This window comes from Taurulus bubalis (genome assembly GCF_910589615.1).
Source record: "Taurulus bubalis genome assembly, chromosome: 7".
In the NCBI taxonomy this organism is placed as follows: Eukaryota; Metazoa; Chordata; class Actinopteri; order Perciformes; family Cottidae; genus Taurulus; species Taurulus bubalis.
In genome coordinates this window covers 25,929,764-26,001,852 of record NC_136595.1, presented here as the reverse complement: position 1 = coordinate 26,001,852, position 72,089 = coordinate 25,929,764, and the positions used below count along the sequence as shown (strand labels likewise).

The following is a 72,089-nucleotide window of genomic DNA, read 5'->3' as shown; positions in this document are numbered from 1 at the left end:
CTCCCTCTCCTTCTCCTTCTCTTTCTCTTTCTCCTTCTCCCTCTCCTTCTCCTTCTCTTTCTCTTTCTCCCTCTCCTTCTCTTTCTCCTTCTCCCTCTCCTTCTCCTTCTCCTTCTCCCTCTCTTTCTCCTTCTCCCTCTCCTTCTCCTTCTCCCTCTCCTTCCCCCCGTCTGTGCTTCTCTTTTTACTCCCCTCCTCTCTTTATTCACAGGAATGTGTGATATGTGGATCAGTAGACAATATTCCCGCTGAGCTCTGGCCGGAGGAGGAAAAGGTGGTGAAAAACAAACCCCGCCACCTCATCGCCTCTCTCTCTCTCTCTCTCGTTCTCTCTCTCCATCTCTTTATCTCCATCTCTTTATCTCCGCCATCCGACGACCATCGCACACCTGACCTTACCTATATGACCTTTCACCTTCCCCGCCGGCAAACTGCCACCAGGCAGGGAACACGAGACCCTGCTCCCATTGGTGCTCGGAAAACGACGCATCAAGAGCAAGAGATGTTCTTCTTCTGCATGCATTTCATCCACGAAATCGACTGTTTTTCCATTCAAAACAAGAAGTCGGGGATTTAGAGAGAGATCGGCAGGAGGAGAATGCTAATTAGCTTAGCATGAAGGCCTGTCTTTGGGTTAGGGATGCAGTCGTTGAGGCTTTTTCTCATCCGACGCACGGACAGGACGGCAGGAGGAGAGCGGCTCGGTGCCGAGAGGGGGTTCGCCGTGGAGGCCTTGCAGTCCCAGAGAGAGAGAGAGAGAGAGAGAGAGAGAGAGAGAGAGAGAGAGAGAGAGAGAGAGAGAGAGAGAGAACGTAAAGGAGGGGGATGATAGAAGAATACAAAACAGATAAATAACTGCAGAGTTTGGCTGCAGCAGATACAGAAGTAGTGAGAGTTCAAAGCAGCGTGTTTTTGATAGATTATCACTCACCTCGAAAACACACCTCATAATTTACCCGTACATGGGTGAGACGGTGTGTGTGTAATGTGTGTGTGTGTGTGTGTGTGTGTGTACATGAACTCCTCAGCAGGAGTTACAGATCCGTTTGACATTTTCTTCTCTTGTGAGATAAAGTTTGTTTTCAGAGGTACAGTCTTTCCAACTCTCTCTCCGTTTTTTTTTTTTTTTATAACTTCAGGTTAGGAGTGCAGAGGATCGGATCACGGTTTTGGGAGTTACGGATCGGCAGGACAAATGGGGAGCAAATATAACTTTAAAGAGATGTCAACACGTTTGTTTTGCCTCCTTTGATGCTGAATGCTATTCTAATGCTATTCTATATACTTTGTATGTTCCACCAACGTCTCATATAAAAAGTGTAGATCATCAAAACCATATTTTTTTTTACTTTACTATTTATTTATTACAAAAGCTGCTTAGAGGTGTTATGAAGTTAAACATGTCATAATATATATTTTATATTGCTGTGAAAACATCTTCTTTAAAACAACTGGATTTCTCACTAGAAACTACATTTTACCAGATTACACTTGAACACACCACAACGGCAGAATTTAGATTATCCCAATATCAACTTTTAGCACCGATTGGCCATAATTACTATAAAGTGAATGGAACCTCCGTACGTTAGCCGTTAGCCGTTAGCTGCAGATCATAACAACGTAATGCCGATCTCCTGCTCGACAAAAAAACACACACACACACACACACACACGTATCGTCACATTGGAGAAGCTCCTCTCAACGTGCACAAGCTAAAGGAGGACGGAGGATGCTTAAGTAGTCCCTTTAGCCGTGACCTTTGACCCAAATGGAAGTGAAAAGGTCACTCGGATGAAGCAGGGTCACTTTGCGTCATGACGAATGGCCGAAGGGGGAAACTGAACAAGCCTCCACGCTCATCCTCTTATCTCCCTCACTGCATCGCCCTAAAGCAACAACGACCCAGAGGCCCCGTCACCATGTGGCTCCTGAGAGGCGCTTTAACAGCCTGCGACCATCACGACTGACTGGAAGCACGCAGGTGGAACCCGGAGGCCTCTTAAACCAACTTAGCAGATGGCGCTAACAGTCTGGTTTTTCAATGTGAATGATTTAAACAGAGCTTTCCTGGTAGTGCGATACTGTTCACCAGCGACGAGGTCAGAGGAAGGGGGGCGGGCTCTTTACCCACGGCGCTTTAGACCCGAGAGCTTTGCTGGATGTCGTGTTACGGCAGCATCAGGCCTCCGGGTTCTGTTTCTGCATTCGTGAACCAACTGGGTTCATATAAAGAAGTTATATGTGTAATCTGGTGGATGAAGTATTCAGATCCTTTATTTTAAAGCTACCAAGGGGAACGTTCATCCTGTGGTGATTCTGGCGGCCCCTGTGGACTAAAGCGGTAGTGTCTCCATTTAGAAAACCTAATTTCACTGCAGCAGGTTTTCTCACAGGCTGCTCCTCTCAGTCCTGGTTCTCCCGTTGTCCCCGTTCCCTCCAGCGGGTCCAGCAACACGTCCTGAGCTGAAGGAGGTTCTGGTGAATCTGCACGAGTTCATCTCATTTCACCAGAATCCGATGACGAGCGCTTCAGAGTGTTATTTTGAGTTAAGATAAGACTTTATTGAAACCAGAGGATACATAAAGTCTTTAAAATGATCTGTAACTTCATGAGCTGCAACATTAAAGCATCAAAGAATAGTTACATTGATACTTTTAACGAAAAAGTAAGATTTTGTATTTTTACTTGTAACAGAGTATTTCTACGCTGCTGTATTGTTACTTTAACTTCAATAATAAGATACGAGTACTTCTTACATTACTGTCAAGATGCACATAAAAGTAGTAAAAGTATCAACAGCAAAATGTACTTAAAGTAACACAAGAAAAGATTTTATGGAGTTGATTTACACTGAAAACAGGATGAAATATTCCCACTACATTAGATTAAAAAAAATAAATATGTGTGGGCATTTTTTTATTTGTCCATCTGCCCATCTGGCTTCTTTTTTTTTTTTTTTTTACATTTTATGATAAAATACAACTTTTCAAAACAACTCAATAAACTAAACTAAAATGTTTTAGAAACTGTCAAAAATAATAATAGTGGAGTAAAATCCACAATTTCTCCCTCTGAAATGTAGTGGACCTAAAAACTGTGCTACAGAAAAGTACTCGAGTACTTTGAGTACTTTGAGTACTTTGAGTCTTCTCCTGGATGAAGACCACCGGGCGGTGATGTGTGAATTTCCCGGCCACAGAGAGCTTTGCCTTCATTTCAAAATGACATGTTTCCGTTGTTGAGCAAACAAGCACAACTCCAGAGTGTGTTTGTGTGTTTGTGGAGACTTTGTTGACACACTGGAGTTTGTTTTTCTTCTTCTAGTTTCAGGTCAAGAGACGAACATCATGCAACTGGAATTTCGCTCTAATCCCCTGTCTGCTGCTCTGAACGCCTCCTAGTTTCTGATTAATTTCTCCGAGCTTTCTCGGAGTGATGAGGAACTTTTACTGCACACCGAAGGAGGAGAGAGTTTGGATGACCTTCATCAGACCGGAGGATTCTCACGTGAACCCGAGCTTGTGTGGACGGATGCACGCTCTGGTGTGTTTTTGCTGGAGGTGACGGCTTGTTGTCGCAGCTCCAAGTTCATCTCAGGCGATTCTTTTGTTTCGTCATTTGGCCGCCCTCTCCTTGGGGCCTTTTTCACAACACTGCTCTGTTCTGGTCAAAATCCAGAGTGGCTTTAAGTAAATTGGAAATAGCAGACATCTGTGTGAGAACCCCAAAGAGCCCCGACATCTCTCAGAGGAACCCATCTTCTCTTCATCGTTAATAACAGCGGACACGTCTCCGACACAGGAGAACCACATCTCCTCCGCCTCCCTGCAACCAAGCAAGAAGGCGCCTGACTTCAGCTTCGGCGTTTGGGAAAAGCATGTTTGTGTCGGATCTGATTTAACACTGAAGGAAGGAGCAGGGAGAAGAAAGAGAGAGAGAGAGAGAAAATACAGTGAGGAACAAGGAGGGGTCGAACACGGACGTGGTTTTCTCAGGCTCGGAGTCCCAGGAGAATCTTACGTTCTGGTCTCCATCACACGCAGATTCACAGAAACGATGCATGCGCTGAATGCACAAAACAAGCTGAAGAAAAGTACATAGCGTAAAAGTCAGGTTACAAGCCGCTACTACCTTTGGTCAGTGTCCCCGTTAGCTCCCCGCTGTAGCCAGCTAGGGCTCCAGCTAGCGCTCCTGCTAGCGCTCCGCTAGTTCCCCGCTAACTTCCGCTAGCGCTCCGACAACCACCGAAGGTAGCGGGACCATCCCCGGCTCGACACCCGACTTGGGCAGAGGGGACGCGGGCAGTAGCAGCAGCAGCGGGGAGCTAGCAGCAGCGCTAGCTAGCACTGCTCCTAGCTTGCTACAGCGGGGAGCTAACGGGGACACTGACCGGAGGTAGGAGCGGCTTGTAACCCGACTTTTACGGTATATATCATATATATATATATATATATATATATATATATATATATATATATATATATATATATTTTTCCTTCTATATATATATATATATATATATATATATATATATACAGTATATATGGGTCATTCTACGAGATGGGTGCCTTTTCCACTTTCCACATTTTTTTTTCCAAGGAAAAACTGTTTTTTAAGACACTCACATTATGAAAGACATAGTAGACGGCTAAGCTAAGCTAAGGCTAAGCTTGACGGACCCTGTCTAACACATAAAAACAGCAAATAAACAATGTCAAATAATGTGGGAACTTGCCTGCTCTTGAGCTTGACTCCTGCAAAGGTTTGAATGATGTCACTTCCTCTCTGTGATATCATTTGAAGCAACAGTGCATTCTTAATAGGCAGAATCTGTAAGTGTTACGGGTTGTAAGACAAAATGGGGAACATGCACAAATAATGACTTTTTTTGCAAAAAATAATGATTTATTTTGAATAAATATATTGTATAGTGTAACTTTAATCCTTAGTATAATAAATGTTTTGTTTAGAAATAACATTTTTAAGTTAATAAGTTTAATGCAAATTCCATGTTGGTCATTGCGGACATGGCAAAACCAGCCATATCCTTACTAATAATGTCTAAAAAGTGTTTGTTTTACTTTTGTAAGGCCATTAAAACATTAATCATGTAATTAACAACACTATCGTTAACAACCTTGAACATTTGGAACACATTTTTACTATTTTTTACATCTTTTGCTCATGAAATGCTCATGAAATGCTGTGGACTCAAATGGCACCCGTTTCGTAGAATGGCCCACATGCGTTTCACGCTGAAATATCCAGTTTCTTGCATTGTGTTCTGCAGAGCATCTCAACACAAACGCCTCCTCACAGGGAGCCGCTTTGGTCTGCGGTGGTGAACTCATGGGGTCTGGATGCAGGTTGGTTCTGTCTTCAGCCGGAGTGATTTGGGGTCCCACTGAGCGAAAGTGTGCGTTTTTCTAGAACAGGAACCTTGGAGGACCAATCAAACCCGGCGCTGCGCTCGGGGGGTGAAAAGTTAACGATCGCGGCGAAGCAGAAGAGACACACAACAGGCTCACGGCTCAGAGGAATGTGCACCGACAGCCTCCGCCACTATAACGAGGCCGTAAACAGGAGGATTACCAGAGCCGATTAAGAAAGGAAACCTCAGTCTCCGTCCGCATGTTCTCCAGCTGCTCTGCGGCGACTTAGTGTGAGAACGCTCGCGGCCTCACGTGTCCGCCGTCGGTGGGCAGGAAGAAGAAGTGAAGAGTCAATTACGAAAAACACTATCTGCTGTGTGGAAAACAATGTAGTGTCACGCCATGGAGGACCCCGGAGCAGGAAAACAGCATTCAAGGGTCATTTATTGTCATTATGTGACACAGAGATGCAGTTGGAGCCCATTTTGTAGCACAATAAGCTAAACTAAACCAGGAGTACATTCCTGAGGTGCATTTAGGGAATATAAACCTGCAACCTGGATCCAGGTCTCAACAGTCACCGACCTCCCGCTGCTTTCAGCCATCTTGTTTTTCTGCTACCGGGCATCAGACAGCCAAGGAGCATGCTCAGGTCCTAGCTGGGTTAGCATAGCTTCCGTCTGGGCTCAAAACAAATAACACGCATCATTGTTGTGGTTCTCGTCCGAGCGAGACGCTTCGCCACTAAATTGCTCGTTTGTTTCATCTCAGTTTTTCCTTTAATGTGATTTATTGTGATGTTTTGGTGTCTTGAACTACACATGTGGGCACTAGCTTCCTGGATCCGTGAAGTAATTGCGAAGATTCTTCGAAACCGAATGTTCAGACAGACCAGACATGAAGTAACGATGACAGACAATTAAAATCTTACATGTTCCTTCATGCAGAACATTTCACACACACACAATTTATATGACAATTTAAGCTCAATCAAACTGTCTGGAGAGGCATTCTGGTTGCTATTTAACAGTAACAAAGACGGAGACACGTGTATAAATCACTCTGAGGAACACTGCAGATCACAATATATACGTCACGCCACACAGATGGTGCTTCTGTGACGGTTAAATGTAAAGAAACCTGGACACACACTCTGAAGCTTCCCTGGGACTGGATACCCCTCCCCCTCCTGTACCCACATGCAAACACCTCCATCTTACCCACAATAATGCAGAGCCACATCCTAATATACTCATATTTCTGGTTCAGGTAGAAGAGCTTTCAAAGAAGCGTTCACATAAAAGTAAAGTGAATCGTAAAAGGCCTATAAAGTCACTGGAAAGGACGTACAAATGGAGGTATTGTAAATGTGAAAATGTTTGAGGAAACAAATCTGTGCTCATCTAAAAGCTGTATGAGGGGAGACATGGAGCATGAGAAAAGGTTTGATCGTTTTAACTTTGGGATGGGTGGGATGAAGCCATGCGGTTGCCGTGCCAGTGCCTTACCCGTTCAGAAGCATTTATATTGACATGTTTTGGGGTCCTGACGGACGGCGAGAGACGCTCAGAGTCCGACAGCAGATAAGCGTCGTCACCGCAGGAGCCCAGACGGACAGATAGAAAGATAGAAGGATGGCCGCCATAAACAACCTTTTACCTTTCATCTCCCCCAAACCCGAGTGCTGCATGCTACCTGTTAACCCCTGACCTCTGACCTCATGAGCTCCTGCATCCTGACCTCTGACCTCTGGAGAGTCATGGTCAGCGTCCTGCTGTGCATCACCCCTGTAGCGTTGCCCTCCTCCTCCTCCTCCTCCTCCTCATCTTCCTCCTCCTCCTTCATGCTCAGCTGGGAGACGTATGAGAACTTATTTTGTTCACGAGTTGCTTTAGTAATCAAATTAAAAAACAGAACAATAATGCAGAGGTTAGTCGGGGTTTCCTGGAAATGAGCAACACGGCGTAACGGAGAAGACGGACGCTTACGTCTGTAATCTCAGTTTGAGATTGAAACCAGATGTCGGGATGACGAGAAGAGGGAGGCAGGAGGAGGAGGAGTTAGAGGAGCAGTGATGAAGGTAGATGAAGGGACAGAGTGCCCTGGTTTAAATCTACTAGTCACACACACACCCCCACCCCCCTGAAAGGAGAAAGGGGGGAGAACGCACCCTGTAAATCTGCTCTTTTTTCCTGCTTTAATAAAGTTGAAGTTCCACAACGACAAACGTCAGATCCTTTGAAGATGTGACGCAACACCTGCCCACAGTTTACCTCCTTAATATTTCCTTTTTCCTTCTTTTCCCGCGTCATCCCTCCTTCTTTCCCTCTACACTCCCCTTCACACAAGACAGCAGGCCTCAAAGGGCACCGCGTGGCTCCGCCCCCTCCGGCTGATAGGAGGAGACGCTCTGCAGCCGGGTCGGAGTGGAATGACGTCACCATCCAGAGTTTAGGTGGTTTTGCTTTTATCCGTGTAACAAAGCAAGTGGTGAGTGCGTCTTTCAGGGAAGCATTGCATTGTGGGACATTAGCACAAGTTCTCACGGAAGTGTCCCGTAGGGTCGGTGTTTCCAGTGAAAGAGACTGTCACGAGGGAACGTGGTTGTTTTGTTTAAATGTCACATTCCCGAAACAGTATTAAAAGTCCACATAGATGTGAAAACCTCCCTTTGTTGATCGGACTGATAAACATGTGAATAACTGCATTTTAGTCCAGAATGTCGGCCTTAAATATAAAATGTATTTGTCGCTTTCATGACATTTTTATGAATTTTCTACACACTATACTGAGACTAAAGAGTATTAAATGTCCACATAAATATGAAAACTTCCCAAATAATAACACAGGAAGAAAGTTAATTTATCTCACAATTAATAATGAATGTACCAGGATACACATTTAGACACGTTTCTCAGTGGAGAGAAAACAATAATAAAATAAAACAAAACAAACGTTAACCTGAGTGTTTGTTCATCGGACTGATACAAATGTGAAAAACTGCATGACAGTCCAGAATTTCGGCTACAAAAGTGGGATTCATTTGGGGTGTCGGATGTTACTCAGGCAGGTGATGAGCTCACTGAGGGCGCTTAGTGGACAGGTGCGGTATGACTGGTTGTGAAAATACCAGCCGAGAGAGAGAGAGAGAGAGAGAGAGAGAGAGAGAGACGCGCTATTGTTCCAGCACAGACAAAGCAAATCAGCATCATCCTGTTGGTTAGGAGGGAAAAAACAACAACACACTTGAACAAAAGCGCGACGTTTGGGACGAGTGTGGTCGGCCTTGTTTAGAAGAACCACGTCGCATCTCAAATATAATCTGTTTGCACACGGCAGAGGACAAACAACCAGCGACATCATTGTTTCCCCCCAAAGCGTCAACGTATCGGTAGTTAAGTTGTCGGAGCAGCAGATCTTCTGTCTCTTTAGGAGTGAGGCTGCTGGACATGCGAGGCCAATAAAGACATCCTCACACCGTTTCTCCGAGAGCCCGTAAAACATCCGCTGACCCTCATTGTGCGCTCTCAAAGGGTTGGTGGTGGCGAGCAGCTGGCCGCGTGCCACACCTTGAAGGTCTCCTGCTGAACGGGGGAGGACGTGCAGAGAAAGTGGTCTCTGTCTCTTTGTCTCTCGGTGTTTGACTCACTTCCCTTCACTGCTCGTTGCGTCTGCACACAGGGGGGGAGAAGTGAAAGGTTTGTGGTGAGGTTCAGTTCCTGTGTGAATTGTGGTTAGATAGTTTTGTCAGTGGGTCATAGATTGGGGAACAGCACACACACACGTGGGAACAGCACACACACACGTGCACACACACATGCACGCGTACGCACACAGTGTAGGAATGGGCTTCACATGTTACCTTTTCATTTAGCAGCACCCTTAGGTCAAAATGTAGTCAATACTTCTTGGTTTTTGACCAAATAACAGAGGTGGAAAGAGTACTATAATATTGCACTCAAGTAAAATATAGATGCTCTAAAGAAATTGTACTCGTTGCTATAAATGAATCGTACACAAGTAAAATTACTGTTACTTTAAATAAGTTGTCCTCAATTGAAAGTACTGTTGCTTTAAATAAAATGTTCTCTAGTTAAAGTATTGTTGCTTTAAATAAGTTGTCCTCAAGTGAAGGTGAAAGGACTTCTGAAAAATGTACTTAAGATTAAGTAAAACATAAGTCAGTTCAAAACATTAAAAGGGGAGGGTGGTGGTGATAAATGATACTACTGTTCATAAAGAACATCGTCAGGCTACAAAATAGATTAAATGTGAACTTTACACACAAGTGGAACGACATCAACAACAAGACTTTCCTAAAATCCATAGATTAGGCATTCAGCTGCTTGTACATTCAAATGATTATCAATTATATTCAATTCAACCATATTTCACACACATGGGTCCATATAGAAATATATAATACATGCAAAACAAGGACACAGAAGTATAATCATTGCAGTTCAAAAGTCCAGTGATTAAATGGCATGAAGACATTTGTTACAATGTTTCCAAAAACAAGAGGAATATTTGTTATTTGGAGATATACAACATTTAATTGAATACCTTGTGTCAATTTGTGTTGGCTCAGTTTATGCCATTATGATTACATTTTTGGGATGGGTCAAATGGACATTAGCGTACACAGGATGGTTAAGACTATCCCCTTCCATACAATCCTATACTATTTTAACTTAAACAAATATATATCATCCGTCCATAAATATACAACTGCCCTCCTCAGTGTAGCCTCAGAAAATAAACAAAACCCGGGACTATTTAACAAAAAAGATCCACACTAGACATTCTAAAGCTTGACAACATAAACACTTTAAATGGGCCCCTTTGTATTTCCGGTGGCTAACCGGAAGTAAACTCGGACCGGTAAATGGCGATAAATACACTTTTTTCTTTTTTAAGAATCAACAGTAAAATAAAACAACGTGGACACATAAACACTATAAATTCAACACACACGTTACATTAACGTTTCTGTGCGTTTTTTACCCACGTAAACTCGGCGGACTACGCGACCGTAAACATGTACTTCCGGTGGTGTCACCGCCTCTCCGGTCCGCTCTGGAGTCTGGACGCGGGGTTCCGCCCTCCTGCGGCCGTGACACACACCTGCAGCTCCACCTCTGCTCCAACTGCTGGATGGTTACTGTCTCTTCTCTTCTCCTCTCTTTTCACAGTTTCTCACGACTTTTTCTTGAGGCTTTTCCTTTTTTTTATTCTGTTACGGATGCAACTTGAAATATAGGAAGTAGGCTCGGTTACACAAGATAAATAGTAAGCTAATACGTCGCCTAAGTGAAAGTTAAATTACAGATTCATTAGAATTTGAAACAAACATTATTATCCATATATCTCAGGTATTACCTGTGTCAGTTTTTAATAAATATGTGTTAATGTTCACACATTTTTACAAATATAATTGGTGATTTCATGTTTAAAGTCATGTTACGCCAGCCATTATAAGCCCGAAATAACGAACTAGCAATATAAACATTGTTTTTAATCTTTCAAAGTACCCCAACCAAAGAAACAGGAACAGTTACATTAAGCCCACTCACATTTGATCTACCATCACTCATCACAGACTCAGCTGCTTCCCGTCTATTAACTAAACATAACGCATTACCTAAATCTCTATCATACACGGTTTTATAAGACATTTAGTCCACAAACCTATAAACCTGCTATAAAACCTGGCAGCTGTAATGTCTGACAAACCGCTGAGTCCCTGTGTGTGTGCGTGTGTGTGTGTGTGTGTGTGTGTGTGTGTGTGCATATAAACACTTAAGGTCAGAGACATCAGGAGCTCCTTTCAGAGCAATGTGGTGATAATTAGACTTAAGAGTCAGAGAGTTTGAGTCACGTGAGGGGAGATTCACCACACAAATATTCCAACATTCTCCACAGAGATTTGAGGTGTTTAGTTCATGCATCCTACACTCAACAAACATGAATGCACATATGCTATATGCATAAACTTGGATCTGACCTTGCACCTGACCTTATGAGATCTTCCAGAGAGCTGCACTCTCTGTCTCCCACGGAGAAAGACAAAAGCACGGATACCAGAACTGAATCACGCGCTTCACGATCTATATTTCCTTCGCTTTACTCTATAAAGTCAAATTACAGCTTTCCAGCTGAATACGCTCATTTTCCAGTGAATTCCTCGGAGCGAACGCCATCTTTTTTATGATGGACGGGTCTGGAGCAGGTATTCAGCTTGTTGTCAGTGAGGCAGATGCTGAGGTCATGGTTGGCTCTCTGCAGGATGACACAACAGACACACACACATGGATGTCCAGTAAATCAGGCAGCAGCCTCTGGATCGCAGCCAGAGCGCCGGAGCTGGATTCGGACTCCCGGTTGCTCGGCACTAGCTGGAGAAAATGGGAGCAATATGTGTTTTAGGGTTTTGTGTTGCGGGAGCAGGTGATCCACTGGGGGGGTTGAGGCAACTTTGGCCGCATGACAGGATTCCCTTTGGCAACCTTGAAGAGAGAAGAAGGCCGAGGAGAAAGGGATGCTTGTCGAACTCTGTTATGTTCTCTGAAGGATCAGAGAGGCCCGTGTGTTGCAGCCGTCTAACTCCATTTCCTCCCCCTCCACCCTGCGTCCCCCTTTCTCCTCCGACTCTCCCGGGTGTCGGCCATCATCTGCTCTAAAGGGAACGAGACACCAGCAGAAATCTTCGCTCTGCATTCACTTAACCCGCCTGAATGCACCGGTGGAGATGATGAGAAAAAGGTCAAGATGTCATTCTGTTTTTTTTTACAATGATATCTGTGTCAGTAAAACTAATAAAACATTGGAAATAACCACGGATACAAAAATAATTTCCATCTGTAAAAGTGATTTCTCGTCAAATAAAAAAAAGGGTTCCGGCCAACCAAATCCCTGCACTACTCCATATGGGCCATGAAGAGACTGATGGGAGTCACAGAAGGAGTCAAAAACGTAATGTAGGTTTTATATTGTCCATATGAAAAGACGAGCATTAAATAAAGATGAATCCGTAGAAGTGCAATCGGGATTCAGAGTGTTAATGTAGCAGCAAACGACTGTTGTCTCTGTAAAGATGTGAATGATTGATCAACACCCATACATAGAAATAAGTGTTGAATTCCGTTGTTTATGTTTTGATGATAAATGTCAATTTAGACGCTGAAACAAGTATATTATTGTTTTTATTGTGGGGAAAACCGGTACAATTTTGGAAGTGACTGTTTTGACATTTTAGTGTGTAAAAAAATACTGGTCGGGATTGAGACACCTGAGCTGCTAGCCGTCGCCATCTTGAGAGCTGTGAAGAGGCAATAGAAACACTCCCAATCTCGTGTAAAGCATCTTTAAAAGCAACCCAAACACATATATACACTGATATATATATATATATATATATATATATATATATATATATAAGACATATAAGTGAGGCGCTGCAAGGTGTTTGGATGCGAGAGGAACACAGACCAGGAGAGTAGGTGGACACAGAGGCCATTTATGTGAAGATGACATAATCACCTGTTGCCCCCACGTGCAGCCAACATCTGTGAAATGTGTTAACGATCTATCCTCCGCTCTCCTCTCCCTCTTTTTCCATCCAGCAGACACAATATCCCTCAGGGACTCCAATGTTATGAGTGAAGTAGGCAGTTTGTTTTTTATATATTCCTGCAGTGGCAACATTTCAGAAAGAAGACTCTCGAACTGCAACTCCTAAAAGTCTGAATGTGTGGACCAACCCCAAAACCCTGGTAGCACTTTATAATAACACACGATTTAGCATTAGTGAAGCATGAATAAACACTTAACTCATCATTTATAAAGCATTGTTCCAACATGCAATCAGTTGTAAATGTGATATTCTCAATTAATAAGCTTGACTTTTATGTGTTTCATGATTGGGTTTTCATCCTTTATAAATGATGGATTCCCCTTTTGTAAATGAAGTATTAAGGACTTATAGATGAATACATGGACACGATACAAAAACATATTTAAATGTAATTTATTCATGCATTTATTTATACATATAATGATTTAGATATGCACTTTATAAATACTTTTTTAAACTGCAATTCATGATTATTCAGGTTACTACTCGTTAGTTAAGTATATTCTGTGTCCTCATCTAAAGTGAAGACTATCTAGTGCAGTGCCTCAAAGTTAACACAAGTCTCAGTTATCTTCTCAACAGAAAAGGGAAATAAACACAAAGTGATGCATCCTCTGGGAACCATGAATATCTGATCAACGTTTTGAGTCCATTCAGAAGATGTTGACATGTTTTACTGGATAAGGGAGAACTTTGGCCTGCTGGTGGCGCTGGACGATAAAGAGGATCAACAAAGTCTCAGAGGTTCGTCCCCTGGGGACCATGAACGCCTGACCCACATTTCACGACAATCTATCCATTCATTGCTAACGTATTTCAAAGTTGTGGAACACTTTATATGTATTTCTCGTTTGCACTTACCGAGTATTGTCACGCTTATCGTTCGTGCCGCGCAGAAACATGAACCTCTGAAACCGGAGCATGAGAATGAGGTTAATCCAGTCTTCCTGTCTGTCACAATAAACTCGACATTGAAGTCTAACTCCCTTTATTCACGCTCCACCGGATTTGAGGCTTCATTCATATCAAGTCGCTCCAAAATATCTCCCCTTCAGCTGGAGACAAAGACGCAGTGTTCTCATGTCGGATCACCGGCATTAAAAACATGGCATTAATCCGAAGTGTTAATCCTCCCGTCGCCCACACATGACTGACAGCAACACCCCACATGCACTTATTTTAATCACTCATATGATGCAGTGAAATGGCCAAAAACTGGGTTTATTCTTCTCATTTATTTAGAAGCTGCTCACAGACATTCATCCTTCTATCCCACGTCATGTTTGTCAAGATGAACAAAACATTTCAAAACCTGAAGCCAAAATGTCGCGTTTTCTTCTTCTCGTTCTTTCTTTCTTGCACACTAGTTTTTCCTTTTGTGTCCTAAGGTGTCTACACGCCTCACGTGTGCTGAAACCCTGCAAAACAAACACAGAGACACCGTAAACGGTTAACTGCTGTGAAGGAAGTCTCTCTCTCTCTCTCTCTCTCTCTCTCTCTTCTCGGACCCATGCTGCCTCTCCGCTCTCTGCTCCCAGAGAAAAGGCCCCTCAGAGCTCCAGGTCTCCGGACGGCTCTCCTGGAGGTGCCACCTTTACCACAAGCCAGCTCCGTCTCTCTCTCTCTCTCACTTCGCCACTTTCACGCCAAACCTACAGTAGCACTCTTGTTTAATCTGTGATGCTTTTTATATCATGTGTGCTAGTGGGCCATTTTCACCCTGGGCTTTTTTTTTGGACTACGACCGCTTGCCTACATGGCAAGAAGAGACGTCTGTTTAGTCCTTGTTTGGGATCGCCAGCTCCAAACGCGTCGACACTTCTTGATTCTGAGCTGCCGGGTTGAATTGAAGAGTAACTTAATAATATCCCCAAACCAACTTATTCCAGTTGAAAAAAACAATGCTTAAAGGTATTCAGTAGTGTTGAATCTATTTAATAAAGTAAAAGTATTTGAATTCCCGGATTGAAGGATCATTTACTCTCATTCTGCACAATGCAAGATTTATGTTTTCTTTATTTGCATCATCAGGAGGAAGGCAAACAGAAGCAGCAAACCATTTTTGGGACAATATAGTTGACGTTTTCACATAAAAAATTCGACATGAGGGAAACATTTACCATCAACTTTGTTTGAGCGCCAAGAAGTCGTGAAGAAGTCGGCACAACAGTCGCCTGTGTTTTCATCAGAATCAGAATCAGAAACCGTTTATTTACCAGGAATGTTTAACCAAATGAGGATTTTTTCTTGTTGGAAGGTGCATAACATTAGACGTTAGACGAGACAATCAACAATCAATGACAACAACAGTGCAATAGATATTAGATATTAAGATATAGTGCTCAGATAAACAGAAAACATAAATGTAAAGTGTATGTTAAAGTGACATGTGTATTTACATATAAATTAAATATAAGTGTGAAGGGGAGTGACCGGTAAGAAATAGTCCTGGGGTCAGTCAGTCATGGAACCAGACATTAGCCAGGACCAGCCAGGATTGGAGCAGTTGCCATATAGCATATAGCATATAGCGACGGCCCGATATTGGTTGAACCCGGTCCCCCAACAGAGTTTGCAGACTGTCAATAGAGCAGTATAAGTGAATATATAGCCTGTGAATCGCTTACACTAATCGCTAGCATACATAACTAACGCTAAAGCTAATCTCTAGCGTACACATATCCAAGCTTTGCATGTTAGCTCAAATTCACAAATGTACATAGTGTATTTTGTCACCATAAGAGTCTCTTTACAGCACTCTCAGCTCACCATAATCATATAGTCATCAGCACAAGTGGTGAGCGTAAGCTAACTTATAGCTTTTTAATTTTTTGTAGCTGTAGCATGAAAGAATGATAGAATTAGCAAGCTAGCTAGCTAACTAGCCAGCTGCAGACTCGTGTCACAGCGTAGAAAAGCACATTACTATCCCCAGATATTAATACAGATTCACCCCTCTGTGTTATATGCTGGCAGCTTAATTTTAATTCCCCAGAAAAGAGAGTAACGCCTGGAGCTGTGCTGTGTAATGCTACACTGAGCCAACAGTAGACATGACTCGGCAGTTCTGCACATGTTGATATCTATTGTTGACGTTCTAGGGGCTTTAAAAAAAAAATCCCTTCAGACATAACTCTCTTCTCTTTCAAGATAAACTGAAACGACTCTGTCCCAGTTGGCCGACTCTAACGACTGCATTCTTGCTTGTGACATGCTTGCTCGGCACATGGCATGTGGACACATGTGTTACAGATCTGTCAGGCTTCTTCTCCGAAAGGCAAACTTTTCCACAGCAATCACACTGGAATCTCTAACAAAGTCCAGTTGAGCAGAACGGGGTTAACTTGCCGCTGACAAGCCCCAGCTGTCAAATGGCACTTTATTTACATCCGAGTGTATAAAATAAAGCGTTGTTTAGTTAAACGTGTCGCTCCGTTACGTTTCACATCTGCATTATTCTTTGGTGTGTGGCAGAAAAAACTGAATGTACTCTGAGGGAGTTTTTTATTGTGACCACCGTGACCAAGTTTATCCAAAAGTTGTATTTTGAAAGACTTTTATAAGACCAATAAGTGGAGGACTGTCTCGACCAACAGAGGAGTGTGCAACCCGCCCAGCTGGTGTTCAAACCTTCACCAGCATTCGGACACTGAAGATGAAGGAAACATCAGCTCCACGCAAAGCAGTAAACGAGGGTAAAAAGAGTGGATGTACTGTGCGGTATGTGATGATGATGAGGGACACACACACACACACACACACACACACATACGCTCACGCACACTCAGAGAGGTGCGGCACTATGTAATGCCTCGACCCTCGCTGTGGCGGCGGCGGGCCAGCTCCAGCTCCAGCTCCGCTCCGCTCCGCTGCTGCCAAACAAGACCACAACATGGCCCTCTCTCGGCCCTCCGCCATTACAGCTGCATGACTGACCCCCCCTTTACCCCCCCCTCCTCCTCCCCCTCCTCCCCACAGGCCTACCAGCTGTTCACAGGCACTGTAATTCTCTGGCTTGGTGCTCAGACCAGCTGTACTGTCAATAAAAAGGACACTTTCTACAAGTCGAATGATAGCTTTAAAATTATTGCCTTTTTACTCATCGGGCTTGCATGGCAAGAACTACGTTTTTCTTTCTTCCTTCTTCATGTCCCGTTTGCACGAATCCCTTGAAGGTCATGTTACTGATCTGTTTGGATTGGAGAGATCTCTGGGTTTGAGAGGCTGCAGAATGCGTTAAATTAAAGTCCATTATAAGGTGCAGTTGTACTATTCACCCTGATTAAATACCAAACAACTAATCAAAGCTGATACTGCTGATAGATAAAGGGAGTGATGATGCAGTACTTTGAAGTACTTGTGAACAACCTGAACAACCAAATAAAGGACAATATGTGGCTTTAGATCAACAGCTAGCAAAGATGCTACTGTGGCTACTGTTTGCTAACGTGACATCTCATTACTGGACACAAGCTCTATTTAAATAAGGGATTTTTTAAAGTTTTGTGTCGATGGATCAAACACACGTGTGCGAAGTGGCTTTAACTTAAAAAGGCACGCCGTCCTCCCGCTATGACACAAACTTTGTGAGCAACGGAAGTCAGACCAGCCTACGGTGGCCCTGTAGAGCCAGATTGGTTTGTCCATTCTGGGCTTCCGTAGAACATGGACTCCGTGAAGACAACCCGCCGCCTATGGAGATATAAAGGGCTCATGCTAAGCTAACGGAAAACACAACAATTGCGAATTTCAGCTGATTATACAAGAAAGAAAACAGTTATGACTAGTAAATTCCATTTCTGCTAATAGATGCGCGACACTGGCCCTTTAAGAAAGGGAGATCATAAGCTAAATTGACTTGTTATGCATTATTATCATACATTGTTTAAATATCATTATTAATCTAATGAAGTACTGAGGTACTTGAGTAAATGTACTTATTTTGCAGTTTTTATGTTTCCTCGTGTGTGGAGGAAGTAAAAGGATCGTTTTCAGGAGCAAACATCAACAACAAAAATCCATCCAAACCAATAAACGGTATAATAAAGACATTAAATCAACATTGAAGACGAACCAAAGTTGTGTTCATAACGAGCTTTTTATTTAAAAGCACATGTATTAGAGCTAAGTACATTTAGCAGAAAAAAAAACAGCATTGCATCTATGTCTGTACAAAAAAAAAACGAGACAATACAAAAATACTAATATTGAATTTTAATACAATTGTGGGTGTATTTATTTTTGAATGCATATTACAAACGTAGCTATAACAATCTCCAATAGTTATTCTAGATACAAAAATCTGTCAATCGATGCTTTTCAAGCAGCATTTTGTGAAGAACACAGGTCTGTAATCATAGTGGATATATCTAAACATGTTAAGGAACAATATCTTACAGAGTTAACTTTAGTGATCTATACATTATTTATATATTTATAAAAAGAAATGTAAAAAAAAAAGAAAGGAGAGTGAGAACGGCTTGGTGAAATGATAGGACGGACTGTACGATGAGAAAGATGTGCAACATGGCGGAGTGTGTTGTTGGAGGAGAGTCGGCTGTAAATAAAATAACAAAAAGGGTTCTTCTGCTTCTGTACAACTGATAGTGATCGTACATGAACACACACGAGGCCAAAGAGAACACAACACATTAGATCCACAGTTTTTATAACGTCCACCTGCTCTCTCACACACACACACACACACACACACACACACACACACACACACACACACACACACACACACACTTGGCACAGTTGACAGTGTCTCCTTTGATACACACTTCATCAAGGGGGGTCCTTTATCACACACATATGTACACACACACACTCGCACAAGATGTACATGTACAAGCACATGTGTACAGGACACACACACACACACACACACACGCAGATTGCCAATGAGTGATTGGGCGGGTGAGAGCCCCTCCCTGCCAGCGGAAAGAGCCCCAAATCATCCCGTAAAAATAAATGTGCCAGCATAGCTGTAATTCATCACCCTCTTTCCACGGTGACACCCCACCCCCACCCCCACCCCCACCCTTCCTGTGCAGGAAGCCAAACACAGGTGGCACCAACACCAAGGAAGCGGCATGGCACAGCCACGCCTCTCAATACAGGTGCTGGGAGGCTGGGAGATCTGCCTCCCTCCTTCCACAGAAAATACTAATCCCACCCCTCCCCCACCCACTAGTACATGTAACCCTCAAGAAATGCAACATCCCGGGTTTGGGCCGCTCTGAGAGTCAACTACAAAAACTAAAACTAAAGAAAAGCTTGACGTGCTGACGCGGAGACAGAAGAGGCGCGATCAAACGCTAACGGATTTGTTGCATTATTTCAATGCAGCCATCGAGCTCTTGATGATACTCTGCTGTCGAGGAGGAGGAGCGAAAAAATATAGTTCATCGTAAATTAGAAAAACACTGATATCAATGTCCACCAGCATCACAACAGGAAGTCAGTGGTGCAGCAGTGAAGCCCGCCTCTTGCTCGATTTGATTGGCTGCCAAGTGTGACATTGACAAGCGGTGAAAAGAAGACTTTAACTTCCATGCAGCGTCTAAAAAAAACGCGTAAAAAAAACAGGAAAGCAGTGGTTTTGAGGGCGGCGCCATTTTTTTTTTGCGACGCGTCTCGGTGCGATCGGCCCCTAAAAGGATCCCGAAGAAGATCTACAACAATCAGTGTGTGATCCTTAAAGTAGCCCGTCGCTATTGTTTCTGAAGCCAATGCTATGCTATGCTATGCTAACTCGATCTTGTCTTGTCTCGTGGGCGTCGGCGCCGTCAAGTTTTCTTTCAGCTAGACGTCTCAGGCGGCAAGTGGTGATAATGGACAATGAACTTTAATAAAAAACAGTGCTATAAGTTATATTTGTTTCTATACTGTTAATATGTCTATGCTAGTTATTGCAGTAATATCCTTCCCATAGCTAAGGAAGTAGTTGTCCTACAGCGTTCCAAGGCCACAGAGAGTTCAGAGAGGAAGCGTCTGTTTCTTCGGTTGTTTAACCCTTCGTGTGGCTCCGCCTCCATCGAGCCTCCACGCCCTCAGCTCTGCCTGTCAAGTCGTCCAATTTCTTTTTAAACGATGGGCTCAAATGTTGATTAGTAGTTAACATAATTATAGTAAATAATACGTCTGGATAGTGAGAGTGGCGTCTGCTGTGCAAGTCTCAAAAATCGGACACCCGAGTCCGAAAAAAGGAAGCGCCCGAGTCTGGGCGCTGCAAAAAACAACAACAACAACAACAACAACAAAATTGAAAAAAACACAAGGGAGGAGGACGCCATTTTGGGGAGCAGCTGCAGTCTCTCGTCGCTACATTCTAGTGTCCGATGGGAGGCGAGCAGCGCTGCGACCGGCTCCTCAAGTCACAGGAAGAAGTGGCGGGCCTCTCTCTCTCTCTCTCTCTCTCTCTCGCTCTCTCACACCATGTTGTGGTGGTTGTTCCTCTCGATGATGTCGGACGAAGGGAGCAGCTCCTTCTTGATGGGGGAGGGCGGCGGCGTGGCCGGCTTCACCCTGGGCTTGAACAGGTCCGACACGTAGAACACCTGAGGGGACGCAGAGAGGAGAGAGGTGAGGAGACACACAGGGAGAATGGGGACGCACCCCAACACCATCGCCGCCCAGAAACCCGGAGAATTTATGTGTTTTAAAGATTCTGGACCTTCTTGTATTGCTGCTCAAGAAAAGACTATTTGTTTACATACAAGAACAATAAACTAATGTTGATTCTTTTCTAGATTAATCTTTTTTTCCTCACAATTTCATCAAAAAGAACCAATCAGAATCAGCTTTATTGGCCATGTGTGTTTACACATACATGGAATTTGCTTCCGGTTTCACGTAGCTTTCATTGTACATATATATATATATATATATATATATATATATATATATATATATATATATATATATATATATATATATAAATATAGATTATATACAATAAACAAGATGAATATAAAAAGACATTAAAGACAACAGAGCATTAGTGTCGATGAAAGACTCAGCGAAAACAGAAATGAAATGTTTCCTGACTGATGACTCAACCCTAATGTCTTGAGGCATCATGTGGCTACGTGGAGGTGTGTGTGTGAGTGTGTGTGTGTGTCCATGTCAGGTTTTGTAGTTCAATTTGAATGCACATTACCTACACTGGAGGTTATCATTGAAATTTGCATCCAGCATGTTAATCCTTGATTTGCATTCCCAAAGGCAAACTAACCAAATACAAAGAGTCTTTTCTTCAGCCCGACTTTATGTTTCCTCGCGTTTCGCAAGTCTTCTGATCTGGGATCAGCTCCGATTGCGAGCGTGCAGCCAGGCGTCTGCAGGGGAGCTGCTGGCTGTCGAATGCGGCACTGACTTCACGATGACATCACGCCACGCTGTGCGATCCCAAACGAGCAACGCTGAGTAATCTGGCAAGAGGAAGTGATCTTACTGTCGCTCACGATAAACAGAACCTTTTAATCCTAAATGAATGCCAAAGGGTGGATTCTTTTTACATCGACTCTGAGGTCATTCTGGCTGAGAGAAAAAGAGGCAGAAAGAAATCTCTTCCCGAGATCCCGATGACATCATATGTCAAACAGGAAAATGGGCAAGGGCGGGGGGGTGGGGGGGGAGAAAATGGAGAAAATGTCCTCTGAGATTAAAGCGGGGGATTTACGAGAGAAAACACTGCCAAAATTTAAGTGAAAAACTCCCCTGAGATTCTGAAGTCGTAAATTTGCGCGAAAAAAAAATGTATTCTGATATTCTGTGAGATTAAAGTGGTACATTTAAAATGTAAAAATAACCAGAACACATTGGTTTAATGTATTCACACCAACGTACGTGAGAGGATGTCGCTCTAAATTTATGAACGAAAGCATCACAAGCTTATTTAGTCTCACTGTACACTACCACGTTGTATTAAGGAGACTGGAGGAGCATATAGGGATAATAGAGATAATAAAGTGATATATTTCTTATAATAAAAGAAAGAAATTCTCTGAAATTAAAATGGTATATTTACGAGAAAAAACGTGTAAAAGAGAAATACATTTGCGAGTAAAAAAAAACATAAATTCTCTGAGATTAAAGCAATAAATTTACACGGGGGAAAAAAAAGATGAAACATTCTTTACGATTTTAAAGTCATACATTTGTAAGAAGAACATCTGCGATTAAAGTGTGACATTTTCGAGAAAGAAAACCTAGTTTTTTTGGCTGTGAGGTCAAATCAGCCGACGCCAAACGAGGTAAACAATATTATAAAACACACAACTTGCTCGTGAGCGCGGACGACACACAGACGGTCTCGTTCTGCGCGTCGGGCTCAACACAAAGACGTCCTCTTCTCCTGCAGCTCCACATTTACTGACCGTGAACTTGACCTTCACTGGCGACCTTTGACTGCCGGATGACATCACGCGCGTATAGAAACCGACACACAGCTGCTCTTCAGCGCTTTAAAAAAGGGGCTCTTTGTCTGCACAGCCGTTATCTCCGTATGCATTACATATGATAGAATTGGGGGGTAGGGGGGTCGATGTGACGAGTCACGTCTCTGAGAATAAACTCCAGCCGTCATGGGAAACTTTTCTCTCGGGCCTCGTTTCCCTTCAGGATGCTCGGCGGACCAATGACGGCAGGGCCGACCTCCAACCTATCGCCCCCCGAAACCCGCCGCGGTGGAAGGCTTATCGCGGCCGCACCACTTCCTGTGCATGGTATACACACACACACACACACATAAAGCCTTTTGTGTTGAGAGATGCCGACTAAGCCCCTAACGTCTGTGTTCCTTATAACCGCTATTCAAATGTCACACAGAGGAGCTGAGTCACACAGGAAGAGAGTGCACCAACTTACAGGAACCGAAGATGTCTAAATTACTCACTAGACCCCCCCTTGTATTTGTTGTCACGCACATGTAACCATCTATGAATATAGCTGCACACATCAATTAGACGCTTTCACAATGATGTAGGTCAGAGGATGCGGCTCCGAACACATCGACACGCTTCTGAGAACGCGTCGCTAATTTTGTCTTACTTTCATTATGACGGCTTATTGGGGCCATTGTAGGTTAAATTCAAAATATATGTGTCATATATGTGTCAGAGCCAGGGGGGGTCAAGTGAGATCAACTTAAATTTGAGAGGAACAAACTCACAAGCTTACATTTACGAAGTTACTCTTTGGCGGAAATTAAAAAAAAGGGAAATTCTCGGAGATTAAAGAAGTACATTTCTATTTGCAAATGTGTGACTTTGAAATCTTTGAATATATAACAAAAAAAAAAGTGTTTTTCTCTGGATATTAAGCCCCTACACAAAGATCGTTCATTAATTTCCCCAACTAAAGTGGCTCTAATATACTGCATGTGCATACGTTAAAGAATAACATGTTAAACAATGGAGTTGTACATGTAGTTGTGTGCGTCTGTGTGTGTGTGTGTGTCGAGCGATAAAAGACGACTTCCTGCTCGGACACCAGTTCCCTGACCCCTCAGACGCCCGTCGGCCTCCTCTCCGCCGTGACAATGAACCCACGGAAAGCATCTTTTAAAAAAAAGCGCAGCCGCAGCTTTCTCTGCTGCAGCTGCTTCCTGCTGCGTCCGGGCCCTCGCCACCCTTCACTGCCGCACAAGTAGGTCACTGCGTCTGACAGGAAGTGCCAGGTAGGACAGACGGACCGCTTCCTGTTGCGGTTCGCTGACCAAGTCTGGAAGGGTTTGACTCAAAAACGACGTAGCGCATCCGTGATGAAGCGTGAGGGCAAACAAAGAGGTTTGAAGAGCATTTAGTTCAGAACAAAAGAGAATGAGCTCATTCTTGTTTGTATTCCAGAGAAATTTTAAAAGGTAACTGTCGCCTCGGGAAACTAGAATAGCGGTGACTAAACAACTCCCGTCTGTCCGTCACTAAAATGTATATTTCCGGGAAGGAAATGGCGTGTGAAGCGTTTCTGTTTGCTCTCCAGACATTTGGGGACATGAATGGTGCACAAGCTCAGGATGGAAGCCTGGACCGCATTACCCAGGGTGCCGTGGGGCTCTTAAAATATATCAACCGTTTTCTGCTCGATGGCTACGGGCAAAGCTCCAGATAGAGACTGAACCCTCGGGGGCTTTGTCACGTTGTCGCCGCGTTTCCATTCAAGTTTTCGGGGCAAAAAGTTCTGAATTGTTGCAACAAAAAAAAGAAACGTAAAGGAGAAGGTGTGAAGTTTCCACCAGCTGGTAGTTTGGTCAGAAGTTGGGGGAATGGGCCTTTTGAAGTTGCAAAAGAGAGAGAGGACTTCAGGAATGTGTGTCAATCAGGCGAGTTTGAATAGTTATTTCACGTCGGCGGATATCGGCCATGTTTCAGGAGACGAAGGCGAAATAAATACAAATATAAATCCGAGGTAAAAGATGGCTACGTCAGAATTTAGTCGGCAAAGGCGTTTTTCCATCATCCATCAGTTTTTTTGCGCCATTGATCAAATTTTGACGTTTCTGTGCAGCGTTTTCTAAAAAGAGTTCATTCTCTGGGCCTCCGAAGACAAATCATCAGGAGAACGTGCAGCAGATCGAAGCGGAGACCCTTAAAAGGCAAACTTCACGCTGACGTTTCAAAACATTTAAAAAAAGAACGTCGGCCGAAGCTCCGAGGACGTTGGCGCTCTCGGCTGCTTGGAGCTCCGCCTCCGCTCATCTCTGCTGTCAGGTCCTTTCTGCTCAAACTGCCGAAGCTAAAGTGATCGCAGATGTGTGTTCCCGCTGAGGCTGGGCCAATCAGAGCGGGCGTCAGGGACTGTAAAACTAACCTCAGCCGCCTTGATCGGCAGGGGTTTTGGAAATGATATATACACACATATGTGTGTGTGTGTGTGTGTGTGTGTGTGTGTGTGTGGAGGAGCCGAGGTTGGATTAAACCCCCGCTCGTCCCGGGCCAAGAAGTAGACAAGGCTCCTCTCTCCCGTCACTTCCCTCCTCCTCTGCTGCAGCTCACAGGTCCGGCTCAGACTTTTTGACATTTCTTTCTCCTCCTCCTTGTCAGAGCCCATCGGCTGCAGGAGCGCTCGTTTTGCACACAGCCTATTGTGAATTTCTTGTGTGTGTGTGTGTGTGTGTGTGTGTGTGTGTGTGTATCTTAGCTATGCCAAGGTCTGCCCAGGCGCCACTACTACAAGGTCTTGCTACATTTTTATGAATGTAATCCTTTCCACGCTCACGATCTGGATCGAGTAGAAAGGTACGGCTGTGTGTGTGTGTGTGTGTGTGTGTGTGTGTGTGTGTGTGTGTGTGTCTTTCCATGCGTTTCCCAGAGGCAGCAGAGTTTAAACGGGGGCCCGCTGTGCTGATAGAACCAGAGCCACCAAATAAAAAATGTAAAAACCCAAATAATTAACAGCCTCGTTCCTGTTTTCAAAGCCTAATCCTCCTCTTCTTTTTATTTTTTTTAAATTTCTTTTGCACTCCCTCTATTTTTTCCTCTCGACCCCTCGGTTTTACATTTTCCTCGGCTCCCGTCTAGCTTAGCGTAACGACGAGGGTTACGAAAAATCATCTGGCAACGGCTGCGACGGTACGTCACAAACGTAGTGGAGGAGGTGGCACACACACACACACACACACACACACACACACTCGCATACTCCTGAACTAGGCCCGACTCCAAGCAATATGTTATTCATTAAATAGGAATCAGGGAAAAGTGCTGTACTTTCTTTGAAGGTTTGGTTCGATCGTCGGATCTCCGATCAATTATAGAAAAGTCTCAAAGTATAGACATGAAATATACTTTTTCCAAGTTTGAATCCCGCGTCTTCGCGTTAAATGTTCATCTATCTCTCGTTGTGCCAAATGTGAGTCAACAAACTCAAATCTCTCGTCTTTTTGACTCATTCCTGCACTGATGGAAACATCCTCCAATGCAATGAGACTTTCGGGGGCGACGAGCTGCAGTTAGCGAACAGAGCGGGAGGAGGTGTGTGTGTGTGTGTGTGTGTGTGTGCAGTGCACTCACTATGCAGTAGGCCACCAGGGCGCCCTGCACGAAGCCCGCCAGCACGTCCGTCGGGTGGTGCTTGTGGTCGGAGACGCGCGACAGGCCGGTGTAGAAGGCCATCATCAGCAGGGTGAACTGGAGCAGCGGGCGGAGGAGGCGGGCGCCGCGCCACGAGAACCTGGACTGGAGGTAGAACTGTGGAGGGAGGGAGAGAGAGAGAGAGAGGGAGGGAGAGAGAGAGGGGATGGAGAGAGAGAGAGAGAGAGAGGGAGGGAGAGAGAGAGGGGATGGAGAGAGAGAGAGAGGGAGAGACGTTTCATTTATACGGCGGGATAAAATGCTTTGACATGCAAATAATGTGAAAGATAGAACCCTTACACACTGGACACCTGCTGTGTGTGTGTGTGTGTGTGTGTGTGTGTGTGTGTGTGTGTGTGTGTGTGTTATTACTGTCCGAGAGGTCTAGACTGAATCAAAGTGGGCCAGACCCGCAAAGAAACACATATAATCTCTCCCACAACACACACACACTCACACAGACACACACACTGGGACCCGGACATGACTGATTCATGGTTCAAGATCCCAGCTGTAAAAACAGTACGGCCACAGAGACACACACACACACACACACACACACACACACACTTTCACATCCCTTGCCATGAACGTTTCAGCACTTTGTTGGGATGAACTCTCTCCCCTCTCTTAGAGTAAATAGAAGGACAAAGCGGATGCTCTCTGCCTGCAGACCCCCTCCCACAAAAAGAAACCCATCTCCTGGGTCACGATGAAGACCGAGAGGCAAAACAGGAAAGTCCAAGGCCGCTTTTCAGCCGCTCGCCCAAGTGCAAACGCACATGCACGGCCTCTCTCTCTCTCTCTCTCTCTCTGCATACTTATAGACATCCTGTGTTTCTGCGTATACCCTCAACTTCCTGTCTCTCGCACCCAGAGACGAGAGGAGCTGGGAGGGGCCTTACAATCAGCTCACAATACCTACAGCGAGCAGCCCCCCCCCCCCCCCCCCCCCCCCCCCCCCTCCCCCCCCCCTCCCTCTGTAGGTGTGGACGTAAAGCTCCCTCGCTTCCTCCACGACACTCGGTGTCATTGTTCGTCTCCTTCGAGGAAGCAGAGGAAGCGATCCCTCCCATCCCATCCCAGCCTCTCCTCCTCCTCCTCCTGTTTAGACTCCGGGCTTCCTCCGCCGCGGTTCTCAGGTACGACCGATAAGCGCTTTTGTCCGTGACGTCCTGCAGACCCCCTCACACGACTTCCTCAAGCCTCTCGATGGAGGGTCGTCGCAGGAGAAAGAGGAGGAGAGTATCCTGATTGGAGGTCGGCGAGTAAACCCAAACGACCCGGTCCGAAACATCCAGAGGGGTAACGACCTTTTAATATCTCAAAATGCATCCATAAATCCAACTCCAGAGGGGAAAAAGGCGCCTTTCTGACCCCTTCCCCCCTTAACATAATGCGTAGCGTCTCAAATATATTTTTGCAAAAACAACAATAAAACATAAACGACATAAAAGGAGTCCCGGCAGATTTCCCATGACAGACGGAGACGAGAGCGACACAGAGTCTGGTGGTTTCCGAGAAGGAATCCGTCTCGAGACATCTTCGCCCTCCGACTCTGACTCGCCATTCAATAAAAGAAAACACACACACACACACACACACACAACAAAGTGAGAGAGAATGTGTGTGAGGGCTCGTTCTGCACGCCCCCCTTTCCCATGCTCTCCTCCACCATGAGAGACAAAAGCATAACTGTGGTTCAGACCACTTTTATTACAAAAAACAAACATATTGTGTTTAATTCACAATGTTTGTGTCTATTTGCATCAGTGGATTTTGCAAATAAATCCACAAAGGTTACCATTGTGCACTTTTAAGCTTGTAATACAAAACATAATAGTCTTAATGTCAGTTATCAACTGGGACGGGTGATATGTATCCGTCATGTTTCCTCAGCTAGCTGCTTGTGAAACACAAGAATACTTATTTCAAAAGGTCGGGTCGTGTTTGTGTCAACGAGATCTGGTGGTTTTAAAGAGACAGCTGTAGTCGCGCGTCTCAAAAAGGCGGTCTGGCGGCAAATAATCTAAATATAGCGACGCACTTTAACTGAAATGTGGCAAAAACAAATGCGTTACTGCTGCCCACGTCCAGACGCTTTATCGCTTTTCAGCAGGAAAGTGAAGAAGCTATATGAGTCACTTTAAAGCTACGAGACACTGATTATTACATCGCATACGCAAAATCCGAAATAACTTCTTAACCTTATTTAGCTCATTTTGCTAACGGCTAAGTGGGTCAACGTAGACGGAGGTGGGAGCGAGGGCGAAGGGGTTCTACGAGACGTCGCATGACTCGTTTTCAGCCGGCAAAAAACACCCAAATTCCACAGATTCCTTTTTCCAAAAGGAAAGCCTCCACTGTGGGCTTTGTTTCAGGCTGCTTGGACGTTCCAAAACACCCACTGCAAACATACAGCACAACCTCTCTCTCTCTCTCTCTCTCTCTCTCTCTCTCCCACAGCCTCCTGGCTTGCAGTCCTGAGCTCGCCGCCACAGCTGGAACATCGGGTCTCCGACTAGTGTGTCACTGTGGTCTGGACGCCTCACGTGTCCGTTCCCGCTCTTCCTTCTCGTGCGTCGGTTCACCCAGAGGCCGGGAAATACCCGAGAAAAAAAACACCAGAACTTCTCCCGTCAGCCCGCCGTGAGAACCGGGACCACCTTGAAACCAGCCGAACCCAAAACATTGACTCTCTCAGCCCAAATCTCTTCAAAGGCAAAGGAAGGAGACGATTGGGGGAGCTGCGAGCTGGCAATCGCCTGTGTGTGTGTGTGTGTGTGTGTGTGCGTACGTGCATGAATGTGTGTGTGTGTGTAATTAAATTATTTGAAGCACGAAATGCCTCGAGGGGGCTGAGCCCCACCCGACACCCGCAACAGGTGGAGCGAGGGGGAGAGGTTGAGGGGAAGTGGGAGAGGACAGGAAGTGCACGCGCGCAGCTGCTTTTTTAAGAAAAACAGGAGGAGTGGATCCATCCGATCTCTCGGAGGATTAAAAAAAGAGAATAGAGCTCTTCATAAAGTCGAGCGAGGAGTGTAAGCCACGGCCCTGCCTTTGTGTTTTCTCCCACGACTCCCTCTGCAATCTGTGAGCCATTGTTTCTGTGTGTGCTTGCATGAGTGTGAGTGTGTTGTGTGTGCTTTCATAGCTACTTACAGCCAGGTAGAGCATGGTAAACATTGAAAAGGAGGCATGTCCTGAGAAGAAGGATTTCCTGTGGAATAAAGATGAATCCTCAGTCAGTGGTGTGTTTCTAAAACTGGCATAAATACTGTCTGTTGTGCGCGGCGCCGGCGTTCACCTGGCCTCCTGTACGTCGCTCTCGTCGCCAGTGCAGTTGTAGTTGGTGATGTATCCCACTGAGCAGTCGATGGTGGAGAAGTCCGGCTTACACACATCTAAGAAGTGGGGCCTCATGCGGCCCACCGACACCTTGGCGATGTCGGTGAACGACTGGCTGACGGCACATCCGAAGAGAAACACGCCCATCTGCAAGAAGATCAGTGATTAGACGCAATACCGCTGTAGCCGTCTATGATTGACGTCATTTCTGAAATGATGGGTCCTAGATTTTACACGGTGAAGCAGGCTTCTCGTTTCTTGCCGTTGCGTTTGTGCCTAAAGTGGCAGCTGTTTGCGAACAGACTTTACCAGCTGCTACGAGCGAGCTAATTAAGCTAACGTTAGCAGAACAAATTGGTGGGATGCCGTCTCCTGCGGCCGGTCCACGTGGAAGACATGGAAATACACGTATTCCTATTATGTTGCAGTGAAAAGCTATTTAGTCATAGCCTAGGGGAAACAGACATTTCCTTCAAAGATAAACTTGTTTAGCTGCTTTGCTTAAAACTAGCGAGCTAACTAAGCTATCAAACGGCGTCTCTGGCTGATCTGTGTGGAAGACATGGAAATAAAATGGGAAAAATGGAAATAAAATAAACAGTATTGCTATCGTATAGTAGTCCAACGATATTTCTTCCGAGTGTGTATAAGCATTATAAGAAAAAATTGAAGAACATTAATTTCATTCAAATATAAACCTGTTTAGCTGGTTATCTCACATACTAGCTGGTTAATTGAGCTAACGATAGCTGTACAAATTGTGTTTGGAAACACCCGCCTCTGGCTGAACGTTTCCAGCCGACTTATTTTTGACTCAAAACAAACTGCTGTAACAGAAAATAATACACACACAGTATCCCTCTTCAGACAGCTCAGTTCATATTGACTCAACATGTGGAATAATCAAAAGCTGGTAAGGCCTTGTTGTTGCAAAGCTACGCTTGGGCAATCGGAGTGAAGCAGTCGATGTATGCAAATATAACCTGAACAGGTGTGAAAGCACGCTTATGGAGAGCTGACCTGCTTGTAGAGGGCGGCCACGTAGGGATTCCCGACGAAAGACTTGGTTCCCTCTCGCAGATGGTGAATCCTGAAGCATTCTCCAATCACGATCTAAGAGGAATTGATTTGTTTCTTTGAGATAAACAGACAACATTGATCACAGGTGGGAGACACATGCTAGCTGGATCCTACAGTCTCACAGTTTTAGGTTTAGATACAGATTACCATGCAGTAAAGAACAAAAAAAAAATACTGTATACCGTAAACGTCGGGTTACGAGCCGCTACCACCTTCGGTCAGTGTCCCCGTTAGCTCCCCGCTGTAGCCAGCTGGGGCTCCTGCTAGCGCTCCGTTACTTCCCGCTAACTTCCGCTAGCTCCCCGAAAGCCATCGAAGGTAGCGGGACCAGGCTCGACACCCGACTTGGGCAGAGGGGACACGGGCAGTAGCTAGCAGCTGCTAGCTTGCGACAGCGGGGACACGACCTGTAGCAACCCGACGTTTACGGTATGTAACTTTTGAGTGTTTATCATGCAGGAAATCTAATTGACTGAAGTCAGACTGAGTGAAAAGGACGTGTGAAGGAGAGACAGGAGAGACAGAATGAGTGAGAGTCACACAAAGACAAACAATGAGCATGGCCTGCCTTTCCCTCAGGCAGTTTGGATGGGATTAATGGGTGGTGATGCTGCGTTTAATGATGTGATGGGGGCCTCTTTGTATGTGGGATATGAAGGATAATGAGACAGAGGAAAAACATGAGAACAAATAATCCAGACTTGGTGAAAACATCTCCGTCAGACTGACCTGACTTTGATGTAAAGAGGGTTTCTATCGGGGCGAACGGGCTGCTTTAAGGCGTAAGTCGAGTGGGCCTAACGTTGAACCCTGTGGTATTCCAGCCATGAGGTTTCAAGTAGTTTTGAGGCCCATGGATAGGGGGGCGGCTTACACCGAATCCAACCCTCGAGGCACGGAGATGTCAATCATATATCTGAACCACCTTGGGGTGTCTGACTGACGGGCCGGCTGCTCCCCACCACCAACCCCCCGACCCTTTCCTTCCTCTTTCCACACACAGGGCTTCAGTCTCACTCACTCTCCATCTCTCAGGAAAATATTTACCTGCCCGTCTCTGAGCGCAGCGCAAGCCTCGCAGTGCTCTGAACGCAAAAAAAAATCGCATTCAGGCTTTTAAAAGTGCGCGCATCTTGCAGGCCGCAAGTTAATAAACACACACTGTTTGTGTATTTACATGCATTGTTTGGCCCAGATTAAAACACACCTATCCTGCCGGTTGTGTGCTCAGCTGGCCGGCTCACAGCCAAGGGAAACAAACACGGCGGTGTATAAAGTGTGTGTGTCTTTGCTATTGTCAATGAGTTGTTTTGATCCGGGCTTGAGATTAGGACCACAGGAGGCCGATAAAGGACAGAGGAGTTTATTTGGGTTGTCAGCGTTTGCATTCAAGCCTCTCCGCCGCTTCTCCGTCTTGGTTTATTGCCGTTTGTCGGGTTCTTCTAAGCGCAGACAGAGTCTGTCACGGGTACTTTACAGAGGGCTCCATGGGCCGCCTGGCGGGGTTTATTTGGATCGGCGATGCTCGTCGAGCTCCGTCTCCGGATTGCTAACTCTTGTTTTTCACAGTGGAAAAAAAAGATCTGACCAGCGGGACCGTTGGGATTTCCCTTGCAGCGAAGATAAACAAGAGCCCCGCCACCCCAAACACCCCTCTGCTGGAATCTGCGTGCACGAGTGAGGCGTGCGTGTGCACCTGAGAAGGAACGGTGTCGGCATTGCAGTAGACGACGCCACTAATGAAACACAGCTGTGTGTGTGTGTGTGTGTGTGACACGCAAGCTTTGCCCACACGAGAACATGTGAGGGAACTAACAAGCGCGGCCTCCTGGTTCCAATAAGCAGAAGAGCTGAGCTTGTACACCATGTGTGTGTGTGTGTGTGTGTGTGTGTGTGTGTGTGTGCCCACCAAGCTAAAGGCGAGGAGGCGTCTTAGTCTGAGCGCCACATGGAGTCTGGGGGCTGTAAAGATCATCTCGCCGGACCACGTGGCACCGATTGACATGTTCATACCGCAGCACTCATTCTAACATGTTTCCACTAACCCCCCCTCCCTCACTCCCACCCACTAATTCGCTGGCACTACACCGGAGCTGTTCCCGCTCTGGGGGAGCAGCAGGAGTCAAGTGAAGGGAATGAGGAGCGAGCGCTGACACATTCACCCAAAGTAGTGTGCAGGGAAAGAGAGGGCACGGCGCCCGGGCAGCAGGGGGTCTGGAGGGTGGGAGGTACGAGGCGGGAGCAGGAGCTCGTAAAACGTCTTCCGGACGATCGGCTCGGGTTGTTGGAGGAAGAGGAGGAGGAAGAGGAGGGAGGAAGAGGAGGAGGGTCCTCTCACCACCACTGACTCGGTTGGTGGAGTAATAAAAACAGGCCATCACAAATGGCTCCGATGACTCAAAGAATAAAGTGTGACGAAGAATGAAAAGGGTAGGACACATAGAGCACACTCAGAGCAAAAAAAGTCTTTTAGAAAACGCTGCATGATAAGAAATCACTCAAACTTTATTTGAATTTTGTTATTAAAAGGGGCTATGTTAGTGAGGCTAATCTATATGGGGCTAAGAGTTGAAAAAAAAGTATAAAGAAGTGACTTTAAATTGGAGTAAAAGCAGCAAACAAAGGGAGGTGTAAAAAGGTCGACTTACAGAGAAGATGGCAATAAGAATGCCGACACCACAAAGCACGGCGTCGCTAATGGTGTCTCCCTCTTTTCGGGGGAAGCGGATGGACTCGTCCGAACAGTAAAACCCGCGCTGGTACGGCTTTATGGTGCTAGTCTCAATGATCAGGAAAGGCAGGCTAGCTACAGAGGACACAAGAGGGGGGAGCGAGGAGAGAGGAAGAGGAGAAAGAAAAAAGAAGGTCAGTGACACGGACATAAACAGAGGGGAGCACAAGGAGCACGCCGGCCGCCGGGGGGGTCACGGGGGGACGTGGCAGAAGTGGGCGGGGCTTGAGGTCATCACATAAGGTCGACCAGTGTGTGGGTTTCCAAAAAAAAAAACAGATGCAACTGGCACCATAAATAAGCTAAGACTTCAGAGTTCACTCCACCACCGTGACCCATCAGCCGTCCCTGTTTCTGCCCTCAGTGTTCCCACTGGACCCCCAAAGCCGGGTGCTCTTTGTGCGTGCGAAGGGGGGTCATGACTTACGGACACCGCGGGCAGTGTCAACCCGACGGCAGTGAGCACCGAGGACGGGACGGTGCTGCTCTTGTAGGGGAACCTCAGGCTGGCGTCGCTGCAGTAGAGACCCCTCTGGTACGGGCGAACAGAGGAGCGGTGCAGAACCAGGCTGGGCAGCATTGCTATATATATACACACACACACACACACACACACACACACGCACATGAATGCATGTGTGAACCCACGCGCACAAACATACACACAGGGCTGACGCACCTAATACAGGGAATAATACAGTCATCGCCACTTACCTGCAAGCTGCAGAAAGAACATCGCGTTAAAACACACTATAAAAGTCATTCACGTGTGTGTGTGTGTGTGTGTGTGTGTGTCACGCTAACATTAAATCAGGACGTTTGCTGAGCAAACACCCTCCTGCTGCTGCTGTTGACCCTGCGACACCAAGCTAAAGAGACTTGAGGTTAATTCTGCAGCTTTAGGAGACAGAGCCTAATACACACTGGCATTCAGGGCCATGGGGGTCCCATCATGAGAGACAAAGACACCCATCAACAGGTACTCTGTCAACATGTGGTGAGAGTGTTGAGGGTCACAGGGGAACAGAGAGCCATTCCAGGTAGACCCCCCTTATAGAAACCACTTGCATGAAGCCGTTAGCTTAGCAAACTGAAACCCTCACTTCGGTTGAATCAAAGCCGAAGACTTCTCTGTTTGTCTCTATTTTATACCTGACTTATTCTATCTTAGCTTGCTACATGTTTTCTTATTCTCTTGGCTTTTAAATTGTATTTAAATGAAGTTTTTTGAGTGAACTTTTTGATATATTGCGATAGAAAGGCCACACACTGCGTTTTCCTTCAAGAAATTTTTGGAAAACTGACAAGAACGCACCACTAATTATGCATAACATCTAACTGAAAGGACGTTTAGAAATTAATTATACAAATATTTGCATGTAAAGTATGAATTAAAAACCAATACAATGTATGACGAAATACATGATGGCAGAATAAACAGCATTATAACATTGGTGTTTTTAAGAAATAAAGAGACACGTTTTGATCTTCCATCGTCTGCATCATTCTGTTTTATATTATCATGTCCTGTAACGCACAATTATATAGTTTCCTCATTTATGTTGTTTATTTATGTTGTATATATGTTGTTTATATGCTGTTTATATGTTATATGTTGTCTATTTTTATTTTTCTTTTTGTAATATTCACTTCATGTCAGAAGAGAAACACAATTTCAGTTTCATGTTTGCACAAGTGACAATAAAACTGACTTTGACTTTTGACTTTGATTATATCAGAGGAATAAAAGGGTCTTTAAATGGACGATAACATTGTTTATCGCAATCCTTTCTGGGTCGATGTATCCTGCCGGGCCTGACTGGAGGAGCTCGTCCAGCCACATCAACAACATGCTCAAAGTTAAACAACGCACCCACATTCTAGTCTGACGACGCGGAAAATAAATACATATCTCCAAAATCAAAAGTACCACAAATACAGGCGTGCAAACTCTGGCAGGGACTTTCCTTTAGGGGATTTCAAAGCGTGTGAATAACCAAGAAAGAAAACTAAGCCCACCCAACTCTGGAAACATATGTTTTGGCTGGAGAGCCTGGGTTGGCGTGCTGAACGTAAAGGGGAGGCGGCTACAGACGGCGAGGCGTCGTGAGGACGCACCAACACCCATCACACTGCACGGACTCACACATGCGGCTCATGCGGCCGGCCTCACATCACAGGGACTTTTTGACGTTTCTGGTCAGAAATGTACACACGAGCGTTGTGCTGGTGGAAGAGGGAGGAGGGGATTGTGTTACTGGTCTGTCCTCAAACAGCCTGCGGTCGCCAGGCAGACCTCAGAAACACTCTGATGCATTCTTGTGGACACGCTGAGGCGCTCAGGCTCCTCAAGCCTCCACACTGGGACCAGTGCTCCCACTCTGAGAGACAAGCAGTGTTGTCTCAGGTGTGAAGCCAGTCCGCGTCCACACCGACCGGCCGCCTGTTTGCATTAATATATATATTTATATTACATTATCTAATATATGTGTGGTTGTCACCACTCACATATGTTGTGGAAATGTCATGAAAGGTCGGTCTAATCTAAATTATACTAATGAAAATGTACAAAGACGAGACATACATGTGGTAAAAATACTGCGAAAACACACGGAAATCTGGAAAGGAGAACCTCTCTTTACACATGAGGAACGGATAAATATCATAAAGATATCTACAGCGTGGAAAGAATAACACTTCGCCTGAGACCGCAAGAACAAATGGGAGAAATGTATATAGGAATTATATACAGATAATGTACATGTATATATAAATGATAGACATATGCATATATAATGTATATATATATATATATATATATATATATATATATATATATATATATATATATATATATATATATATCGTGGATTTCTTTTTTTCTGTGATGCTGGTTCTTAAATGGACCTTGAGGTAAGATGTTTTTGTCAGCTGATGATTGTAAAATATATGTATATATATATATATATATATATATATATATATATATATATATATATATATATATATATATATATATATATATATATATACATATATATATATGTATGGACCTTGAGGTAAGATGTTTTTGTCAGCTGATGATAGTAAAATATATGTATATATATATGTATATATATATATATATATATATATATATATATATATATATATATATATACATATATATATATACATATATATATATATATATATATGTATATATATATATATACATATATATATATATATACATATATATATACATATATATATATATATATATATATATATATATATATATATATATATATATATATATATATATATATATATATGTAAGGGGCCACTGAAAACGGCACAAAGCGTTTCTCGCCTTTTTCTTTAGTTTTTAGTGTAATTTAGTGTATCTCCCTCTCTCTCTCTCTCTCTCTCTCTCTCTCTCTCTCTCTCTCTCCCCCAGCAGATGGGACACCTGCACAAACAGGGTGCAGTGCCAGGGCCGGACCGGGCCTCTGGGTGGTGGACCCTCCTCTGTAGCCCTGCAGGCGGGGGTCAGCGCTGGGTGAGCCAGTTCACTGAATCCTGTCTGCTTTTTAACTTCAACGCCCCCGTGAACGAGGAGCGGTTCACACCTTAAAAACACCGTTGAGTCCAACGCACAAGATGTGTTCTGCAGGCTAAAAAAAGAAGACTTTCCCTGAAATCAGATCCGATCTCTGCTCTTCCAGTTTCTCCTTCTTCCCTCACTTTCTCCTTCCCTCCACTCTGGCCTACTTGTGGAGTGAGGGGGGGATTCACATGCTAATGAGGAGAAGTGAAAGGAGGTCATGGGCTTAACAGACATGGGAAACACACACACACACACACACACACACACACTGGTGCTTAAAAAGGCTAAACGGATCAGAGAGCACCATGGGAAACGCAGGAGCTGACCGGCTGAAAGACAGACAGAGGAACGTGAGAGCGAGCGATCGAGCACCTCGACACGATCTATGGAGTAAGTTTGAAAAGCCCCTCTGTCCGCTGATGCTTCCTTTAGATGCCCCCCCCCCCCCCTTCCCCCCCACCAGCATCAGTCCACGCTCCCCTCAGCACAAGTCAAAACTCCACGGCCTCAAGAAATATGACCTCTTTAATGGCAGCGGGATAAAGAGCGGGGTGACCCCTCAGAGGAGCCGCCGACCCAGAGAGAGAGAAGGAAGGAGGGGGGGAGGGGCAAGAGAAAGAGGTGGGCGAGGTCCCGCGGGGCGCCAGTGATTTAAAAAACAACTACTTTACAGGCTCTGTCAGGAGGTCAGCGACACGCGGAGATGCCTGAGATCCTCAAACCGCCGCCGAAGAAGGCGGAGCACCAGAGACAGTTGAATAAAGTTTTTTTGCTTCAGATTTAAACTTTAAACTTTTTAACTAACTATTTAAACAATGCATCTGTTACTTTAAGCTAACTTCTAGCTAACTACTTATTTATCCATTCACTATTTCAACTGTTTATCCATAACTTTCTTTGGCCTTTTTGACCCGTGGATCTCTGCTGTTGACCTTTTCTGTGTTATTTCACCCATAATGCATTGCATGACAGGCAATCGTACATTGGTCCAGCTTTACGCTGCAGGTCAACGTACTGTGAGCGTCTCTGGTGTGACTTCATGTTATATTCAGGACAAAGAGCCCTCCCGCTCCTGCTTTACTTCCACTATCGACACACAGGAAACTGAATGCCCAGTTCTGCGTCACGTCAAACTATTTTCACCCTTTTGTTGTTGTGTGTTTTCTTGCCTTCCTGGAGACGTTCTGAGCTTTCAGAGCCAATGAGCCGTTTGAGAAAAAGCGGCACGACCAGGCGTCTGAGAATAATTGGAGCCTTTAAAGAACGGGAAATAAGGCCTGCACACATCCTGAGTGGGGGCTCGGTGAATTTGGGGGAACAATTCTATTTGACTTATCAGATCCCGTCATGCATTTCTCTCCAAGAGTACAAGGAGACGCGCAGCGGACCATGAAAGACTGCGCACCGCCGGTCCGATAAAGAGAGAGAGAATGTGTGCAAAAGAAAAGAGAGAGAGAGAGAGAGAGAGAGAGAGAGAGAGAGAGAGAGAGAGAGGAATTTCTTTTGGCTGATGCAAAAGGTCATTGCAGGGTTTTGTGTGTGCGTGTTGCACTTATTTATCCCGTCTATAAATCCACATGTTCACGCTCCACTGCTAACCCCATGCTTTAAAGATACGGTTTGTGTGCATATGTTTGTGTGTGTGTGTGTGTGTGTGTGTGTGTGTGTGTGTGTGTGAGAGAGATTATCCAGCCGGAGCCCCGTTTGATTGGCTTTGGAGTTCAATTTGGTCCAGCGAGTGAGCGCTCAGATTAGCGGCGCTAACACGACATGATTCCACCGACACAAAAGAGCTAAAGACATTAAATCTTTACTACAAAGTTAGAACTTGTTATGATTTTGCATCTTCATGCATTTCACCAGCGCTCAACAATATCAGGGCCAAAAAGCTGTATGTTCCTCTCCAACTTAAGACGGACGACACCGGACATAATGGCTATTCTTATGGGCAGCTAACGCTAATTTCCCCGTGACGTGGCCCCTTCCCCCGGGATCCGCCGTTGGCGTTTTTAATGGGCTTTCAGGATCAGAAGTAGAATGACGTGGTGGTTATGGCGAGCGAGCGGGAGAGCCGGCGGTCCGTGTGAGGGAGGCGGAGCCGGGCAGAGGAAGAGGCATTGTGGCCCTAATGGAGGATTTCCTCCTCCTGTCTCTCAAGCACACACCGTGTGACCCGTCCTGACCGGGAATGCAGAGGAAGGCTAGAGAGGGCGGAGGGGGATCCACTCCATAGCGATCAATCACTCCTCCTCTCTTCTTCTCTGCTCGTTGTGTCCTCATTAATCTGCAACAATTCAGATGGCTGGCGAGGGATTTAGTCTGTTCATCAAACTTCAGTTAATGCATCCTAAGTCACACTTTTTTTTTTAAATATTTATATTGATTTGTTCTTTGGTCATAGTTCCTTTGCACGTTCTTTGGACAATTTAGCAAATTTTCTCCTAAAACGCGCTAAAAACTGCACATCTTTTTCATTTTAATTCAGATATATTATCCATCTTTTTAGAGAATTTCTCTAATTTTCTGTAAAAGAAAACACTTACGGTTACGGTTTTGAAAAGAATATGATGGTTTGTGTGAAAATATTAACGTGACATCCATAGATAACGACCTGATCTGTGTGTGTGTGTATGTGTGTGTGTGTGTGTGTGTGTGTGTGTGTTATGATAGTGAAACCTGGATAATGTGTACAGATCCATTACCTTCACTCATCTAATTCAGGGAAGTTTCTTGTGGAAACCTTTGACACACACACACACACACACACACACACACACACACACACACACACACACACACACACACACACACCCTGCAACATAACCTACGTCGCTAAAGGACATTCTGAAGGAAGCTAAAAAATAAGTATGTACAGATATTATGTTGTGGTTATTTGATATGTGTGTGACTCTGTGTGTGTGTGTGTGTGTGTGTGTGTGTGTGTGTGTGTGTGTGTGTGTGTGTGTGTGTGTGTGTGTGTTCTTCGAGTGTATCTGAGGGATCAGAGGGAATGAGTGGCTCAGTTCCAGGTACACTTGCTGTACCACCTCACCCTACCACACTCTTTAGCCAGAGGAAGATTCAGTGTGTCCAAAAAAATAAAATAAAACTTTTTGCATGCTTTCCTGGCTGTTCTGACCCACAATCCTTTGCGCAGCAGCTATACGAGCAAGAAGATCAAAGTTCAAGTAGTATGTGATGAGATTGTTTCATCCTATACGTCATTATTAAGTTATTAAAACAACACATTTAGAGAGGGCACAACTCAAGCGCTGCGTGACCTATGTTTTATTTTTATTTTTTAAATACTAGTCACACACACAGATGCCGTTAAGCCCACACGGTTCACTTCATCCGGAGGTCGCTGTGAGCCACGAGCATGTGTGGCGTTCCAGACATTTGGGAACACAGAGCGCGGGTTCACGGCGAGGCCCTGGAAGTATAGCTAGGGTCAAAGGTCAGTGATGTGACACAGATCTAGGATTATACTGCGACATGCACGCCACCGTAACACCGCATTATATCTGTGAGAGCCTGTGTGTGTGTGTGTGTGTGGCTATGTGGGTGTTAAAAGTGGATTACTGTGTGGTTCCTCTGGCGACTTCAGCAAAGCCTTTTCTCAAACATTTCTGAGTTGTGACCACAAAGGGCTTTCAAGAAAAATGCTCTCGCAATCCAAATAAACAAACTGGGCTCCATAAAAACCACCCAGGTTTGTATCCACACGCCTAATCACTGTTTAGGAAAAATATACATTTACAAACACACACACACACACACACACACACACACACACACACACACACACACATACACACACACACACACATATGTGCACCGATACAGGTGTTCGAGCCCTGGATATCAGTCCTTTGTTTCCCCGAGCTGCTGATGTGTGTACACATGTACAAAGCTCACACACACACACACACACACACACACACACACACACACACACACACACACACACAGAGGAGTGGCTGAGCTCAGCAGAGTGGATCCTTTCTCCTCCCGTCTGTGTGAATGCTGCAGCGACCGGGGGGCCGCTGGCTGAAGCATGTGCTTACTCAGAGAGATTTTATTCACAGGAATAAATGCCCCCCTCCCAAAAACACTCTTTAGGTGACTTTTTACCAGCAGGCACCTGCCAGGGCAGCCTCTGAACGGTTAGTTTTGATGCTGTTTTTAGGGAAAGCCACAAGAGATTGACTCCACTTCTCTTGATGTATTCCCTCAGTAAACATTGTAAACATGAGTTTATGTCTCAATCTCTAGTTTCAAGTCTTCTTCAATACAGCATGATGTTCATTTAGTAAATTATGGTCATTTAGAGTCAAACAGACCATAAAGCAGGGGATGCTTTAGGGCGGGGCTACAAGGTGATTGACAGGTCGACACCAGAGACGTAATAAACTCTAAATATTGTCCCTTCCATTCACTGGTTGCAGAAAAAAAACAAGATGGCGACGGCCAAAAGGCTGAACTCAAGGCTTCAAAGCCCACTAACCAATGTGTGATGTACAGTCTATGAGAACAAGGGGAAAGTGTCAAGGAGAAGAAAACTGCGAGATTTGTCGCAAAGTATGATTGTCAACATAATACAGACAGAAAATAGTATTCAAAGTTATTTTTCCAGAAACTGTACTGTTGAAGGATGTCCCTTCGTGGGGATAGAAGAAGGGGTCCCTTCAGGGGAAAGGTTGGGAGCCACTGGAGCAGAAGATATCGAAAAAAAAAAAAGATCAGTTACAATCATCAGAGCGAGGCCGAGCGCCCAGCTGCCCCGGTGAGGGGAAACCTGAGCGGCCCCCGGGGGCCGGATCGGGCTGGCTGGCTGGGCGTGTCTCTGCTGTTGCCATAATGGCATTATTACCCCCCTGGGGACAAAAGCCTGGTGGAGAGAAGAGAGGAGAAGTGGAGTCTTTGAAACCCGACGCCTCCGTCTGGATGACGCCCCCCTCTTTAAACTTTCCTCCCTTTCTTGCGCTCCCTTCCCCTCGTCCTGCACACATCGCGTTCATCCCAAGACAATGGGCGCTAAATGGGAGCGCCGGTGTGAATGTTCTGCGTTAGCAGCGCAAAGTGGATCATCCTCTTCTCCTCTGTATGGAAACAGGATGGGGCTCAGATAAGACCCAGTAAAGAGGCCATGGAGATGTCCGCCGGGGCCACAGCCGGGCAGATAACCACAGCGAACCCCGACAGATAATGGAGCGGCCCTCGGGCGGCCGGGCCGAGGACGGGCCTCCCTCTCCCGCTCCCTCGTCTCCACCTCATTCCCTTCTCCCACTTCATCCGCCTCCTGTCTGCCGCCGGCCCGTTGGTCCATCGTTAGCGGAACAAAGAGCGAGCCGAGATGCATCAAAAGGGGGTATTGTTCTCGGGGAAACAGTGAAATCTCCCTAACCCCTAACCACCCCCCTCCCTCTCACTCAGTCTCTGGTTGCGCACAGCATGCACACACACACACACACACACACACACAGATTGTCGCGGGCACAGCGGAGTCAGAGAAAGTGTCAGACAGAGGGGCCCTTGTGACAGCGGGGTAAGGGGCCCCCAGGCGAGGACAGTGAGATGTGATGAGGGCCGGCTGGCGATGATGAAGCGCTGCTGTATGAAGATCGCGCCGCCTCTGTTTCCTCATTTGCATTAAATGCTGAGTCGCCATTGTTGTTGGCTTTGTAAGCGGCTGCTCCCACGTTAACGAGCAGGACTCCATGAAGAGTTTGAGGTGGACCACTTTTCACCGGCTCAGTGCATGAAAAACAAATTTATAATTCTTATCTTTTATCAGCTGTATGCAATCACTGTGAGCTTTGCCAAACATGAACAAATGCACACAGAGAAAGAATGCTGAATCATCTTCTTTTATTATCAAGTCAGACTGGTTTTCCAGTGTGAAATATTGCTGACATTACACAAGCTCATTTTCAAACACCAAAAGACTGAAGCCATCTTCTTCTTCTTTCTCGTCTCTAGAGAAAGTTGCATGGATGAGGGAAAGGATGTTCGATGGATCCCGTATAGCGGGCAAAAGCTCCCAGGAAGGCCCATTTTTACATGGCAACCAAAGCAATGGAATAACATGATCTGTCACATGATGCCGATGGGCCCAAAAAGGTTTCTGTGAACCTGGAAAGGCAACTGTGTGAGAGCGAGAAAGCCCTTAAGAGTCGGGTGTGATGTAACGAGCTCACCAAAACTCCACAAACACTCATTTACAGCGCCCGCCGAAAACACTCAAACAGGCTTAAACTCACGCAAGAACGACTGCTAACAAGCGTTTATGGCAGGGTGCAGCCCGGTGATTCGGCCTTATCTAAATAAGCAGTTGGAGGGGTGTTTACCTGAGAGGGCTGTAATCACGGAGGAGAGAGGCAGAATGCTTTGCCGCGCCATTGTTGTCGGAGCGTAAACTACGAGCCGCTCGCTCACCCGTCGTCAAAAGTTCAGTCTTTTTATTGTGTCGTTTAATTGTTTGCCGGGACGGAGACGCCGGGGAGGACGAGTGTGTCTGTGGTTGCAAACCAGCGGAAAAGAGGCACAGGCACACGCAGTCCACGGGAACACACACACACACACACACACACACACACACACACACACACACACACACTCATTTACCCTCCAGGCTGTAGAGTCCCCACGGATGGGACACACACACGCTCGCCTCTAATCGCAGCCCTGCGCAGACATAAACCCCGGAGAGGCGGAGAGTTTGTCATTTAAATCACCGACAGACACACGTAGCACAATGTAGCACACACAGATATATTTTCTTTAAAAGGCACACTTAACACCGCGTGCATTCTTTAAGGACTACAGCAGCCTGGAGGCCACGACTGTTGTCATGAGCATCAGCTGATCTTTATCTTGTCACATAATCCCATGATGGTCTCCTGCCAGAGGAGCCTCCTCGCCTTCTTGAGAGTTCTGACCTCGCCTCGTCCTGCAGCCGCGGGGCCGCGAAAGGATCGCGGCGTAAATACCAACATCACGCATCGACTGTTGACTGATGTTGCCTATTCCTCTTTGCGTGTCCGCCTGCACTCGTCGAGCGCTCGGCCGGCTGTGCAGGAAATGTCACACAGGGAGCTCTGCAGGCACTCCTTCTGTACCGCCTGACCTTTGACCTCAGCTGACAAACGGAAGAGAAAAGACTAACAAGGAGCATCAACAGTGGGGCATAGCAATAGGTAATGAAAATGACCCAGTAGTACCTGCGACTAAATGTCCTAATGACTAACTGTGTTAACGGCTAACTGTCCTAACGGCTAACTGTCCTAACAGCTAACTGTCCTAACGGCTAACTGTCCTAACAGCTAACTGTCCTAACGGCTAACTGTCCTAACAGCTAAGTGTCCTAACAGCTAACTGTCCTAACAGCTAACTGTCTTAACAGCTAAGTGTCCTAACGGCTAACTGTCCTAACAGCTAAGTGTCCTAACAGCTAACTGTCCTAACAGCTAAGTGTCCTAACAGCTAAGTGTCCTAACAGCTAAGTGTCCTAACAGCTAACTGTCCTAACAGCTAAGTGTCCTAACAGCTAACTGTCCTAACAGCTAACTGTACTAACAGCTAACTGTCCTAACAGCTAAGTGTCCTAACAGCTAACTGTCCTAACGACTAACTTTCCTAACAACTAACTTTCCTAACGGCTAACTGTCCTAACGGCTAACTGTCCTGTGAATTTTGCCCTCAGGTTAAGGTTGGCGGGTTTGGGTTCGGGTGAGAGGGCCTCCCACTTGCTTTTTGATTACAGTTTTCTACCAGACACTTGGAAAAAGTCTTGTTGGTGTCGGGCAGATAGGTTTCTCAGCATCCAGTAAACTAACCACATCATATTGTGGGGAGACTCCATGCGCATGTCAAAGCGTCCTTGAGCGAGACAGGAACTCCCAAGTCGTGAAAGCCGAGTTAAATGCAGAGGTCACATTTCATGTATATGTATGGGAAGATAAAAATAAAAGTTTAGGAATTCGTCTGCCAACGCGCCCCCATTCCTCTCCATTAGTGCGAAGCCAGTTAAGTGGAGAGGGAAGGAAAGGAAAAGGAAAGGAAAGGGGGGTAGAGGGGAGAATGGAAATGGGATGTAAGGCACAAAAAAAGGAAAAAGGACAGGATTTCATTTCACAACCACACCTACCTCCGACCGACACTACCTTTCCGCTTCCCACCCTTTCCTGAGCTACACCACACACACTACACACTACACTACACACTACACTACACACACACACACACACACACACACACACACACACACACCGTGCCCCCTGGTTCACTCACTCCCCAATATTACGCCAGATGTCACATCAAGCGGCTCTGGACCGAGGCGCTGCAGATGAAGAATTTGAGAAATTCTGGAAAAAATATTTGGAGAGGATTGAAGTGGCTGAGGCCCAGAGAGGTAGAGGTTAAACCTCTCCAGCTTTAATGAGGAGAGGGGGGGTGGGGGGGGGGGGGGTGATGCCACAGAGGCAGGAGTGGAGTTGGGTCGGAGCCAGTTATGAAGCCGACCCTCGGGGGCCAAAAGGTTATTACGCTCCTCTAAAAAAAACTCCAAATCACGTCACCAAACACCTGACTGTATCTGAGATCAGAGCGGATAACGAGAAATCTGAGACGCTGATGGAAATGAAGGCAATCACGCTCCCTATATATATATAAACACACTCAGGCAGACCGTTTAAATCAACCTACAGGGTAAAAGTCAGAGGAGAAAATGAAGTTTGCACCCGAGAGCATTCCTGCTGCTGTGTTTATGCATCGTGATCAGCAGGGGAACACCCGTATTTTTATTGTTTGTATTGTTTGTGTGTGTGTGTGATTAAAGATGGCCCCTCAGATGTCATTTATGCAGACAGTCATTAGCCCCCTGAGGGTGTGTGTGTGTGTGCAGATTGACCACCTGTAGAAAGGTGTCACTGCACCAGCTGGCAGATATGAGCACTAATTAACAGTAACAAGATATTCATGCATTCATAGCTGCATGGGTGCCCATGCACACAGGATTCTTCTGATCCCTCTACACACCCGCATTCCTCACCCCTCATCCAGCACCCCCTGATAATACCCCCACCTCTCTCTCTCTCCACCTTTCTCCTCCTCTCTTTTATCCCCCTCTGTCCCTCCACCAAAATGTCTAACACCCCCTCTCTCCAAAGCACAACCACTAAAGTGGGCCAACCAATCAGCGCAGAGCTGCCAGGCTGCAGTTTAGCATGACAAAGGAACCATTTGCGTCTGTGTGTTTACATGCAATGCATGTGTGTGTGTGTGTGTGTTCCCGAATAACTGTTTTTTTTTTTTAACCAGAGAAGGAAGTCGGTTTATGCAGGAAATTCCCTCCACATGCGCCTCAAAGCTCATCTGCATTTATATGGCGCAGATGAAACGACGCATCTCTGTCTGAGGTTCTTAATGAGCAAAAAAAACCTGGAAAACTTTGCAAGCAGATCTGCTTCTCCTACTACAGCACTTTGTGTGGAGCGTGTGTGTGTGTGTGTGTGTGTGTGGAGGGGGGGGGGGGGGGGGGTGTGTGTGACATCCTGGGTGATAAAACTCTGCTCCTGTGTGGCTGAATGTTGCACATTTTCCATCACTACTGGTTTGCTGCCTCAGTTTCTCAAATAAAAAGATGTGTGCGAGGCTCCACCTGCTCCTCTCTCTAATGCACCGCTCACCACGCGGCCGTCTCTCTCTCTCGCGCGCGCTCTCTCTCTCTCTCTCTCTCTCTCTCTCTCTTTGCCACAACACATGCTTAAGCAATTATTCCAACGCAGTCCCCCCGGACAGAGAAAGAGAGAGAGAGAGAGAGAGAGAGAGAGAGAGAGAGAGAGAGAGAGAGAGAGAGAGAGAGAGAGAGAGAGAGAGAGAGAGAGAGAGGGGTTGAAGTGATAAGGAGGGGCAGCTGGCAGCGTTCTTGGAGAGTAATGTGTGGAAGTTGGGCGCAACTCCCATAATCCCATTTTTCAGAAAGAGAGAGAGAGACAGAAAGGAGAGACGGAGGGAGTGGAAACAAAAGGGAAGAGAAAGAGAGGGAGAGGGAGAGGGGGGGGGCACTGGAGCTCGACTCAAAAAAAGAGACTGGGCTACAGTGACAACAGCTTAAAAAAAAGAAAAAAGAAGAGGAAAGAGCCTGCAGCAACACATGGAGCCGCGCTCTGGGTCCGGACGCCAGAGGAATAACAAGTCAGGACACAAAAGCAGCAAAGACCCAATCAGCTCCGGATCAATACCTTCATTACGCATTGATTACTCTCTCATCGCCCTGTGCTGGACGGCTGGAGCTGCAGTGGCTCCTCTGGGGGAGTTTTATGAGGACGCACGGGGGCTATTTATTTAAATTAAAGAAAGGTTAACACCTGAAAGCATCCAGCCTGTTGGCAGCTCTGTGATCAATAACACGATCAATGCATTGTGTGATGACACCATTTAGTTTTTCATCTCACACGTGTGTCAGCCAGCAGCTTCTCTTAGTGGACACACACACACACACACACACACACACACACACACACACACACACACACACACACACACACACACACACGTCACTCACAGGTGGCTTCATTGTGAGTTTGCAGTATTATTATTTTCCACTATTAACTATGTTTTTGGGGTATTTATTCACCATTTACTATGTGTTTTTGTTGTTGTTGTTTTTAACAATGTGAGGGAGTGCTCCCAGGGTTGTGTGTGTGTGTGTGTGTGTGTGTGTGTGTGTGTGTGTGTATGTGTGTGTGTGCACGATAAGAGATGCAGTTGTCTTGTTGACGGATAACAGGCAACACGTTTAAAACGATAAGCTTTTTACTGCCAACCATCACAAAGCGCGGGTCTATTTAATCTATTTATTATACTGCTTTTTCTCCTTTTTTAAAAACTTTTTTTTGTATAGATTTAAAGACTCTTGAAGTGCAAATCAGCTGCTGTGCATCAGCCCCCCACGAGACCAGCAAACAACCAATACAGCCAACACACACTTTCCTTCAGAAGAAGCTTACCGAGCAGAAGGCAGAAGACGTCCAGCGCGATGAGCAGCTTCCTCTTGCTGTGGTCGACGCCGTTATTGTTGTTTAACGTAGAGCTTCCTCCGTTCCTTGTCTCTTGGGCCATCGCTTTCTCATACATGTACTTTTGCATTTGAGAACTTCTCCCCCCTTTCTCTCTCCCTTCGGGCTTTTGCGTTTTTAAGGCTCAGAATCCCGCAGCGCGCGGCGGAGCGGAGAGAAGAGAAGAGACGCGTCCTCTTGGGAAGAAAGTGTCAACGCGGAGTTGAAACGTCCCAGGGTCTCGTGCGGGTTCTCGTTTTGCAACCAAACAAAAAAAAATTAAATAAAAGAGTTATGCGTTTAAAAAGAGAAGAGATGGGTACAAAAAAAAGTTGCGCTGCGCTCGAGGTGAACGGGCCTCTCTATCGGTCTTGGTTCAAAGGACTTGGAGTGAATTTGCGCTGCGCATCGACAGCCGCTCTTGTTATATCAATCCTCCTCCTCCTCCTCCTCCTTCTCCTCCTCCTCCTCCTCCTCTTCCTCCCTCCCTCCTCCGCCTCCTCTCTGCTCTCTTCAAGTTGCCCCGGCGGCTTCGAGGCTCAGCCCTCTTCCCTCTGCTGCTAGCGGTGGGTACTCGCCTCCATCCCCGTCCCCCTGCGTGGACTAAACTTTCTCTCATTGGAGAGCGACGCAGCGCCCCTTTACCCCCACCTAGCGGCCAGGCGAGGTACGACAGGCGCACTGGAGGCGACGGAGCGCGTCAGAGTGAAAGTTATCGTCTTATTATTGGAGATGCGGGTCTGTTGCTCTCTTCAATCATGAGATAATCAAAGAATATATATATATATATATATTTGTTTGTTTTGTTTTACAATAAATGTAACAGCACGTGCCATCAGTTCATGCTGACAGACTGTCCATGTTGAAGCACCAGAAGCAGAATTCACATACAAGAAAGTTGCTTTTATTACGTCACTCAAAGAGACCTGTACCAATCAGGCGACTCAGAATGACCACAAAGACACCAAAACAACTGCAAAGAGGCTCCCAGAAAACCACACAGGGACTCACAATGACCATCAGTGTGTGAATAACCACGGAGAGACAGGAAGTGGCTACAAAGAGACAACACACAACTCCAAAAAGAGTCTTGCTAGTGCCCGTTGCAATTACAACTAAAAAGTAAAAAAATAAAATGAAAGAGTAAAATATAGCTACAAAGTAGCACAACTCAGCATGAAATGGCACTAAATCTGCTCTATGTTTATAATTTGAGTTTTTTTATTGTATCATTCATGCAAATCTAAGTAGCTTCACTACTTAACCATTCATTTGATAAATAAATATATCTTTTTAAATCTTTGTTTGTTTTAGGGCTTCTTATATTTTTTTGGGGGGGACTTCCAAATAGGAACAAAATGATTTAAAAAATCTATTTATTTATTTTGGTCAGTGAAACTGAGCATCACCAGAGGAAAAAGTGTTTAAAAAAGTTTCAGGATTCAACGCTTCATTTCTAACTTTGATAAGAAAACTCTCAGAGAAGATGCAGTCAGATGAAATGAACCTACACCGCCACCTAGTGGTTCAGTGTCAGCAGCTGGTTTGCGTCTCTATTACGCATGAATTTCACTCTGAGGGCCTCAGGGGCCAAGGGGCCACAACCCAAAACCAACCAGATCAGTCTCACAATGTACAGCAGAGTGGAGGAAGAAGTACTTTTCGTTTACTCAAGTACTGCATTGTAATACTGGTCCTGCATTCAAAGTGTGCGGCCTATGCACTTCTAACATATAACCATCACAAATACTTGCCAGATTTTGAAAGTTACATTTCTCCTGAAAAAGAAAGAAAAAATAAATTACGCAATGGACTTTTTCTGACACATTTATTGAAAAAAAGTAGAGAAAAGGGACCAGGTGGCCGGTCATAATTATACTAATAAAAGGGTTAAGTAGCTTCAAGTACCCAAAGTTTTTTAGTTAAATATAAAAAACAGTTTCTATTAATAGTCTAAATGTGCAAAGAAACAAATATGCAACATTTTCTAATAAAAGTAATGGATTAAAAAAAAGTAGTTATATGCCAAAATAAAATAACATAACATCTTTAAGTAGAATACCTCAGCAGTGAATACCATGTCGCTCAACACTGAGGTCATGTGGAGGTTACAGTGATCATCAGCAGCTGATGACTGGGGAGCAAAACTCACTGCAACACCGGGTCTCTCTCTCCCTCTCTCTCTCTCTCTCTCTCTCCCACTCTCCCTTCCTCCTATGTCTCACTCCCCCCTCTCTCATTCCCTCTCCCTTCCTCCGTTTCTTTCTCTCCCTCTCCCTTCTCTCCTCTCCCCTCCCTTCATTTCTCTCTCTCCCCCTCTCCCTCCCTTTCCCTTCCTTCCTTCCCTCCCTCTCTCTCTCACTCCCCTCTCTGTGACAGAAGTGAAGTGCCCTGCCCCTCTCGCTCTCTCCCACCCTTCCTTCCTTCCGCTCTCTCTCTCCCTCCCTCCCTTCCTCTCTCCCACCATTCCTTCCTCTCTCGCTCTCTCCCTCCCTCTCCTCTCTCTCCCTCTCTCTCAGTGACAGAAGTAAAGTGCCCCGCCCCTCTCTCTCCCCCTTCTCTCCCTCTCTCTCTCTCTCCCTCTCTCTCGGTGACAGAAGTAAAGAGCCCCGCCCCTCCGTGCGCTCCCGTCGGCAGGAACACACACACACCTAGTACACACGCGCGCGCCGCACCGAGCGAACCCAGCCGTTGGTTAACTGAGGGAAGAAGATGGCAGAGCGGCAACAGCCGAAACACGAAGGCAGGGTCAAGATCGGCCATTACATCCTCGGCGACACGCTCGGAGTGGGAACGTTCGGGAAAGTGAAGAGTTAAGTGACCATTTGTTTTATTTTTGTGTCGTGCCGGATTTTCTAACGTGTGACGTTTGAGTGTTTCCAGTTGGAGTAATATAAAGTGTGACGCTGTGCAGTCGGGACCGCTGGCCCGTGTTGCGTTCAAGGGCGTCCGTGAAGCGCACAGCTCGCCCCGAAACGCACCGCGCGATCTTAACGTCAACTGACAACACGTCCAGCTACGCGGTGCGCGTGTCACCGCGCTGCTCGCGGTGGTCGGCCCGCCGAGAGCCCACCGAGTCGGGGAAGCCTAAAAGTTTCTCCTGTCACGCGCTAATACGGGTTATTATTGCAGGTTTCTTGCACTCCGCGTGACCTTGTGAGCTTTTAACTCCGGGCTCACTCAGCCGCTTGTTGTGCGCGCGCAGCGTGAGGGAGAGACGGGGGCGGGAGGTAAACCCACCTGTCGTCATGGCGACGCTGTCATTCAGGCCACGTGAGGGCAAATTCACAGTGTTTAAATACTTGATTTCATAATTATTCGTGATAATTATTATAATTATTATAATAACTTACTGTTGAAACCTGTTGTGTAACAAGTCTTTGTATTGAATTATTTTAATATGTTGTTATTGTTGTTATTATTATATAACACGACTAGTTACAAAAACAGGTAAAAAAGAATGATAAAAGAAGAAAATAAAAATCACAGCGTGCTATTGGTCAGAACTTCTGAGATTAATGTGGTAAATTAAGGAGGAGAAAAAAAAGATTTTCTCTGAGATTAATGTGGTAAATTTTCAAGAAAATATACAAGGAGAATACTTGTAATTCTCTCACAAATAAATCTGAGAGAATGTTAATTGTAATTGTGAATGCACAACTTTAATCTCCCAAAACTCTGCTTCTACACGTCTGTATTCTTTTTGTTTTCCCCCCCAGTTGGCGAGCATCAGCTGACGGGCCATAAAGTGGCGGTTAAGATCCTCAACAGACAGCGGATCCGCAGCCTCGATGTCGTTGGGAAGATCAAACGGGAGATCCAGAACCTCAAAATGTTCAGACACCCGCACATCATCAAGCTGTGAGTGGAGAACCTTTGTTTGGCTCCATGTATGAACATGTATATGTTCCCTTCTGCTGTGGCATGCTTGTTTACTACCACTGAGCCTGTACTGAGCATGCCCAGGAGGCAGAACAAACACACACACACACACACGCACACACACACACTTCTGGTTGCTTCAAATCCTCCAGTTAAGTTAGACGTTGTTGTTCCTGCCAGACTAAATCCTCATCCAGGTTCCTCGGCTCCTCTTGTTTTCCTTTCCTCTGACCTTATGTTCCTTCTCTCTCCCCGTCAGTCCACGTTCCTCTCAGCAGTCTCTCGTGTTATTTTTAGGTGAGGGTTAGTGTACTGTAAGCTATGGCAGATATGTGAGCTCCGTGGAACATTTTGTTTCAAACGTATACACACACACACACACACACACACACACACACACACATGTAGTTCAGACGCACATATATACACACAGTCGGCCTCTATGGACACCGGACTGAGCAAAACCAGCATGACATTAGTTAGAATATATGTCTTAGCATTTCCCTCAAGTGCTCTCACAGTTTGGATTTCATATAATATATATATTTTATATATGTGTGTGTGTGTGTGTGTGTGTGTGTGTGTGTGTGTGTGTCCAGGTACCAGGTGATCAGCACGCCCACAGACTTCTTCATGGTCATGGAGTACGTGTCTGGAGGGGAGCTGTTTGACTACATCTGCAAACATGGCCGGGTACGACTTCTCATCCGCTAGCTGCCTGCTAACCGCTAACCGACTATTATGGGATTAGCACTTGGCAGGTGTGGTGACGGCTTTAAGACTCCGATGTGGCGTTTCCCTCCGTGTCTTTCTCTACTTTTACCCTCACAATACTGTCTGTGTGCACATGATTTAAATTGCAGTTATCCTCGTCGCTTTACATCAATATATTTACAATTTCCTGTTTCCTGTTTCCCCTCCCCGAGCGATATGATTCATAGTTTAAGGAAATGTGTTCTCACACGTTCCCACACGCCTCTTTTCCTCACCTTCAAGGTTCACAGGATATTTAGGAAGTACGTTTTCGGGTTGTCCGATAAGAATTTGGAGGTCAAAGTTCACCGCGAGCTCACGAAACACGTTTATGGGCCATAACTCAAGAATTCATACGCTGATTATTAGGTTCAGGCAACAAAACTCAAGTTAGATTTAGGAAAAGACTTGAGTCACCTGCGACACAGACTACAACGAATTCTGTTTGGTTAATATATATATATATAAAGTTTTAATTATATTTTGTCGCATTTTCATTACTAAGCTTAAGTGCACAGTCGCTTAAATCACTCCAAATATAAAAGGTTTATGAAAATACAAACCATATTTACAGAAGCTGAAGCTCAACAACAACAACTTTGAAAAGTTTAAAATGCCTTGTAAATATAAATAAATGATGACACACACACACACACACACACTCGTTAACACACTTGGCGTCGTGTCTTTCAGGTGGAGGACTCGGAGGCCCGCCGTCTCTTCCAGCAGATCATCTCCGGCGTGGACTACTGCCACCGGCACATGGTGGTCCACAGGGACCTGAAGCCCGAGAACGTCCTGCTGGACGCCAACAAGAACGCCAAGATCGCCGACTTCGGTAGGATCCAGAGGAGGGGGCTACATGGAGGGGGAGGGGGCGGGATTTAAGAAGAAAGAAAGCATAAGCGAATATGTGGGGGGGAGAAGTCCCCTAGCAACGGGAAGGTCTCATATCAGGTCTGGCAGGGAGCCTGGAGGCCCAGTGTCATCCGATAGGAAAGGAATAGCGGGTGGTGTGTGTGTGTGTGTGTGTGTGTGTGTGTGTGTGGGGAGGGGGTTTGGCTAAGAGCAATAGAGAGAATTAAAGGAACAGGGATGAAAGATACAGGGAAACTCAGAGTGTTTGGCGTCCAGCTCTCAGCCTCCCGGCTCCTGGCCGTGTGACCAGAGGCTCAATAGCAATGGTGTGTTATAGTAAGGATAAGGTGGGGTGTGTGTGTGTGTGTGGGTGGGTGGGTGGGTCCTGTCCCAGGGCTTTCGGGGTGTTGATGCGTCTCGTGTCGACCCAACAGGTCTGTCCAACATGATGTCGGACGGGGAGTTCCTGCGGACGAGCTGCGGCTCTCCAAACTACGCTGCTCCGGAGGTCATCTCTGGAAGGTGTGTGTGTGTGTGTGTGTGTGTGAGATCACATGACTAGAGGACAGCTATTCCATCACCAGTAGTTCCACGGCATTATCTCCTTTCCTGGCTCTCCTCCCGGCTCTAACACTAAGACACCCCGGGGTCATTTCACTCCGTGAGAAACCTTCCGAAGCCCCAAAAAAAAAAAATTGATGTCAGGGCCTTTCTCTGCGTTTCTTGGCTCATTACTGCCACCTGTAGACCAGTGGAATACTGTGCAACCTGTGGAAGGAACCACATTTATGCATCCTCATTAAAAGGCCACAAATAATCCGAATGTGTCTTTAAACAAAGCTCTATAAAGACAGTTCAACGTCTCCCCCCCTCAGGCTCTACGCGGGCCCCGAGGTGGACATCTGGAGCTCCGGGGTGATCCTGTACGCCCTGCTGTGCGGCACCCTGCCCTTCGACGACGAGCACGTCCCGGCGCTGTTCAAGAAGATCCGAGGAGGCGTCTTCTACATGCCGGAGTACCTGACCCGGCCCGTGGCCTCGCTGCTCGTGTTCATGCTGCAGGTGGACCCTCTGAAGAGAGCCACCATCAAAGACATCAGGTGCTCCGCCGCTTAAATGCTTCTTCTTCTTCTTCTTCTTCTTCTTCTTCTTCTTCTTCTTCTTCTTCTTCTTCTTCTTCTTCTTCACGGCTGTAGCGTCGCCGCTCGTCTTTAACTGATTCTTCTCTCCGCCCTCCAGGGAGCACGAGTGGTTCAAGCAGGACCTGCCGGGCTACCTGTTCCCCGAGGACCCGTCCTGCGACGCCTCGGTCCTGGACGACGAGGCCGTGAGGGAAGTGTGCGAGAAGTTTGAATGCACCGAGACCGAGTTCGTGTCCAGCCTGTACAGCGGAGATCCACAGGTACAGGAGCTCCTCTTGTTCGTCTCTGTGCCCGTTTGATTAAAAACAAATCACGTTTAGTCATCGTCTCATCTTATAAGAAGGTCGTTGATGAACATATTTAGTCAAAGATTTGTTCTTCAGGACCAAATTAGCATTTTCTCTGTTTATTAAACTGTTATATTTAAGTCAGACGCCACAAGATGAGGTTGTTTTACATCTTTGTCGACCTGATTTACTCGAGAGATCACTGAGCGGTCAAACAATTTGACATTGTTTCAGTTCTTTAGTTGCTGCCGATAACGATGCGCTTCAAAAAGTAAAGTCCAAGGACTCGTGTGGCTCCAAGACCTGGTTGTGAAAATAATTTGGGTGGCCCTTAAATCCACCCGTGACCCCACCGAAGTCGGGCGCTAAGAGGAAACTTAGTTGTTAGTTTAAACATGTTTCATTAACCCAGTGGTTCTCAAACCACGACCCAAATAAACAGCACAAGACAATGTACCCAGTGTCCTGAACAGAAGTCATCCAACAAAAAAGGTTCCATGTTCTCCTTTCAAAATGCAAAAATATAAACCAGGAAAAAGCAATGCATCTAAACAGATAAACTCACCACACGGTCGGTCGGGAAAAGGCCCAATCGTTACGCTGAAAAGGATTTAAAAACCTCAGATTTGTTCCCCTAGAGAACTTTATTAATAAAAACAATGAAGCCTGCAGTCCACACGCTTCATTCAGTCCTCTGTTGACCTCCGTCCTCCCCGTCCACACGCAGGACCAGCTGTCCGTGGCCTACCACCTCATTATAGACAACCGGCGCATCATGACCCAGGCCAGCGAGTTCTACCTGGCCTCCAGCCCCCCCCAGGGCTCCTTCATAGAGGAGGGCATGCCGCTGCCCCCCGGGTTCAAGCCACACCCGGAGAGGATGCCGCCGCTGCTCGCCGACAGCCCCAAGTCCCGCTGTTCTCTGGACGCGCTCAACACCACCCGGCCCAAAACCCTGGCGGTGAAGAAGGCCAAGTGGCACCTCGGCATCCGGAGTCAGAGCCGACCTTATGACATCATGGCGGAGGTGTACAGGGCGATGAGGCAGCTCAGCTACGACTGGAAGGTAACCTCCCACACACACACACACACATATATATATATATATATATATATATATATATATATATATATATATTGTGCTATAGGTGGTGAACCCGTATCACCTGCGAGTGCGGCGGAAGAATCCAGTGACGGGAACCTTGGTGAAGATGAGCCTGCAGCTGTACCAGGTGGACTCCAGGTCCTACCTGCTGGACTTCAAGAGCATCGACGGTGAGCGGCCGACAACAAACCCATTCACAACACATTGTGTTTCCACTCGGTGGCTCTACACCGTAGCGTCGGTGCACTCTGCCGGCGCTGCAATTGGATTTGTCTGCACCGATTCCCTGTCTCTGACGTCTGCTTTGTCCGCCTCGGAGCAGCTGAGTTGGTGTTTTATGCACTTTCGGTATTTGTTTCAGCATAAAATTGTATTAGCATTCCATCCTGCGCAGGCAAACTATTCTATTTAGAAAGAAACAGTCACAAAAAGCCGTTTCTTATATGCTTAGTTGCCTGTTTTCCGCTTACATTTTTTTATTTGGCATTAATTTAGAGACACATATGCGAGATTCCCATGATGCCAGTTATCAGGAGTATACAGGGCGTCATGCAAAGTAAAACAATCCAATTCAACCAGTTAACAGGTGCTTAGGTTGGCATTCAGAGCATTAATGTGGCAGCCAACCAGTGTGTGTGTTGTGTGGATGTAGTGTCGGCCTGAGCAGAGGAAGAGGTCGGTGTGTGTCGGTATCTGAGCTTCTCTGCTTCGTTTACATGTTGCTCTGTTAGCGCCGTTCAGGCTGTTAGCGCCATTAGCTTCTAGCCGCCACTGTTGAGAGCCATATGGAGACAATCCCTCACGTATATACAGTATATATTTGCTCTGAATTTGGAGTTTAGCACCTTTTAAATGTATTTTGCCGGTGGCACAATTTTATAAATCATTATGAACTTGAATGCTGATGCTTCCCCCCCTCTGCTCGTGTGACCCCCCCCCCCCCTTGCAGATGACATCATTGATGCGGCGGGCTTTAAGTCGGGTTCGTCCACCCCCCAGAGGTCGGGCTCCACCGCCGGCCTCCACAGGCCCCGGCTGAGCGTGGACTCGGGGAGCCCGGCGGTCGACCTGCCCCAGCTCAGCTCCTCCCTCCCGGGGTCGCTGTCCGGCAGCGCCCCGCTTCTCGCCCCGCGCCAGGGCTCTCACACCATGGACTTCTTCGAAATGTGCGCCAGTCTGATCACCACACTGGCACGCTGAGACCCGCCGACCAGGGACGTGGGAGGGGGGGGAGGGGTCTAAACGCCATATCCTGGACATATATCTGTGAAAACTGATCCTGGGTCTGGAATCTGTGGAGAGGAAATAGGTCGCACAGTCGCACAGGTCAAGTTCACCGCCGCGCCCACAAATACCCTCAATCTATTAGACTGCTGACGCGTCGTCGCCCGCCGTGACACGTGGCGCTTTTCCCCCAGACACTGATCCGAGGTCAGTTTTGCTTCTTGTCTTATATTTTTACCGGTTTGTAAATGTCAAAATCTATATTATATGGTTTATAAAAGAAAGCGCTCTTTTGCTATCCGTGCATATTATATTTATACTACACTCCCGTGACGTAGCTGGAAGGGGCTCGACTGTGTCCCACATTTCATAAGATGATTATTATTTAGATCACATCCATATTTATTTTTCCAGGCACTGTAGTTACATTGTTGAAGCACTGAATCGACGTAGTTATTTTCCATAATTTTAAACATTCAATAACTGTCGTAAATATGCAACACACACACACACACACACACACACACACACACACACACACACACACACACACAGTTTAGTCTTTAACACTTGGCAAGTAGAGAATGTCATTTAAAAATAAATAAAAAGAGAGGCGGCTCGGCCTGTGATGTCAGATGTCTGTCACTAGACTGTTAGCTGAGGAAGACAGAAGCCATGTTCTGCTTTTAGGGCTACAATAATTAACATTATTAAAATTGTTTTTTAAGCTTTTTAAAATTTGAATTACAGCCAAATGTGTCGTCTTTAAATTAGATTTATTCTCTCCCTCTGAGTAAATGTTAATTCACTTGATAAATGACTCCCAACACTACATGTTTTAACTGATGCTCCCAATTATATTAGCGGTAATGAACTTAATTAGCGTGGTGGACGGATGATGAAGGCGACGATGAGGATGATCGGTAAGAGAGGAAGAGGACAGATCCGTGTGAGATGGTGTGTGTGTGTGTGTGTGTCGACACACACGAGCCATAGAAACATTTCTCCAGTTGCCTTAAAGAATACAATGCTGTGTGTGTGTGTGTGTGTGTGTGTGTGTGTGTGTGTGTGTGTGTGTGTGTGTGTGTGTGTGTGTGTGTGTGCGTGTGTGTGTGTGTGTGTGCACATGGGCCAATGAGTGATGGGTGGAGCGTGTCTAGACGGTGACAACAAAATTATGTTTTCTAGAGTCGTCTGTGTTTCTATTGTGTAGTTGTTGTTTGTTGTTTGAGAACTCTCAGTGAAACAGGCTGGAGGGGATGATGGGACACCCGGGTGGGCCGGTATTGAGGTGTTTATGTGCCGTAAAATGTTTCGTAAAGTCTAATATCCTGTAAACTATTTGACTTGGCTGGTAGAATAATTAAGCATCTGAAGGTGAAGTGGTGATCGTCGTAAAATCCTCACACACGTTAAGAGCTATCGACAATCAATTATTGGCCCAAAAAGAAATGCACGACCAAGTGGCGTGATGATGTCAGCAGCGTGTGTGTGTGTGTGTGTGTGTGTGTGTGTGTGTGTGTAATCTCGCCTTCTCCTGGACCCGCCTGGCTAATACTGGTTGTGCTCGTTTATGACGGCATATGCTCAAAGTAGCTCTCTTGGTTGCGGTAATTTACATGTATGTAAAAAACCGTCATCAACGCGCTGGCCCCTCCCCCTCCCTCCTCTTAACCGACCGCTTGGCGCCGCAGGAGATCAACCAGCGCTTCAGCAGCAAAAAGGAATCTTCAATGACAACGAACGAAAATTCACGCTTTTCGTAAAGTTTGCCGCCATCTTGTCATCGTTCTGTCCACGAGTTTGAGGCCAGTGATCGGCGAGAGAGAGGAGGAGGCGGAGATTTGTGATTAAAAAAACTTGAAATAGAACATTTGTATTTTACTACGACCATTGAAGAAGTTAACGTTGTTGTTCATACGTGTACAAAAAGCTTGATGAGGCTTTATCTGCCTCATGAGGGCGCTGTGCATCCGGCTCCTGGTCCGGCTGCTAACCAGTATCTACCGTCACACTGCTGTACTGTTACAACCGTATGCAACCGCCAGCGGCACGTTGGTGAGCTGGAAACGAGTCGGGGGCTCGATTCCCATTCAGACTTTACTGCGTTATACCAAAGTGAGTGTTTCAACAGCAAAGGCTGGGGTCCTTTAATACCCCTGTGTGTGTGTGTGTGTGTGTGTGTGTGTGTGTGTGTGTGTGTGTGTGTGGGTTGTGGTTATTCTTGTTGTGCACTGCATGATGTTGCTGTTATGATTTGCACTTTAATGAGTATTTATTGAAAAACAATAAACAAGACATTTAAAAGGATAAAATGTTTCAAAGGCTTTGTCATTCTCTCTCTCACACACACACACACACACACACACACACACACACACACACACAGATGATTATTGTTCTTTTTTCCCCCTCGGATGCCAACAACAACATAGTTTTCTCATGAAAGCGACCTCAGGTGATCATCACACTACTTTAACTTCCTGTAACACTTTTTATTCATCAGCTTGAGGGAAAGTCGTAGAAGAAGAAGGCGGCACATAAAAAGTAAAGGAATAAAATAAAACTTTATGGATGACGCTTCTCTCCAGACGGAGCATCTCAGACAGATACGTAGCAGAATTCTTACATTTAACATTTGATATTACGCTCCATGTTGTTGTTTATTGGAACGCCATTAAAGATCATTATTATAATACTAACATGTTAAAAGCTCAGTATATACATAATATGAAGTGTTCCATAAAGTGTAATGATCTTGAACATGAGGGTGAATAAAAGTAGAAAAAATGTAAAAAAAAAATAATAAAACACAATAATACAAACGCTTAAAAAAGGGACTAAATGGCCTAACAATGTTAATCAGAGCCCTATAGATGCGTGAGCGGTGTGAAATTAATGAAAAATATCACATCAGTTGTAGGTCAGAGGTCGTTAAAGGGCCAGTGTGTAGGATTTCAGGCGATAAATGGAATATAATATACATAACCATGTTTTCACGAGTTTATAATCACCTGAAACTAAGAATTGTGAGACCATAAACTCATGTATTCAATGTCTATTACTGAGGGAATAAATCAAGAGAGAAGTCGAGTCATTTATATAGACTTCTATACAACCAGAGGGGTCGCCCCCTGGTGGTCAGTAGAGAGAATGCAGCTTTAACACGTGAAGCATTAGCTTCACTTTTCAGAAACAGAGGTCAACCTGAAGGTCATAGTAGTTCTCCAACAAGCTCAGAAAAGGGAGGCCTGAACGGCGGTGCAGTTGGTTGCGATCTACAACCTCACCACTAGATGTCACTAACTCCTACACACTGGCCCCGAAAGTCTTTGTTCATGTGTCAGTTTTATCAGCTATATTACGATTTACCCTTCTGCCGCCAACACTGTGAACTGGTAACAAGTGTTTAGGACACAAACGGAGGATCCTGGAGAACAACCGGACAGAAGAAAGACTATGAAAGGAAAACATGGAGGAAAATGAACAATTTTCTGCTGATTTTACTCAGGATGGCGTCTCAACATGAACAAAAACACCCTGGTCTGACGGGAAATCCACATTTTCCACCACTTTAAATATACGTCTGGTATTTTCACATGGAGCGTGTAATCCTTTCTTTTGGATCCTCAGTCCGAGGTTCAAAGTCACTCAGAGCCACCAGGTAGAAATGTCCCTCTCTGGTTCCACTCAAGTGCTTCGGAAAAGAAAAGAAAAAGAGGCTGAGATGAATCCTCTCGTCTTCCTCCTCTTCTTCGTCATCTCACAAATGCAGTCACCAGTTAAATAAGATCACAGTGAAGAAGATGAAGTTCCTGTGACTCACACGGAACAACAACAACAACAACAACAACAACAGAGACACATCCTGTTTCCTCCGCCTGGCGGCTTCTTGTCCGGCTGTTAAAACAGAAACAAAAAAACATGTCAGCATGTGGATAAACATTTTTTTTTTTTTAACTCTAATTAATATTTAAATTTAAATAAAAACATTTAAACATTTGTTTTATATAAACACAAAATAATAATAAATTAATACCTTTTAAAACAATAAATAAAAAAAGAGGAAATTTAAAAAAAAAACAACATTTGAATTAAAGATAAAATTAAATTTATAATAATAAAAAGATTCCTTTCAGCTATTGTTTTTAACGATAAAATATCCTAAAGATGCCATTTCTTTACATCATTTTTCGTAACATTGAACCACAGAAACTTTAAGGACGCGATTGTTTCACATCGGACATTAAAGTAGTGCGAAAATCAAACATTATGGTCGTTTCTACATTGTTCCCCAACTACGTATCTAGACTGAGACTTTATACCTGCTCTCACAAATAAATGTAAAAAATGTAAACTTTCTGAAAAACAGAAACTATCGTAAAAGCCGGGTAACAAGCCGCTACTACGTTCGGTGGTTGTCCCCGCTGTAGCTAGCTAGTGCTGCTGCTAGCTCCACACTGTAGCAAGCTAGCGCTGCTGCTAGCTCCACACTGTAGCAAGCTAGCGCTGCTGCTAGCTCCACACTGTAGCAAGCTAGCGCTGCTGCTAGCTCCCCGATGCTGCTGCTACTGCCCACAACCCCTCTGCCCTAGTCGGGCATCGAGCCGGGGCTGGTCCCGCTACCTTCGGTGGATGTCGGGGAACTAGCGAGAGCTAGCGGAGAGCTAGCGGAGAGCTAGCGGAGAGCTAGCGGGGACACCCACCGAATGTAGTACCGGCTTGTAACCCGACTTTTACGGTACACTTATACCAGCAAACACTCTGAAAAATAACTGAAACTAAACTAGAATCAATAAGTGAAAAATTAAATAAAATATGAGCTAATTGAAAACTCTTGAAACATGAATGATGTATGGAGACAGAGTGCAGGTGGTTCCCTCTCACCTGCTGTCAGGGTCGTTACTCCCCGGTGAAGTCGGCATAAAGGTCAGGAGGAGGTAAAATAATCAGGTCACTGACATTGAAAACCACTTCCTGTGTTGAAGGAGCTCCCGGCCTGTGGAGAAAAAGAAAAACACACATTTTAAAATAAATTAACATTTCTTCTGCAAAGGAGGACGACACCGTGGATAAATGTGAAGCGCTCTCTTGTCAGGCCAAAAGCCAGCTGACCTTCTGTCTCACAAGGAGAATAAAACAAGCGCTCCTTTTGTGCTCAGTGTCCCGTTCCAAAGAGAAAGAAAGAAAACTAGTGTGTGTGTGTGTGTGTGTGTGTGTGTGTGTGTGTGTGTGTTTTATACTCACAAAGGAACTTCTTCCTCCTTCACGAGAACAGGACCTGAGATGGAAAGTATTTGAGTATTACGTTTTAAATAACCCATTTATCATTTAACACATTAAATGTTTTATGAAAGGAAGTGCAAATATTGTGTGTAACATTACAAATAGTGTGTGTTTTAATAGAAGACTTAGTGTGACTTTCAGTATTTTACAATCGTGGATTTTCTTACTTGTCTCTGGTTCAGTGTGGCTGTAAACAAAGAAGAAAAAACAAACATTAAAACCTCATTCCTGTGTGTGTGTGTGTGTGTGTGTGTGTGTGTGTGTGTGTGTGTGTGTGTGTGTGTGTGTGTGTGTGTGTGTGTGTTTTATACTCACAAAGGAACTTCTTCCTCCTTCACGAGAACGGGACCTGAGATGGAAACGGAGTATTTGAGTATTACGTTTTAAATAATCAATTTATCCTTCAACATATTAAATGTTTTGGAGGGATACATACATTTTTTTTTAAATACTATTAAATTCACAATCAACTTTAGAAAATGGAGTGATCATGGTTCACAAAACTATATTGTACATATTTATATTATATAACAAAGACTAACTATGAAGTTATTCTGTAGTTTACAATCAGGGATTTTCTCAGGTGTCGCTTACTGGTTTCTGGTTCAGTGAGGCTGTAAGAAAAAAGGAAAAGCAAACATTAAAACCTCATAAATGTATGTGTGTGTGTGTGTGGGCGTGTGCAGCAGGTGCACAGGTGTGTGCATCACGCCTACCTGGCAGCTGGCTTCTTAGGTTTCGGTGAGTGGAAAAATGTGGCCAACTTGTGAAGCGCTTCATGTCTTGCGCTGTTAAAGAGACAGAATACAACATGAACTGAGTAGCCACACTCTGTGTGTGTGTGTGTGTGTGTGTGTGTGTGTGTCAGAGAGAAACTCACTGGACATCGGGGCTGTCTGCGATGATGTCACTTCGACTGTGACTGTGGTTCACGCTCAGCTCTTTGTTCCCTGAGACAACGAACAGGACAGATTAATAACAAACACACTTACACATAACCATCGTTGCTGAAGCCACGCAACATCGATCGCTATCTCACACACTTTAAAGGTAGCGTCTTCCTGTTTACACAACCCAGCCTGCTCGTCTGCTGAGGGAGGAGGCAGCATTTAAAGTATGCAAAGTATTAATCATATTAAACTCTGTTAAGTATCGGGATTCATTGTTCCACTGTGGACCAGGAGGTTTCAAATGCTCTTGGGCATGCTTTTCTTTAGCAGAATTAGCTGTTAGCACTTCCTGTTAGTGATGCGCTCGTTAGCTGTTCCTGAATCACTCTGATACGGAAAAGAAAATGTAAAAACGAGATGATTCTCAGGTCTGTGAGGTGTATCTTTATTTCTATGAGTTTCAAGCAGGTTTAGGGATGTTTATCGGACACTAAAACGGTCACACTGAATAAACATTTTTTTGTTTTCCATATGGTTGGACTGCTTTTTGGACCACAGTGAACAATGCCCTGCTTTAGGCTCTGTAATTCACTGAAGAAATGACGGCAGAATAAAATAAATAAACGCTAAAGTTGTCTTTGAACTTCGTTTAGATTAACAGCACAAACTCCGTAAGAACGGCTTTTCCACCTTTTTTAGAACACGGCCCATGAGACGTTTTCATCAAAAGAAACAAACAAAACAAAGCTGTCGACTCCCAGGCTTTTCTACTGCCTACGAGTAAGTGCCTTTAAAAGATGAAGAATGAAGATACATGTTCGTGAAGGAGTACTGCACTCGTATGGAACAATCGACATACATCTGACGTAAAAAATAAAGTGTTTTGTAGTGCTGCCTCCCTTTTGTATCTGCGCACTTCCATCAAGATAAAGCATGGAGGAGATACAACAGGACGAACACCTTATGGTTAAGTTGCTTACCCACGTCTGGCATCGAGAGCGTCCTGGTGTGTACGCTGCACAGGGAAAGACACGGCGTTAAGAAAAGAACCAATCAGTATCTTCTTTTCCCGTCAGGAAAATATCTTGAATCAAAACTAAACAATCTGCAGAGATTCAGGCTGACGTGAACTCACGTTGAAACCAGTGGATATTCAGGTTCAGGGGCAGGAGTGAGAGGCTCTTCGTCGTCGGCGGCCCACTCCTCGCTGTCATCTTCGACTGAAAACGTCGACATCGAGGTCATCAACTGATGCAGAATGAACTATGAATATGAATGGGAGCGGGGAAAGATACTTACAGCTTTCTGCTGAGATTGGAAAGTAGTTTGAGACCCTGGAGGGAAAAAAGAGACCAAAAAATATATAGATTATCCTTTTTCAACTTAAAGCTACTACGAGGAACTTTCATTTTGTGTCGACTTTGGCGGCCCCCTGTGGAGAAAAGCGGTAGTGATTCCATGAGCATCGCAATTTTGTAGCATAAAGATCTGCAGCCAGATCCGTTAGCTAAGAGGTATGTCCACCGATTTTACTTTGAGTCTGTTTCATAACCAGTTAAAAGTCGTACGAAACCAGCCCCGCCCCCCACTGTGCACTACATACCCGCCCCCCGCCCTGGCGTCCACCTCCTCGACGACGTTGCCCGTGCGGTTGCTGGCGGCCTTCTTCCCCAGCTCCAGCATCACCTTGATGTCCAGATCCACGTGGTCCACCACGATGTAGCCACCTGGAACACAGAGTCAGCCTTCAGTCACGCCTCCCGAACAAACAGCGCCGATGCATAGACCTCTGTGTTCATCACCCTTTCACCCCCGAGGGGTTCTCCACTCACAGTTGTTGCTGCTGTCCCGGGCCAGCCATCTCCCTTTGGGACAGTTGTTGGTTCGGATGATGCTGACGACGTCGCCGCTGTTGACGGGCAGATCGTTCTTGCGTCCCTTGTTGGTCACCATGACGGTCGCCTGGTACATGGCGTCCTCCTGTCCCGTGACCTAAAAAACAAACAAACAAAAGACCACACGTTCACCTATACGGACAAAAAACAATAAATCAAACACACTGGCGAGAAAATGGACATTCACACATCGCGGGAACAGCCTGCTGGAGCAATTCGCAGTTAATTGTCTCGCCCAAGGACACAACGACATGGACGAGCGGAGCCGGGGAATCGAACCGCCGATCCTCTGGTGGAGGGACGACCTATCATCGTCTTCATCGGAGTCTTCCACAAGCTGACAGCTGAACAGCTGTGAGGACGAACAATAGCCATGTTCGTTGTTTAGCTTTCTTGATTATCATTCTTGAGGGCGGGGCTTAGGGGGTGACGTCTGATTGGCTGTCAGTGTTGCCGACTAGATTTAGCAATGTTTGCATCCTGCTGCCATGCGAGTTATCAAAGTGAGTCATCTTGTTGTTATTTATTGTTTAATGTAACCTGTGCTTTTCTAGGTTTTGAAAAAAATCCAAATCCGTCCGTCTTGAGGGGCTTCATTCTGAACAACATCTAGCATGTTTTACCACAGCGTGTTTGCAATACACCGATATTGTTCGTATTTCGTCTCCACCAACTCCTGAAGGGAAATATGTGTCTGTTTAGCTGCTAAATGCTCCACCACGGCCACCAGCTGGTCTCTAAACGATGTGTTGCAGGTGGTAATTAGCTAAAAATGTCAAAAAAAATGACACAATGAGAGCGAAAGTTTCAGCCCGGACGAGTGAGATAACAGATAAAAGATAACGAAACGAGTCGCTGATCGTTCCCTTCCGTAACTCCAGAGAAGTTTCAGTCTTGAACTGGATCAGTAGGACGTCCTGTTCCCTTGTGATCGTAGTATCAGGATGAAGAACAATCACCAACAATGGAACAATGTTGACACAGATTCCTTTCGTCGGCACATGATCAGCGGTGGAGGAATGAATCCCGACAGGTTTGCACCTCCCCTCCCCCACCGCTGCTTCCGTCGAAATAACGTCACTCACTTGGAATTTCTTCCTCATCTCGTTCTCCTTCTTCTCCCTCTCCTTCTGCTCCTTCTTCTCCCTCTCCTGTTTCTCCTTCAGCTCCTTCTTCTCCTTCTCCAGACGCTGCTTCTCTTTCTTTTTCAGCTCTTTCTCATCCGGCCCTTCGGCTTTCTTGTCGTTCCTGCAGAGGGGAGAATGAGCGGAGGATGAGGAGAGGATGAGGGGAGGAAGAGGGGAGGAAGAGGGGAGAATGAGGGGAGGATGAGGAGAGGATGAGGAGAGGATGAGGGGAGGAAGAAGGGAGAATGAGGGGAGGATGAGGAGAGGATGAGGGGAGGATGAGGGGAGAATGAGGGGAGAATGAGGGGAGGATGAGGGGAGAATGAGGGGAGAATGAGGGGAGAATGAGGGGAGGATGAGGGGAGAATGAGGGGAGGATGAGGGGAGAATGAGGGGAGGATGAGGGGAGAATGAGGGGAGGATGAGGGGAGGATGAGGGGAGGATGAGGGGAGGATGAGGAGTGGATGAGGGGAGAATGAGGGGAGGATGAATGGAGGATTATGGGAGAATGAGGGGAGGAAGAGGGGAGAATGAGGAGAGAATGAGGGTAGGAAAAGGGAGAATGAGGGAAGGAAGAGGGGAGAATGAGGGGAGAATGAGGTGAGGATGAGGGGAGAATGAGGGGAGGATGAGGAGAGGATGAGGGGAGAATGAGGGGAGAATGAGGGGAGGATGAGGGGAGAATGAGGGGAGGATGAGGGGAGGATGAGGGGAGAATGAGGGGAGAATGAGGGGAGGATGAGGGGAGAATGAGGGGAGGATGAGGGGAGAATGAGGGGAGGATGAGGGGAGGATGAGGGGAGGATGAGGGGAGGATGAGGAGTGGATGAGGGGAGAATGAGGGGAGGATGAATGGAGGATTATGGGAGAATGAGGGGAGGAAGAGGGGAGAATGAGGAGAGAATGAGGGTAGGAAAAGGGAGAATGAGGGAAGGAAGAGGGGAGAATGAGGGGAGAATGAGGTGAGGATGAGGGGAGAATGAGGGGAGGATGAGGAGAGGATGAGGGGAGGATGAGGGGAGGATGAGGAGAGGATGAAGGGAGGAAGAGGAGAGGATGAGGAGAGAATGAGGGGAGGATGAGGAGAGGATGAGGGGAGGATGAGGGGAGGATGAAGGGAGGAAGAGGAGAGGATGAGGAGAGAATGAGGGGAGGATGAGGAGAGGATGAGGGGAGGATGAGGGGAGGATGAGGAGAGGATGAAGGGAGGAAGAGGAGAGGATGAGGAGAGAATGAGGGGAAGATGAATGGAGGATTATGGGAGAATGAGGGGAGGAAGAGGGGAGAATGAGGAGAGAATGGGGGAGGATGAGGTGAGGAAGAGGGGAGGAAGAGGGGAGGAAGAGGGGAGAATGAGGGGAGGAAGAGAGGAGAATGAGGGGAGAACGAGGGGAGGAAGAATGTAGGATGAGGGGAGAATTAGGGGAGGAAGAGGTGAGGATGAAGGAGAATGAGGGGAGAAGGAGGTGAGGAAAAGGGGAGAATGAGGGTGAATGAGGGGAAGAAGAGGGGAGGATGAGGGTAGGAAGAATGGAGGATGAGGGGAGAATAAGGGGAGGAAGAGGGGTGGATGAGGGAGAATGAGGGGAGGAAGAGGGGAGAATGAGGGGAGAAAGAGGGGAGAATGAGGGGACGAAAAGGGGAGGATGAGGGAGAATGTGGGGAGGAAGAATGGAGGATGAGGGGAGGAAGAGGGGAGGAAGAATGGAGGATGAGGGGAGAATGAGGGGAGGAAGAGGGGAGGATGAGGGAGAATGAGGGGAGGAAGAGGGGAGAATGAGGGGACGAAAAGGGGAGGATGAGAGAGAATGAGGGGAGGAAGAATGGAGGATGAGGGGAGGAAGAGGGGAGAATGAGGGGGGGGGGGGAGAGGGGAGAATGAGGGTGAATGACAAGAGGAAGACGGGAGAATGAGGGAAGGAAGAGGAGAGAATGAGAGAAGAATGAGAGGAGGAAGAGGGGAGAATGAAGGGAGGATGAGAGAAGAATGAGGGGAGGATGAGAGAAGAATGAGGGGAGGATGAGAGAAGAATGAGGGGAGGATGAGAGAAGAATGAGGGGAGGATGAAGGGAGGATGAGCAGAGACAACCGTCTTGTTTAAAAGAGAAGCTTCTCTTTGCATGTTTAAAAACGGCAGAGGAGATTAGGAGGGAAACAAAGAGAAGACTCCCTCATGCTGACGGAGTCTGGCGGGATAACGGGATGAAAAGAGAACTGTGTCGGAAAAAAAACAAGATAAAAAAAAAAACAAGGCCTTACTTGCCGAACCGGCCCGTTTTAACTTTCTCTTCATTCTGTAAAAACAAAGAGATGATTCACTTTAAATCGACAGAATCTGTTCAGATGTGCAACACGAGTCATGAGGAGAAACACGCTTTTAATCTGAAAAGTGACTCACAAAGATCTTCACAGTTTCCGGTTGAGCCACAGCGTACGGATCTGTGGGAAACACAGTTATGTTGATACGTTTCAACAAACATCCTCAAGAAAGAATCACGCAACACAACATTAAAGTGGCTAATCGGTGCTTCTTCCACTCAAATGCATGGCTGGATGCTAATAATTTACTTAAACGTCACACTTCATGCGGCCGAATGCACGAACACAATGTGGATAAGTGACGTCTTATCGACGCGATGCGGCTGATGTGATGGTATCTGGTGTGTGGACCGAGAGGCCTCCTCACTCTTTAGCGTCCCTTTGTGTTTCTTGCCGCCGTCGCTCTTCCCTTTCTTCTTGGTGGCCGACGTGGGCACGGCCTCGTACGCGTCCTCCGTGCTCTCGTAGACGCCGTTGTCGACGCCGCCGCCTTCGAGCCTGCGTGAGGTTTCGGGAAAAGAAGGGAAAGGAAAGGAGTCAAAAAACAAGGTTCCTCACATGTGAACGGAGTACTTTGGTCCTCGTGCGTCTTACCCTGGAGGCCCCTGAGAGATCGCGAAGGAGTATTCTGTTTCTCGGTTATCTCGGTCGGCGTGCACCTCCGCACCTGGGGGAGTCGTGCCGTTACTGTACAGCTCTGCCAGGTTCTGTCCGTCGGACGTATCGGGACCCGCGTTGCCCGCGTTGCCCGCGTTGCCCGCGTTGCCCGCGTTGCCCGACTCCGACTCAAACTCCGGGAGGTCCTTTGAGAACTCAAGAGGAGTGCGGATCTCTGTGGACGGAGAACAACGACGTTAAGAGACGTCCGGTCCAGTTGTTTGGTTCTCACAAAGTGAGTATGTGTAACAGTGGGGTTCTCACCGTCGTCTCCGGCGGGAGGAGTTAGAGGGATGAATTGACCCAGGTGGACCGAGGGAGGTTTGCTCGGCTTCTCCGGAGTCGGACCCAGAGACTCGGGGTCTGCGAGGACCCTCTTGGGAGGAGGAGGCGGGACCACCAATGGCTCCGGGACGGCGCCGGACCCCTCCTCGGAGATGCCCTCTAACACTGGAGAGGCTTGTCCTGCAGACAATGACTCAGCATCAACACACGGGTTTCTTAATGCGCTGCCACTTTTCGTGTCGTTCATTTTTCTTTCATGCAAATGTGATACAGGCATTTTTTTCTTTTGCATTTTTTGGGCGCAGTAAAACACATTGAAACACCTGCAGGACGTTTGCAAACACAAAGAGACAGAGCCAAGCTGAGGGGAAGAATTTAATCTGTGAGGAGATAAAACCAGTCCAACACTAGTTGTTTTGATTTGACTCTGCAGAGCAGAGATAATGCAATCACAAGTGAGAGATCGGAGGAGCCTCATAAAGAAACGTACGGCAGTCCTCCCTTTAAAAAATACTCCTGTAGCTTCTCTCTTCCTTTAATTGCTGGCATTTCTTTCAAGCTAAAGTACTCGTGATGCACGAGAACGCTGCAATAAAATTTAACTGCACCACTTCTCTTTCTTACAATGCAGAATACATGCTTGTTTTCACCCTGAATCGCTTTGTGTTGCACAATACGCGCTTTAGGAAAAGACTCATCTCCAATCCTTTACTGTGATAAGTGACAATGGACTTGATTAAATGGTAGAAACAGCAGGAGGCGGTTTAAAACTGAGACAGGATTAATGCCCTCTGTGTAACACAGCAGCAGACTCGCTGATCGTCAGTCTCACAGACATTAAAGACTCTGTCACCGCTCCTTCTCTCTGTCATCGCTGACATACCTCTGCAGCTCTGCCCTGCTGCGCTGTTGTTTCTGGCACGACAAGAGGAATGTCAGGCCTGTTCTCAATATACGTATGTGTGTGTTGTGTGTGTGTGTGTGTGTGTGTTTCTTTAAAGCTGCTTCTCTGAAGCAACACTCATACCAAACATACCACATTTTCTCCCCAGTTGAAACCCTACACTACAAATACTACTGGCTGCTCTGCACCGTGGATTAGATCACAGGACTATCGGGCTCAGGGGCCCAATGTGTCAGGGGCCCCGGGCCCTAATTAGCCCTAATTTGAACGGGATGTAGGTTGCTATGTTTTGCGGGTGAAGAACAGAACAAAATATCACTCAAAGAGACACAAACCAGCCAGGAAAACACTCTAAGATTTAACAGAAAAAGAATCATGAAACCACAACAAAGAGACTCACATGGACGACAGAAAAAGGTCAAAACAACCACAAAGAGTCGCATAAATGACTACAAAGAGACAAAACTACTGTAGAGACGCAAAAAAGACTGGAACAAGACAACGTTTAGACACAAAAATGACTACAGCGAGACAAAAACAACTCAGAAGAGACGCTAAAATGATTAAAAACAGACAAAAACAACGATAAAGAGTCGCAAAATGACGACAAAGAGAAAAAAATGATTACGAAGAGACAAAAAACAACGAGAAAAGACACTAAACTGCTAAAGAAAAGACCCCAAAGACACTCACAACGACTACAACAAGAACAAAAAGAGGCTAAACAGTGACACAAACAGTTGTTTTTCTCCCATGTACCAGAGGTGGTGGGGCCATTTGCATGTCAGTACCTGGGGGCCAGTTGTCTCCTAATGGGACCAGTTGTCTCCTAAAAGGCCCAGTTGTCTCCTAATGGGACCAGTTGTCTCCTAAAAGGCCCAGTTGTCTCCTAATGGGACCAGTTGTCTCCTCATGGGACCAGCTTTCTCCTAATGGGCCCAGTTGTCTCCTAATGGGACCAGTTGTCTCCTCATGGGACCAGTTGTCTCCTCATGGGACCAGTTGTCTCCTAATGGGACCAGCTGTCTCCTATTGGGCCCATGCACAGTACGCACCTGATGACCTGGAGATGAGGTTTGCTGTGTACTTCATGTTTCAGGTAAAACAGTCAAAGAAAATGTCCACAAGAAAACAGAAAAGGAAGAAGGACTCTGCAGTGATTGGTCCAGACTTACTGTGGTCTAAGCCGTTGACTGGTTTCGATGGGCGGGCGTTCCCCGTGTAGTCAATGGGTGGGAGATCTCGGAGAGAGGGGGTGGGACTCGGGGTAAACTCCTCGAGAGGTGGGGTGATGGAGTAGGACGTGGAGGGGTTGGTCTGCGGGCTGAAACCAGAGGAATACATTAAGCAGTTTTCAACAACAGTGGACTGTATTTCCAGCATGGATACCAGTGTGTACCTGCTCTTCCTGCGGGCTTTCTCCAGAGCATTGAAGATCCTCTGGTCAATAGCAGATCTTTTCCCCGGGTTCATGACCTCCACCCTGGAGAGGGCCGCCAGGGCCGAGATGGAACGCTCCGCTTTGGGAGACGGCGGATTGGACGCAGGGTCCGTAGCTGCCGGAGGCGGC

The 72,089-nt window shown here is 45.9% G+C and overlaps 2 protein-coding genes across 2 annotated transcripts; one reads left to right on the top strand and one right to left on the bottom strand.

The window, feature by feature from the left end:
- Positions 1 to 19,229: 19,229 nt before the first annotated feature.
- On the bottom strand, positions 19,230 to 47,994 carry plpp3 (phospholipid phosphatase 3; the record flags this gene model as incomplete). The annotated part of the gene is made up of 7 exons (XM_079221144.1): positions 19,230 to 20,578; positions 26,033 to 26,209; positions 29,255 to 29,312; positions 29,400 to 29,587; positions 30,461 to 30,553; positions 33,169 to 33,326; positions 47,856 to 47,994. 7 exons carry the CDS (start codon positions 47,992 to 47,994, stop codon positions 20,450 to 20,452), a joined length of 942 nt encoding a protein of 313 aa, XP_079077270.1. The 3' UTR covers positions 19,230 to 20,449.
- Positions 47,995 to 50,615: 2,621 nt separating this feature from the next.
- On the top strand, positions 50,616 to 57,130 carry prkaa2 (protein kinase, AMP-activated, alpha 2 catalytic subunit; the record flags this gene model as incomplete). The annotated part of the gene is made up of 10 exons (XM_079220460.1): positions 50,616 to 50,715; positions 51,623 to 51,764; positions 52,385 to 52,478; positions 53,232 to 53,376; positions 53,831 to 53,918; positions 54,272 to 54,496; positions 54,636 to 54,798; positions 55,553 to 55,891; positions 55,974 to 56,100; positions 56,880 to 57,130. 10 exons carry the CDS (start codon positions 50,616 to 50,618, stop codon positions 57,128 to 57,130), a joined length of 1,674 nt encoding a protein of 557 aa, XP_079076586.1.
- Positions 57,131 to 72,089: the final 14,959 nt, after the last annotated feature.